The sequence below is a fragment of the Sorex araneus genome, chromosome 5 (assembly GCF_027595985.1).
Source record: "Sorex araneus isolate mSorAra2 chromosome 5, mSorAra2.pri, whole genome shotgun sequence".
Taxonomy (NCBI): domain Eukaryota; kingdom Metazoa; phylum Chordata; class Mammalia; order Eulipotyphla; family Soricidae; genus Sorex; species Sorex araneus.
Window position 1 is genome coordinate 160,454,170 of NC_073306.1, and position 71,747 is coordinate 160,525,916.

Consider the following 71,747-nt stretch of genomic DNA (forward strand, 5'->3'; position numbering starts at 1 on the left):
TTGAAAACAATTCATTTTACTTAAGATTTACTTCCAAAATCTTACTCTGACTAATGACAACCTTCTGAAATGATTTTTTAAAGAAACAAAATTATTGTGCTTCCTGAAAAATTATCATAATATAGTGTGTGACAGATCACCACAGTTATCTATTTAGATTCACAATTACTAGATACAAATAAAAAAGAACTGGAGAGAAGATATCATCCATGTATTTCATCAAGAAAGAAAATGACCCCTCTAATCAATATCTTGCAAAACCATTATCCAAAGTCCTAAACTAAAACTCAATTGAAAAATGAAAATGATCCATCTACTCATGATAGCAATATTGCAGCCTTATATTTTTAAAAAATGTTTAATGCTTATATGAATGAGGAGAATTGACGCTGACATTTGGTAATTGGCTAAATAACAGTCATAGACAATTGGAAGAAAAATGAAATTGAGAGAAGTCAGAATGTTCCCCAATGCCATCAAGAGGCTACAACACATTCATCCAAAGTTTTATACTTACATCATTAGTTATGTGGACTAGAAGTGAATAATAAACAGCTTTATAGTTCATCCATTCATTTTCTATCTATCCATTCATCCATTCATCCAGTCACCTATACACCCACTGGGCTTAACCACTATCCAATCATTTTTCTTTCCATTGCCTTTTTCACACCCTCTCACAGTGCATTTTACCTCCTAGACTTAAATAAAGAACATCTAGAGTTATCATCTACTTCCGTTTGGGTGTGACCTTCAAATGATTTTTAGAATCAGGAAGACCTAGGAGTTAGATTTAGTTCCTAGAATACCAACTCCGTGAGAGAAGAAAACATGACCATTCCGCCCCTCATCTTATGCCCAGTTGGATGGATGAAAAAAATGAATGGGGGAAAAGAATGAATGGAACACACTGATACATTCAACACCTAAATGTCATGTGATGGTATCTCCAAGAAGACATTTCAAATGACTTAGTCATGAAAAAGGCAATCTTGCTTTCCTGAAGCCTATATACACAATCTGAGAAGACTTATTATCCAACACAATACATGGTTCAAATAAACTAGTCACACCAGAGTCCGAGATTGGGGTTATCCCTCCCTAGTAATTTGTCCTATGATTCTCAGTGCTTAGTTGGATGCAGATGTATGTCTAAACTCCATCTTTCTCTCATGCTCACTGGCTAGTAAACATGAATCGCTATTAATAATAATTTTCCACTGCACATGCAGAACAATCCATCCAGAGAAAATTGGAGCTTCTTCTTTGCTGAGGTCCAGTCCCATCAATTTGATGCTCATTTTATAGAAAGGCCATTGAGCAAAATTAATGTACCCAAACAAATAGAGTTTGTCCTTGTAACTGATTCAGAGTATGACAGAAAACAAAAGGGCTGTCTTAATGGCCTCCTCCGGGAAATTTATTTCAGAACATCGAGTTATTTTCTTCTACTACCAGATTAAATTAAAATCTTTTCTTTAAAAAAAATGGAAGGAAGAAAAATAAAACTTACTTGTCTGTTTTCATAGAAATCACTTTGAGATTTGGCTTCATTTAAATTCACTTGTGATTGTCCAAGTCAAATAACATTAAAATCTTAGTATTATTTTACTTCTTTCCATGTTTTTCCATTTTCCATGTTTTCCCCCATTTTATTTACACTTCTACCACTTCATGTTTTATCCGCAGTCTCAATCTGAAAGGCAAAATATAAAATTACCATCTCTAGAAACAAGAGAGCCTGAATCTCTTTAAAACACTTCTTGGGGCTGGAGCAATAGCACAGCTGGTAGTGCATTTGTATTGTACGTGGCTGACCCGGGTTCAATCCCCAGCATCCTATATGGTCCCCTGAGCACCGCCAGAGGTAATTCCTGAGTGCAGAGCCAGGAGTAACCCGTGAGCATTCTCAGGTGTGGCCCAAAAAGCCGAAAACTAAAATAAAACACTTCTCCATAAGGCCAGGATTGGCTCAGTGGTGAAGTGCATGCTATGTGTGTAGGAGACTGGATTCTCACATTTATATATCATAGAATATATGTCATAGAATACATACATATATAATACATATATAATAGAATACAATAAATATATTCAATATATAATAGAATAAAATGAAAAATAAAATACAATATTACTACATTTTACCATGAGATAACGCTTTGGACAACTTACCCCAAACTAATCATTTTTATTTCTGTTCTATTGGACAGGTCAATAACTGTAACTGCCTTATTCCCCATCGCCAGAGCCTCCCTCACATCCCCTATAGAGAAACCAAGTGAAATGCCTGCCTCCTGATCTCCATCCTAGCCAACTCAAAAGCAAATCTAGGAAGTGAAAAGCTCTAGCCCCTCAGAAAAGATGGGAACAAAGAAGCCAACCAGGGGCTGAAGAGAGAGCACAGAGTTGAAGGTGCTTGCATTGCACCCCACCAACCCTAGCTCAAATCCCTGACTCCACATGTGGCAGATATTCTGACTAATTTTCACTACCAGTGTTAACTCCTGTGCACAAAGATGGGAGTAGCCCCTGAACACCACCAGTGATATTCATGACCAAAAAAAAAAAAAACTCAAAACAATGAAACAAAGATGCCAACAAGAGTGCCTTAGTGCAAAGGTGGATTTGTATGAAGAATGACAGGAAGAATCCGTTGGGTGGCAGGAAGAAACAACAGATGTGACCGACTGTTGGCAAGAGTGAGTCCATATTCCTAAGAAGCAGACACTAGAAAGACAGGAAAACATGGTAGAAGTGGGGTGTAGGAGGCAGCAGCAGCAACCAAGTTGGGATAAAGCCAAAATGAGAGTCTGGCATAAAATGGTCAAAAGAGAATTTATGACACTTGGGACTAAGGAGATAGCTGTGAAGAGGAAGAGAAGTGCATGACACTAGAGATCATTCAGAAGATGAATCAATAGGCTGAGGGGTGGATGAAAGATGCCATGGTTAAATAAATCATTAGAAAAGTTTTATCCATATTAAAAATTACTTGGTTCATTTCGGCTGGTCTAACAGAAACACTGTATGCAAATAAATAGTACTGTAGCACTGTCGTCCAGTTGTTCATTGATTTGCTCGAGCAGGCACCAGTAACTTCTCCATTGTGAGACTTGTTACTGTTTTTGGCATACTGAATACACCACAGACAGCTAGCCAGGCTTTGCTGGGAAGGCGGATACTCTCAGTAGCTTGCCAGGCTCTCCGAGAGGGACGGAGAAATCGAACCTGGGTCAGCTGCATTCAAGGCAAATGCCCTAATGAAGGCTGGAAAGCTCAAGAAGATTTGGTGTCTCGTGAAGACCTGTTTTCTGATTCATATGTGATTATCATCATCTCATGGAAGTGAAGAGAACTTTCTGGAATTCTTTTGATGCATGTTAACTTCATTCATGAGGTCTCCACCTTCATGACTCCCACCAATGGCTCAGCTGCCAAATACCATCACTTTGGTGGTTAGAATTTGGCATAAAAAATTGGAGGTGGGGGCTGGAGTGATAGCACAGCGGGTAGGGCATTTGCCTTGCACGCGGCCGACCCAGGTTCAATTCCCAGCATCACATATGGTCCTCTGAGCACCGCCAGAAGTAATTCCTGAGTGCAGAGCCAGGAGTAACCTCTGTGCATCGCTAGGTGTGACCCAAAAAGCAAAAAAAAAATGGGGGTAATACGATACATTTATAGTAGCTACATCATAGATTACAATGCATTTGAAAATTTCATATGAAGCAGGATTGATAGTGATTATACTTTTGAGGTTGTTCGGCTTCTGATTTGTTGACCAACTCTGTGAGAGAATTTAAAAATAGCATTACATGTACAATTGTTTGCTTTTTATCTGGATCACAGTCCAAATGTCTAATTCCAGGAGCAGAGACAACTAGAGCCATTCTTGAATGTTTCCTGTGAGCCAAAAATGACAATTTCTGATTGCTAGAGATCTCCTGAACAGATAAGTTTGCTTTGTGCTGACGCCAGCTTTATAAGAAAGCCTCAGAGGAGCAGCTTCCAGAAGGAAATTGCCAGCAGTCATTTGGAGAGGTTTGCTTATTTCTCTAAGCAGTTTGGACAGGTCTGGACGTGTTCTGAAGCACTTGCCCCCAGGTCTGTCATGAAACCAGAGAGGAGAGGACTGTACAAGGAAACTCAGAGCAGAGTTAAGACATCAGGGAGACTTAGGTGAAACACATTCATAGGCAGATTTTCTGGCTGATTTCCTCCAACAAAAAACTTTCATTGTAAAGTTTGGAATCATGCTCACCCTGTGACAACATAAATCTGACTGCTCATAGGAAACAGCTTTCCGGCTGGAGCGACAGGACAGCAGGTAGGTCGTTTGCCTTGCACACAGTCGACCAAAGTTTGATCCCCAGCATCTCATATGGTCCCCACAAGCAACGCCAGGGGTAATTCTGAGTGCTGAGCCAGGAGTAACTAACCCCTGAGCATTGCTGGGTGTGCAAAAAGCTAATAAATTAAATAAATTAAATAAATAAATAAATAAATAAATAAATAAATAAATAAATAGGAAACAGCTTTCCTTGGGCTCACTCCACATTTCTTGGGGCCTCTCCTAGTGCTTTCTTGTTTGTGATTATGATTCCAGAGAAGCTATGTTAATAGACACCCAGAACTTTGATGTGGAACTTCCCTTTGATAATAACAGGCCAAGGCAAACATCAGGAGGCTTTATGGTGGCTCGAATAATATCCCTTCCTCTGCCACCAATTCGTGTCCATGGAAAACCTCAGTAGGAGATTTTCTTTGGTAATAGGGTCTCTGCAGACATCATTAGTTCCGATGAGGTCATACTGACCAATGATGGCCCCTACACCTACACCTAATAACCAGTGTCCTTAGGGCAAGAGAAGAGAAATGGACACTCAGAGAAGACTAGGTAATGTGGGAGCAGAGCCTGGAGTTGTCACCGTGGAACTGGTTTGGTTCCTGACTATGTGCGGCCTTGAGTAACATAGGAAAGATTTACATATAAAACCCCAGGTGTTTAGGAAGCAGACGTATATATTTCACAGCTCTAAGGGCATCGTTTTGGATCTTCCAATGTTCTGTATTCTGGCCTCGCCCTGGTGCCTCGTTGACACCTATGCACGTTGTCTTGGGCCACGCTGGTTTCCCAAAGTCCCTGCTTTGTCACTGATGTTTTGTGGTCTCCTGTGGGAACTTCACTGCCTGTCTCCCAAAGCCCATAGCCAGCTGCTCTTTGGCCCTTTGATTTTCCTCTGAGCTCAGACCTCATGCATGCCGGGGAGAATTGTGGCCTCTCTGAGGGGTCAAAGAGAAGCTGCTAGGGCTGAAGCGATAGCACAGAGCGGGTAAGGCATTTGCCTTGCAGATGGCCGACCTGGGTTCGATTCCCAGCATCCCATATGGGCACCACCAGGAGTAATTCCTGAGTGCAGAGCCAGGGAGTAACCCCTGTGCATCACCAGATGTGACCCAAAAAGCAAAAAAATAAAGAGAAGTTACTGTCCTACTGGGCATGAGCATGGGGTCAAAGAGAAGGTTCCCTGGCTGGTGCCCCCATTATATATTATTACTTCCCACTGCTGCCCATTTCCATGATTGGTTACCTCTTTACTGGGTGAGATGAAATTTTAATTTTTTAAAAATTTTTATTTTATTGAATCACCATGAAAAAAGTTACAAAGCTTCCAGGTTTAAGTCTCAGTCATATAATGATCAAACCCCCATCCCTTCACCAGTGCACCTGTTTCACCACCAAGGACCCTGATATACCCGCCCCACACACACACACCCCAACCTGAGTGGCTAATGATCTTCACTTTACTCTCTATACTTTGAATACATTCAATATTTCAACAGAGAACTCACTATTATTATTTAGAATTTCCCCACAACAATCAAACCTGCTGAAAAGGCATCATTTGATAATTTGTTTTCCATTGCTGAGAGTGAAGAATATATGAGTTCGCGCGGCCGCTGTTGTGGCCGCGTGGTTTTGGATTTCTGATAAGAAATTAAAAAAATTTTTTTTAAAAAATATCTTTTTTAAGAAAGCATTTTCAAATTTTATTTTATTTTAGGCTCTGTGGTTTACAATCCTGCTAATGGTAGGGTTCCTTGCATAAAACATCCCAGCACCACACTCTCTACCAGATGTCCACATCCCACCACCACTGTCCCACTGCCCCCCACACCATCCTATTTGCCCCCACCCCACCCCATAGTTAACTTCTGACTGAAAATCAGTTCTCAAGTCCCGTTGCTTTGGGGTGTTTGTTCTCTACTATGTTCCTTTATATCCCTCAAATGAGAGAGCTCGTTCTGTGTCTGCCCCTCTCCTTCTGGCTCACTTCACTCAGCATGACCCTCTCCAAATCCATCCATGAAGTGGCAAATTGCATGATTTCGGGTTATTTTATAGCCAAGAGGAACTTCATTGCATTTATGTACCAGTATTTATTTATCTGGTCAATTAAATTAACAATGTTACTTGGCCCCCATTGCCCTTCTCTCCACTTCTACCTTAACAGACTGTTATGTCTATACAACCAAGGACTGCTGGAAGCTCCCTGGAACTAGTCATGACAAGAAAGGATTCTTGGCCGAGATGTGATCCGCCCCCCCCCCCACATGTGCGGCCTCTCCACAGCTGCATGAAAATGTCCAGAGGCCAGCTAAACTACTTTTGGTACCGGCAGCTCCTTGCAGAATGTCTCCAGACTGAGAACTAAGCCGCGGCCCCATGTCTGCCCAAGAAGGGAAAGGTATTTCTCTCTCTCACCTTTTCCTTGCCGGGAAGGAGGGGGAGGGCGTGGTGACCGTCATATTATGAGGACCGCTAATGAGAGATACAAGCTTGCAATGATCCAATTTCTGGAAGAAATTTCCCTGGACTTAGTTGCTAAAATACAGAAATCCAAAATCTGCGCAATAGCGGCCACGCGACCTCATATCTCTTCACCGCAGGTCTGACTCTAATGGGGAACTCCTAACAATAATAGTGAGTTTTTTGTTGAAATGTTGAACGTAACCAAAATAAAGAGAAAGTAAAGTGAAATTTATCAGTTACGCAGGGGGGGGCGAGGGTGGGAGGGATGGGAGGTATACTGGGGTTTGTTTTTTTTTTTTGGGGGGGTGGAATATGGGCATTGGTGAAGGGATGGTTGTTTCAGCATTATATACTGAGACTTAAGCCTGAAAGCATTGTAATTTTCCACATGGTGATTCAATAATAAATAAATAAATAGATAGATAAATAAATAAATAAAAAGAAAGGATTCTCCCTATAAGCCTTGGGGGAGCTTGGCCCCATCAACACGTCTATTGTCTACCACAGCCCCCTGCCAGTTGTGGGAGAATAACCTTGTATTGTTTAAAGGTGCTGGTTTGTGCCAGGTTGTCATAGCAGTCCTGGGAAACAAATGCTTGCTATCAGGGCTGAGCCCAGGTCTTGCTGGCACACAGCTGCTCACCCCACTTCCTTCTCTTTGCTAGTGCTGAAAGATATGACCTGTTTTTCATTTCTTTCAGTAACTGCCGCAGCGGAGTAGTACCCGGTCTCCCAGTTGCCTATATTCCCACTGAGAAGCTTAGGGCCTTCTGTTGATTTTGCATAAATCAACCCCGTTTCATTGGGGTCGTGGGGTGGGGGTTAAAGTGTATTCTTGCGCATGCACAATCTGCCAATCTGCAATCTCTCTCCCCACCCCAATACATCCTACTTTTCTGAGAGGAAGTGATGTTGCTTCCCCACGCCCAGGGAAGGAAGTAGGGGCTCCTCTTGGTGTGGTGACTGCCCCTCCCAATGTGATATAGGGGACCACTCTTGATTACCGGGAATTGCACGTGGATCTCATCACAAAACTGCATGGTCCAAATTACCCTTTTGTTCTTTCACCACGGTGTTGCTTTATTGTTCAAGGTTAATAAAAATTTCCTTTTTACTTACTTCCACAGACATTTTATTAGTGGTCAATAGGTTTGGTTTGGTTTCATTTTGGGGGTTTTTGTTTGTTTGTTATTGCTAATTTCCACAGGCAAACAGACAAGTAAGAATCCAGGAAAAATCATAAAGTTTAGAAAGCTTGTTCAAGTTCCTGCACCCTAATTCCTGAATGATCTTCTTCATTCTGGAGCTTGTAGCTGATCACCCGCTGTCCCTTTTCTCCCTACCAAGATGCCTCTTCCCACGAAAAGTCCCACTTCTCATCACCGAAGAGGTCATAGTGGTCCTGGGTTGATGTTCCAGAACTGGAACTTTGGGAAGCATCATACAATTCCTGATAAGAGTTCTTCACTCTAGAAAATATGAGATAGTGGAACACTTAAACTAGCCCAAGTATCCCATCATACATTACTGGGTAGGTAAATTTGTGTTGTAATTATACAACCCATTCTGGGCCCTGCAAATAACGAAGTATAGTAATGCATTCTAACATATAGTAGTGAAGAAAAAGTTTCGTTTTTAAGTGAAAAGACAAATTTCAAAAGTGAATGTATGCTATGACACCGGTTTTGTATAGTTATAATAGAGAATGGGAAAGGATAAATGGGCATTGTTGTTTCTATGTTGGACATCTAATATTTGAAATTTTTGTAATTAGTATAATTATTTTTATAATTAGAAGAAAACATGAAAGGACCAGAGAGATGGCACAGCAGTTAAGGCACTTGCCTTGAGCAAAGCAAGACTTGCTTCAATCCCCGGAACCCGATATGCTTCTGTGCCAGGAGTCAGTCCTGAGCACAGCTAGGGGTGCTCCAAAATCTCCCTCCTATAAAAAAAACTTTTAAAGATAGAGTATTACTTTTTTTTCTTTCAAATTTTCTGAAGAAATTTTATAATATGGAACCTCTTTGTATATTGTAACATTTTCTTTCAGTGAAATTTTTTAACTTTCAAATTATTTTATTTTATTTAAAATCTACTAATTTGTTTGAAGAGGATCAAAGCGATACTTAGTTGGCCTAAAGTGTGTAACCAGAGGATTTATGCTAAACAAAAAAATTGGCTTGCATTTGGGAATCTGGAATTTGGAGAAAGGCTAATCAGAGGATGTCTATGTTCCAAGCCCCGATGAAAACCCACCAAGTCATAAATGAGCATCTTGGACAGACAACAGTTCTCCAGGGTGGGCAGGTGTCCTGTGTGTCCACTAGGAGAGGGTTCTTGGAAGTGGATACCTGGTTTCCTCCCAGCTTTATCCCATGTGCTTTTCCCTTCACCGAGTCGGCGCTGTGTCCTTCACAGTGATAAATCACAGACGTAAGCAGGAATACAAGTGAGCACTGCAAGTCCTTCTAAGAAACATCCATCTAGAGATGCACTTGGAGACCTCCAACGTGGATTGCTTAGGTGTTATTTGGTGAACGAGTATCAACACTAACCAAAAAAGTTGGTAGTTCATAGCTTTCATTACAAAATTTCTCTACAGGGGCTGGAGCGATAGCACAGTGGGTAGGGCGTTTGCCTTGCACGCGGCAGACCCGGGTTCGATTCCCAGCATCCCATATGGTCCCCTGAGCACCGCCAGGGGTAATTCCTGAGTGCAGAGCCAGGAGTGGCCCCTGTGCATTGCCGGGTGTGACCCAAAAAGCAAAAAAAAAAAAAATTTTCTTTACAGAGGTCCTTTATATGTGTTTTCTCATTCATTCATTTGTTCCTTCCATGTATAACCTTTTTGCCATGTCCACGAGTGTCCTAATCACTCGCCTCGGAAGTGGAGGGAGTAAGGGAGTAATATAAAGAAGAGAATATCATACTCCTCTTTGCGAGGGACTCACAGTTGCATGGCACTTTGGGGCACCAAAAGTCAAACAGAAGCAGCTACTCAAACACTATGGGCTCCTGCAGAGGTCAGAGCAAGGGTCAGATGTGACCGTCTCTGCTTAGGAAAGCATGTTTCAAAAGAGTGGACACTAACTAGGAGTCAGAGGTAGATGTTTGGCAAATGCAGAGGCTTATAAGAATACTTTGACAGCAAGAATAAAAACAGGAGGCGTGAAATAACAGACCCTGATATTGAAACCCCAGCACTTCATGCTATGAAGTCATCACAGAGCACAAGTTTTTAGAAAAGAAGAAAAGATGCATTTGCTACAGAAAATAATGGCAAAGGAGACCACAAGATTTCCAATCTAAGTCTGTCCTCACTCACCAGGAAGGGTCTTTTAAATTGAATTTGAGGGACATCAGCTGTGTTATTGATCATCTTGTGGGCAGGTTGGGCAGGAGGTCTGTAGATATTAGTCCTGGACATAGAATTCAGTTACACTTTGCATCATCTTGAAGATTGCTTATCCTATGTTATCCCATTCTCCTGTCCATGGTTAAAGGACCACAGCCATTTCCAAACAAAAGGCTCAGAAGGAAGGGGAATAGCCTCAGACTAGACCACATTTGGCTTGTGTTTCAACAGGGTTAAGGCCCAGTGTTCTAGGAAAATCATGACAATAATTTAATCAGCAGAGTACGTTAATAGGGTGAAAGAAACTTTCAGATTTAGGGAGCTTTCTAGAAATAAGGAAATAGTCTGGCTGGCAATGGGACTAGGTGAAACATAAGGCTTATATTAGGGGCTAGAGCCCAGTCTGAGACATTATGTACCTTATTTAAAAGTAATGTTCTATATCATTGGTTTTGTATTTAGGTGAGCAATGAGATAGCATTAGAGGTTGATGACAATGATCAGAATTGTGATTTTTCAAAGAATCTTTCACTGACTTCCAGCATGCGAGAGATAGATAGCATACGAAAATCACAGGTTGACGGAGACCACATTCATTTAAGTATTAACTATGCGTTTATATCCAGGTGATCTGGGACAATTACTTAATTTTCATATGGCTTAGTTTCCTCCAGGTATAAAGAGAGGGAACAAGAACCCTTTCTCCTGTGGATTTGTTGTGAGGATGTGGCCAACTACCCCTTTTCAGAAAAAAAAATACTCAGTGCCCCCAGGAAAACTACCTTCTTTAAGCAAGCAAATAGAAAGCACCTCCAAGTGCGCTGATATTATTTCCAGCCGCCTGAATCGTTCCAGTACCCCCATTCAGGCAGCAAGATAACCCTCTCTGGGAAACACTGGAAAATACTAATAAGATGCAAAGTACACAGAACACTGCCTGGTTCTTAAAGAATTATAAATTTCATTATTGCTGCATTAAAGTAGCATTTGTTTTGCAGGCATTTTATTTGCACATAAGTTTTAGGAAACAGATTCTGCTTAAAACAAGATCCAGTGTTTGTCTAAGATAAATTCTGGGAATGACAGGAAACTGGGAATTAAGTTTTTCTTAAATGCGTCTGTATTCAAATCACAGCATTTATGTGTAAATATTGAAGTTGAACCAAGTACAAAGATGGGATGGCTTATCTGGAGAATTTGTTTCCTCAAGATAATAATATATCCTTCAAGAAACAAAAGCCCATGGCAGTTAACTCCACAAAGTCAATGAAGATAATCAGACTTATTCAAAGACTAATATTCACTGGCTTTTCCTTGCTTATTGATTGCTTATCAGTTAAAACACAACCTTTAAGATCAACCACATCTAATTAAGTCTTTCACCTCAGTCAAGTAGTTTTTGTTCTTTCTTTTCTCCCTCATGCTGTAAAATCCCCATAATGCTCTAAAATCATTTTAATGTAAGGTTTTGGTTTAAAAAAAAAGAAGAAGAGGGGGCTGGAGCGATAGCACAGCGGGGAGGGCGTTTGCCTTGCACGCGGCCGACCCGGGTTCGAATCCCAGCATCCCATATGGTCCCCTGAGCACCGCCAGGAGTAATTCCTGAGTGTAGAACCAGGAGTAACCCCTGTGCATCACCGGGTGTGACTCCAAAAAGCAAAAAAAAAAAAAAAATAAATAAATAAAAAAAAAAAGAAGAAGAATTAAAACATGCAGAAATCTATCACTATTCTCTTCAATTTCATCAAAATTCTTGGAGTAGCTGTTATGCTTGCTTCCTGTGGCAATTCCTTGCCTCTCTTCACTAGTGGTCATATCACTCCTCTCTTGGCCTCTTCTTCACATCTGCCTTTCTTTTACCTGTCTCACCCACACATACCCCTCCACTCCACCTTTCTTTATAAGGACACTAATCATTGTAATTAGGGTCAACCAAGATCAACTGGAAAGATCACCTTCCAAGATCCTTAACTTTATTGCATGTTCAAAAAACTCTTTTTTCAAAATAAGATAAAATTCACAGGTTTTAGGGATTTGACATGGACTTGTGTTGAGGGGACCATCATTGAACCCATTCCACCCACCTTTAGTAAATGGACACCCACTCATTCGCCCCCCTATCATTCCTTATGCCTCACCCTGCAGTGCCCTCTTGCAAAGAACGTGTTACCCTCTTATGTTCTTAGGGAGATTTGTTTGTGGGAGAGGCCTCCCAAGCAGGACAGGGCCATCTGGCTGAATGCTAGGGCCTGACAATGCATTGTTTCTTGGTTCCTGTGGTTCTGTGACACTAGGGTCACTTCTGCAGTGTCCATGGAGCTGTGCAGACCCACAGATCTAATGAGGCCATGAGCCCTAACTCTACTATCTGCCTGGCTTCCATTTTATGTTCCAAGATTCTATTGGTTATTTTTTTATTGTCTCTTTACTGCCCCTTATGAAAATAGAAACACAAAAAAACAGAAACAGGGTCACTCCTACCTTCACAAGAATAGCCCCTGGCACAAAGAAGAGCATAAAATAAATTGTATAAATTAAGGAAGTAACTAGGGAACTTCTTGGGTCTTGCCTGACCTTCTGCTTACTGCTCCACTCTTCCAGGTAAGGCTTGCCTCCAGCTGACAACCTGGACCTATTCTGGGTCAGGAGGCTGAGCCTCTCTCTACCAGGTGGGTCCCAGCAGCCTTCATTTCTGATCTGTGTCACATCAAGGGCCCACACCACAGCTGTCAAAGTGTGCAATATTTTACAGAGTCACAAGACAAATCTACCCAGGGGTGGAGTGATAGCACAGCGGACAGGGCGTTTGTCTTGCACATGTCCAATGCAGGTACGATTCCCAGCATCCTATATGGTCTCTGGAGCACCACCAAGACTAATACTGAGTTGCGAGCCAGAAGTAAGCCCTGTGCATCACCAGGTGTAACCCAAAAAGCAAATAAAAAAAAAAAGACAAATCTACCCAATAAATTGCATAATGTTCATAGTTATGTTCCTGGTCATTCTGTGAGGACAGGCAGAGAATAAAAGAACAAACTTTATCCTAATGATGACACCAAACTTCAACCTTCATCCTTCACCTAATCCTAATAAAAAACTCACCCCAATACAGCAAGAACACTAGAAAACCAATAGGGAAAACATGTAAAAGCCTACTTAGTTCAATGAGCAGAAACATTATCGCCAAAGGCATAAACAATACCAACAAGCTTAGTAAATCCTCAGGCAATGTCTTTAGTGACACGAAAATGAGAATGATCAATAAGCTCAAAGCACAGGTAGCCAGCAATATACAAGAAGGTGTAAGAGTCCAAGTGAAAAAACTAGTGCAATCAGAAATGACAGATATCAAGATTTTGGTAGGTGATGGATATAGAACTCAGTAGAAGCTTTGAATAGCAGAATAACAGCTGCTGAGCAAAAGATCAAGGAGCTGCAAGACAAGAAGGAGGAAGCCAGTAGGAAATAGCAGAAGATAATAATAGTCTGAAAAGAAATGAACATTTATAGAATCAAGAAACCTAGAATACCCAAAGTTGAATATCTATGAAGCAATTCATACCAAGACATGATGGACAAAATATTGAAGATTAAAGGCAAAAATAACATTTTGAAAGCAAATGAAAAATAATGTAGTATATACTTGGATGGGAGGATAGTGGCTATGACTCAGAATAAAATGAGAAAACAATGAAATGACATATTGCAGAGTTGAATTTGGAGGAGGAGGGAAAACAACATCAATCTAGAATCCTATATCCAGAGAATATGTTCTTTGGAGATTATGATAAAATGAAGATAATTGCAGTTAGATGAAAATTCAAAATTTGTCATCAGCAGATACGCATTACAAGAAAATCTTTTTAAAACTATTCATAGAAAAGAGAAATGAGGGGCCAGAGCAATAGGTAGGGTATGGTGCATGCCTTACATGCCGTCGACCTGGATTCAATCCCTGACACCCCATATGGTCCCCTAAGCATGCCAGGAGTGATCCTTAAGTGCAGAGCCAGGAGCACAGTGGGTAGGGCGTTTGCCTGGCACACGACCGACCTGGGTTCGATTCCTCCGTCCTTCTCGGAGAGCCTGGCAAGCTACCGAGAGTATCTCACTCATATGGCAGAGCCTGGCAAACTACCTGTGGCATATTGGATATGACAAAAACAGTAACAACAAGTCTCAATGGAGACATTACTGGTGGAGACATCACTTGAGTAAATCGATGAACAACAAGACGACAGTGCTACATATATATATATGTGTAGCACTATATATATACATATATATGCATATATATAGTGCTATATATATGTATATGTATATATACATATATGGTGCTACACATATATATGTAGCACTGTATATATATATAGTGCTATATATATATACCCCTGGCATATATATATAGCGCTATAAATATAGTGCTACACGCATATATATGTAGCACTATATATATATCCCTGGCGTACGTATAGTGCTATATATATAGTGCTACACATATATAGCACTATATATAGTATTATATATCGTATATATATATGTAGCACTGTAGCACTGTCATCCCTTGTTCATTGATTTGCTCAAGCAGGCACCAGTAATGTCTCCATTGTGAGACTTGTTACTGTTATTTTTATATCAGTAGCTGCACTCCCCCTGCTAGAACCTCCAAACAAGCTCTCAAGGTCCATATATATTATATACAATATATGTATATGGTATATACATATATACATGTATATACCAATACATATATATTATATATTCCTGAGCACTGCCTGGTACAACCTCCAAAGCAAACTAATACAAAAATAACAAGAAAAAACCAGAAGTGTTACTAGATGGAAACAGTCCGCAGTAAATGAAGAGCACTAGAAACAATAAAAATAGAACAGGAGTTAGAGTGTTTGCTTTCCATGCATCCAACTCAGGTTTCATTCGGGCACACCATCTGGCCTCCTGAGCACTGCTAGGAGTGATCTTGAACACAGAGCTAAGAGTAATCCCTGAACACCACCAGGTGTGACTCAAAAATAAAAAAAAAACAAACCAAAAACCTGTATGTTGTTTTCTTAATTTCCTTAAAAGACTTCTAATTTTTAAAGCAAAGTGTTATTCATTGTTTTCAAATTCTTATGGGCAGTAATAACATGATGAATGGTGGATAGGGTAAACTATACTTTGTAAGGGTCTTACATTTTACATACATATAAATATAATGAGAAATAGATATGCTAAGAAGATTTAAGGACACATTAATTTAATGTTAGACTGTGGAGCACTAAAAATGATGTTAGGAGGTTTAGGAAAAGGCTAATAGCAGACTCTGGATGAAATGTGAAGGACTGATTAATCTAAAATAAAAGCAAAGGTGGAATAGAAATAAAAAGGATTGGGACTGGAGAGATAGTACAGTGGGTAGGGCATTTCCTTTGCACCAGCTGACCAGGGTTTGATCCCCAGAACTCCATATAGACTCCTGAGCACTGCCAGGAGTAATTCCTGAGTGTAGAGCCAAGAGTAATCTCTGAGCATAGCTGGGTGTAACACCAAAACAAAACAATAACAAATAACTGATTAAAATGATAAAAAATAAATAGGACACAAGTTGCAACATGATAGGAGGTCTAAATCAACCACATTAATCTACATAAAATACAAATGTGATAAAACTTCTAATTAAAATGAAGAAATGATCAGACTGAATTTTTTTTAAATCTAGAACCAATGATAAGCTACTACAAAAAAAACCCACATTCATGTTAATTTAAATACACCAATTGAAAAAGATGAGAAAAGATTTATCAGAGAAATAATAAATGAATGAATGAAAAAACAGCTTAATACTGGGCAAAATAACCTTCTTACTAGGGATACTGAGAGAAAGGAGGAACAGCTGATAAGAGAAAGGGTAAAAGAAAAAAACAATAAAAAGTCAAAATAAAAGAAAGGGTTAGGAACATGAACCTGCATCCTAACTATGTAAGCACCAAATGACATGGGTTTGAGCTGCATAAAGTAAAACATCAACAAACTAAAGAATAAAACAGATAAATTCACTTCATAGTTATAGTTTGCTTCTCTTCATGAAAGATACATAGCTTTAAAAATTCATAAGCATATAGGTTGCAATGGTTTTCATCTTTTTATTCCTGTGATTCTGCAAGTCCATGAACCAGCAGTGGAAAACCACTGATAAATGTGGTGCAAATGGGAGCATTCATACGTCACTGAATATGTATTTATAAAAATGATCGATTTTAAAGAAACCACTCAACCTTCTTTAAAAAAATGTTTTTATTGAATATCCATGATAGACCACTAGAAATCTGTTCATGATTCGGTTTTAGTCATGCAATGATCCAACACCCATCCTCCCACCAGTGTACATTTCCCACCACCTATGTCCCCGGTTTCCCTCCCACCATTCCCCAACACCCTCCCTCCCCTCCCCCCTCTTACCTGCCTCTACAGCAGGCACTGTTCTTTCTCTCTCTCCTTTTGTGCATTATGGTTTGCAATACAGGTATTAAGAGGTCATCATGTTTGTTCATGGCACTATAGCACTCACATTCTCGTAGCACTCTCATCCCGTTGTTCATCAATTTACTCAAGCGGGCACCAGTAACGTCTCCATTGTGAGACTTATTACTGTATTTTGGCATATCCAATACGCCACAGGTATCTTGCCAGGCTCTGCATGCGGGTGGGATACTCTGAGTAGCTTGCCGGGCTCTCCAAGAGGGACAGAGGAATGAAACCCGGGTTGGCCATGCGCAAGGCAAACGCCCTACCTGCAGGGCATTTGGTATTTTTATCGGGACAGTAAGGCTAGAATGGTCTTTTTAACAATGTGGTAGCTTTGGGGTGTGGATGTGACTGCCAAGACTTCTGAAAATACAGGGAGGTCAGGGAAGGTAACCCATCCTGACCCCTGAGAAAGCCTGGAGATTTCAGCCACAAAAACCCACGTATACTAATTTTCAACAGGTTAATATCTCAGTGAAGTCCATCCTGAGATGGTGGAGTCCAGCCAGGGGCATGACAGCGCTTTTGGATTGTGGAAGCAAGTGGCTTCCCAGGTTTTGCCTGGGCAAGCACCAGGCTGACCCACTCACCCTCCCCTTTCAATTTACCCTGATCTCTTCAGCTTTGCTCAGGTCCAAGATTAACCGCGGCTTTTGATCTCTTTTGGAATTTATTTATGGGTCTCTGAAGTAAGGCTGATAAATGAACTTGTATAGCTGCGCTGGAGGTGGTTTGTGGGCGTGGCTCCCACATACCTAACTTTTGGCTGTTTTAATTTCTAGGAAAAGTTTCCCGGAGTTGTCGGAGTCCGGCCAGAGGCACAGCGGCAATTTTGGGTGTTATCAGAAAGTCTGAAGGCACTAATAGGCTGATGATGCACTTGCCCCACGGGTACCGGTTGATTTGCTGGTGGCACCACACCCCCTAAACCTTTTTGTTTTAAGACTAATCAAGTGTAGTAGTGAGAGAAGAGTTAGGACAAGCAGAAAATATAGACCAAGGAATTCAATTGACCATCCTTGCCATTCAGATAATTCAATATGTTTGGGCCAGCCCTTAGTTTATGTTTTAATTCCTTCCCTTTCTTGTCCCTCTATTGTTGATGCTACACCCAGGGGTCATGCATATTTAGTTGTGATGCTTGTCAAGGGTTGCAGTTCCCACACACTTGGCTAGTCTTCCCATGGTGTGCACTCCTGTGGCTGTGCTCACACATTCTTTCAGCTGTCCTCTGGATGGGTTGCTGTGTTGGTTTCACTTGTTGATGCCCTTCTTGGCATAGTGTAGCAACATCTTTTCCTTTCACTGCTCTCTGGGGAGTTCCACCCCTTTAGTTGCAGTGCTACATGCACCCGACTGTGATGGTGCCAGAAAATCACTTGTGGCATAGAGGGTCATGGACAGGAGAGCTGCCAACATCATACCAGGCACAGGTAAGGGCACCAATGATGGAACTCATGACCTTCAGTTTGCAAAGCAGCTGCGCTGAGCCAATAAAGCCTCCTCCAGATACAATATGGCTCCCCATTTGGGGGAGGCTCCCTAGCAGTGCTCAGGGAAGCTGGAGGTTTCTCCTAGTGACGCTTTATTCAGCAGTGTGGGCCTGATGTGTAATGCCTGGATCCATAAATGTGTAGTGTCAGGCCTTATGGTATGGGATAGCACCAGAGCTACACTCAGCAGTTTTGAGGGAGTCATGGGATACGGGGGATCAAACTTGGAACTTCATGCATCCATGGCATGTGTTCTGGCTCACTGAGTTATCTCCCTGATCCCTACACATTCTTTTTTTTTAGTGCCCACAGTTTACCAAGGTGGGTAACATACTGGGTTATGAGATAAACCTCTACATTTGCAAAGGTTGACATTTTAATGTATCATCTCAAGTGAAAATAGAATTAAATTAGAAATCAGTACCAATTCTAGAAAATCCCCCAAATATTTGAAAATTTAATAATACAATTGAAGTAAATCAGGGCCTGGGGAGATAGCTCAAAGGGCTGAAGTATATGCTTTTCATGCTCCAGGCCTCAGAATATCCCCCCTGGAGACTCCCAGCAATACAAGATCTGAGCAGAACTTCATCACAGCCTTGAACAGAAGGCCCATATACCTAGGCTGAGGATCACCCAGAGCAAACAAATGCAAAAAAGAAGTGCATCAGAACAAGGATACAGTGCAGAGAACACATGCCTCATTTGTATGGTATCCCTGAATTCAATCCCTCAGATAGTAAAACAAAATAAAGCAAAGCAAAAACTCCAGGACCCAGGGAAAACTCAGAGGCAAAAACGACTGCCTTACAAGTCTGTGAGGTCAGGAGTTTGATCCCTGGCATTGCTCCAACATGCCCACTTGTGTTCCTGAACCAATGGGTGTACTGTTTGGGCTTCCCTAGGCTACAACAAAGCGTGTGATTGCCAGTGCACTGCAACCATGTGTGACAAATATCATAACTGTAGCACTGTAGCACTGTCATCCCGTTATTCATCGATTTGCTCGAGTGGGCACCAGTAACGTATCCATTGTGAGACTTGTAACTGTTTTTGGCATAGTGAATACGCCACAGGTAGCTTGCCAGCCTCTGCTGTGCGGGCGAGATATTCTCAGTAGCTTGCCGGACTCTGAGAGGGACGGAGGAATCGAACCCGGGTTGGCCATGTGCAAGGCAAATGCCCTTACCCGCTGTGCTATCTCTCCAGTCCCATTAATAAAAGGAAAGATAAAAATTACATGATCATATCAGTTTATTCAGAGAAAGCTTTCAATGAGATCCAACATTCATTCATGATAAAAATACTTAAAAAATAGGGGTGGTAGGAACTTCCCTCAAAATTTTAATGGTCATCTATAAGGAACTTATAGCCAGAATCATTCTTTTTTGTTTGTTTGTTTGGTTGGTTGGTTTTTGTACCACACATGGCTGTGCTCAGGGTTTACTCCTGGGTCTGTGCTCAAGGATCAGTCCTGGAAGTGCTCAGGAGACCATACAAGGTTCTAGGGATCAAATACAGGTTGAGTGCGTGCAAGGCAAGCCCCTTAGCTGCTGTACTATCTCACTGACCCCAGCCAGCATAATTTTTTAAAGAACGTATTTAAGTTTTTATTTCATATATATATATTAAAAATACTGAATCAGTGTGAGATACACAGTTACAAAGTTGTGCATGACTTGATTTTTCATAGAATGTTCTAATACCCATTCCTTCATCAGTGTATGTTTCCTGCCACCAGTGTCTCCAGTTTCCCTCTGTTCCCTACCCATCCCCTCCCTGCCTCTATGGCAGATATCATAACTAAAGTATACAAATCCCAAGGCATCCCACACACCCACCATCTTCTGAGCACTGTGCGAGTACCACAACCAACAGTTCAAGGGATGCCTAGAAGTATGTTGCCTGGTGATTGCAGTGACAACATAAGGGGAGGTGGGGAGAAATGAGGAGAAAAAGACATTGCATGGGGAAATTCAAAACTATTTTGAATGGAGTGAATATAAAAGCACAGCATATGTCATACTGTCATACTATCATCCCATTGCTCATCGATTTGCTCGAGTGAAAAATACTCGTGGAATTCAGACAAAGCAGGGTTTAGAGGGAAATGCATAGCTTTAAATATTTAAGGGGTCAGAGTGATAGTAGAGTGAGTAGGGTGTTCGCCTTGCAAGCGGCAGACCCGGATTTGATCATCAGCATCCCATTGGTACTCCAAGCACCACCAGTATTGCTCCCTGAGTGCAGAGTCAGGGGTAACCCCTGAGCGTTGCTGGGTGTGGCCCCAAAACCAATAAATAGATAAATAAAACATATTTAAAAAGAGAAACGTCCAGCATCAAACATAGTCTTCTTAGGCAACTGGAGAGAAGAGCAACCCTCAGTTAAGTAAGAAGATGGAAACAAAGAGTACGATTAAGAATTTTTTTTAAGTTAAAGATACAAACAGAAATTTAATGGTGCCTAAAAACGACCTTTCGGAAAGATGAAAAGAATCGGTAACATTCTATGTGCATTGTTGCGAGAAGAAAAGTAAATCCACAACTACCAATTTCGTCCCATCAAATGACAAGGACCCAGCTGTCGTGGACTTCTTAGAAAATCACACAGGCAATCACACAGGTGCGGACTGTGATCAACTATGGGAATTGTGCGGGAGGAGACACCTATCTAGGTTGGACGGTGGCATCCCAAGCAAGAAGTGGAACTTTGCACGGTGCCATTGCTTTTATCAACCTCGGGTGCTTGCAGCGAGTCTCACTGGAAAGGCGGAGAAAGGAAGTGGCCCCGTCCACTGCCGCCCGGCACGGCAGGTGGGGAGAGGCAGGCGGCGGCGGTGGGCGGGGCAACCGAGGAGGCGGGAGGAGGAGGGAGTAGGACAACCGGCAGGGCGGGGCAACCCACGAAGGATGGTACAACCGGCGGGGCGGGGCAACTGACGGGGGCGGGGCGATCCAACCGGCGGGGCGGGGCAACAGACGGAGGGAGGAACAATCTGAGGGGCCGGGGCAACAGTCGGGGGCGGGGCAATTGACCGGGAGCGAGCCAACCAGCAGGGTGGTGTAACTCACGGGAGGGGGGACAATCGGAGGGGCGGGGCAATCTAGAGCCAACTGACGGGGCGGGACAACCGGCGGGGCGGGGCAACAGGTGGAGCGGGGTGCCCGGTGGAGGCGGAGCGCGGGGGCGGGGGCGGGGCGAGGCCGCCCGCTGCCGGGCGCCGAGCGCTGCTGTTCCGTGGTGAGGTGGCCAGTCCCCGGCCCCGCGGCCCGGTCCCGCGCCATGCCCGCCCCAGACCCGGGCGCCTCGCCTCTCTGAGCCACTGTCCGCTCGGGACGCCGTGGGGGAGGCCATGGCGGAGCCCTTGGAGGCGGCGAGCGTGGCCTCGGCGGGCGGCGGCAAGCTGGAGCCCAAGGAGGACTCGGAGGAGCTGGAGCCGCTGCTGCCGCGCCTCGCCTGGGCCCCCCCGCGGAATGGCGCCCCGGGGAGCGCCGTGAGGCTGGTGGACGCCGCCGGGGAGCCCGACGCGGCCTCCCTGCACGGCTCGGGCGACCAGGACCTGCTGCTGCCGCCGCCGCCCGCGCCGCACGGCCCCGCGCCCGGCCTCCCGCGCCCCGAGCGCGGCCACGTCTCAGGTGCGAGCGGCGCGGCCCTTCCCGCGCCTGCCTGTGCCCGCCCTGCCCGGCGGCTCGCGGCCCGCCACACTGTGGGTGGGGGGGTCCTTCTCCCCTGCTCCCGCGGGGGACGCCCGTCGTCCGGGGCCCGGGGCTCCAGGTGGTCCCTCACTCGGGTCCCGCAGCCCCGCCTCGGGCGCCCGGGCGCGGAGACTCGAGGGGGTTCGTTGTGCGCGCTCGTTGGGGCTGGCGTTGGGCGTTCGGAAGCGGTGGCGGCGGTGTTGCCGGCGGTGACGTGAGCCCGAGGGAGCGGCCAGGCTGGGCGTCCGGGCCCGGCTGCTGTGCCCGGGCCTCGGCAAGTGCGTCTTTAGCAGCCGGGTCGGCACGCAGCCTGCGTTCTGCACGAGTCCCAGGCCGAGGCCAGGCAGGTGGAGGCTTGAAGGCAGCCCCCAGAAAAGGCTGTCCATTCCGTCGTTGGCGTGAGTGTCCTGCGACTTGAGTACACCGTTGGGCCCTGGGTGGGTGCTTGAGGGTGTCCTAGGACTCCAGAGCCGGTGATCCCGGGCTTGGCAGACGGCGCCCCGCGCCCGCCCTTGGCGCTTGCGGCCAGTTTATAAGCCCCGCACCTGTGCAAGTAGAAGTTTGTGGGTCAGTAAAAGGCGCGGGTTCTGTGCGTCAACTTTTCGATGTAATGTTATAAAAATGATTTCTTGGTGTTTGGGCCCGGGAACTGAAGCCACGTCTCATCCGTGCGGTGACTTTTTGGTTTGGTTTGGTTTGGTTTTGAGTGACACCCTGCGATGCTCAGGGGATACTCCTGGCTCTGCACTTAAACATTACTCCAGGCAGTTCTCCGGGCACCGTATGGGATGCAGGGGATTGAACCTGGTGGCTTGACCCCGGGCAAGGTAAACGCCCAACCCGCGGTACTATCTCTGGCCCCCATACAGTGACATTTTTATCCAGGTGTTCAAGCCAGTGCAGTCAATGACTTTTCCCTGATGGGATACCACCCCTCAGTACAGTGGGCCGCGTTGTACTGTGAGCGACTGCTGTGTGGACAGTAGCCAGGGTCAGCCCAGTACTTAGCGGAAGAAACATTAAATTGGATGCAGATCTCAGACGACCCTCATTCACCTAACTGCATCCCGTCGTTTGTATTTGGTGTGTGAAGCAGCTAAGATTCCTATGGCTGGCTTGCCTTCTGCTGCCTTACTTTGTGTACCTAGATCTTATTCTGGAGAACCGGGTTCCCCTCAAGCAGTACTTAGGAAATCTGGAGGCGTCACTGGTGATTCAAGAGCCCAAGGATGAGCTGCCACTCAGAGGTACCCAGGCCACTTCCCAGGTCAACCCCTACAGTGCCCCGGGACCTCCTGTTGGGCGGGAAGGGGAGCAACCTGTTTGTGGTGCAGAATCAAAGGAGGGTCAGGAGCACACATTGGCCCTAACCAATATATGGGACCATCTCTTAGCCTCGACCTAGATTTTAAAAGAGCCTAAAACTTTGAAAATACATTGTTCTGTGGAGGTGCACCTTTCTAAACTAGTTAACAGTAAGGCCAGGAAAAGTGAAAGAGGGAGCAAGAAAAGAGAATGCAGTTGATAATTAGGATTCCTTCCCATGAAACGAACTTTCATCACAGATGAGAGTTTGCTTTAACTCTTGTGTTTGTCACCTGTGCTCAGGACAGCACAGCAGGGTGTGGGTGCCCACCCTTACCCTTGGGAAGAGACAACCGCAGACCTAGACCAGAGGCAGGTGTGAGGAAGTGAGAGCCAGAGCCGAGCCTACTTCTTTATGGGGGGTTTTCCTAGCGTTCCCCATGTTGTAATAGAAGCATTACTTTGGGGTTTAGCGTAGAGGGTGTTTTGTTGTTGTTGTTGTTCTTAATGGACTTTAAAATAGTTTTGAATTGTAAAAAATGGTTTTTTCAATGTTGAAACTAGTCTGCTCAAACGTTTGTAATTGAGTAATTTTTTAACTAGACTTTTAGGTTCGTTGTAATGAGTTCGTTGACTTTCTCTGTTCTTTACCAGCCAGTCTCCACGAAGCCGCCTCTCCTTCAGAAACTCTTACTGTTTTGATTAATATTAACGTAACATATGATCCCTATCTATTTTGTTTGTGCAAACAGGAACTCTGTGTACTTTAGCCTGTGGGAAAATGTCACATGTATGTTATCTTTAGTAAGACATTTAGCCAGGGCCAGAGCCTGCATTAACCATAATATGCTGCTTGATTAATATCAAAGTAGCATTAGTGGCATTTCTTGTTCTAGTTGTCATTTTAGTCAGTGAATTGTAGACTCATAAAGATGATAAAATACCTATGTGTATGTAGTATGTGCAGGGCATAGTTCTATGGCTTCGGCATTCATAACCATCCCTAGGAAGAAGTGAGTACTATTTGTTTTATTTTGGTGCCACAACTGGCAATGCTCAGTTTATTCCTGGCTCTGAACTCAGGGATCACTTCCTGTGGGACTTGAAGGACCATCTAGCCTGGATGGACAGATGCAAGGCAAGCACCTTAACCTGCTCTATTTCTCCAGCCCCCACGAGTATTATTATTATTTTTTTTGGTCTTTTGTGTGTGTGTGGTGTCAGGAATTGAGCCCATGGTCTCAACACATACGAGTTTATGCTTTAGTGCTGAGCCATGTCCCCAGCCCTGTATTCTTTTTTTTTTTTTTTTTTTGCTTTTTGGGTCACACCCAGCGATGCTCAGGGGTTACTCCTGGCTTTACACTCAGGAATTACTCCTGGCGGTGCTTGGGGGACCATATGGGATGCCGGGGATCGAACCCGGGTCGGCCGCGTGCAAGGCAAACGCCCTACCCACTGTGCTATCGCTCCGGCCCCTCTTTTTTTTTTTTTTTTTTTTTTTTTTAAAGAGGAGAGAGGAATCTGTTTCTCCAAGGTACCAGGAAATGAAAGTCAGAAGCATTGATCAGTTTTGTTGGAGAGCCCTGTAAGAATAGTTAGAGAATTCTAAAATTGGCATAGATGCCACAGTGCAAGCAAGTATGTTTATCAGTACATGCTGTCTGTTAGTGTGGTGAGGGTAGTGTGCTTAGATGGGGAAGACTAGCAGAGGAAGTGGCTTCCGATTTGAGACCAGTAAGATAAATGCCTTGGAAACCCCAGCGCTGGGTTCAGAGCTCCAGGCGTGTGAGCCAGCAAGATAGTGCTCTCAGAAAGGATTCTGACCCAGGGCTAAAACATAACGCAGACCCTCTAGTGAGGAAGTGTTCATTCTGTTTGTTTCAGAAGAGAAGATGGGGCCCAGGAGATAGCGGGGAGCCTTGTGTGTGGCCTACAACCCAGGCTCATCCCTGGCGCTCCATGTGGTCGCTCAAGCCCTAGCAGCAGTAGTGAGTGAGCCTTGAGTGCAGAGCCTGATCACCGCCGGGGGTGGTCCCCATAATAATAAAATAAACTTGGTAAGTTGCCTTGTATTTGTATACTTGCATAAAAATTAAAATATAAAAGGTTATATGGTGTTTCTCTGCCCAGTTTCTGAAAGGGCCAGTAATAATACTTAGGTCTGGTTGAGAATAGTTTAAGAAGTCAAAAATTCTCAAGCTGTTAAGGGCCTGGCAGGTGCCACACATTGTTTTAGTCACTTGGGATATATCAGAGAACAAAACGAGCACTTCTCCCCTCCCGGAATTTAGGCCTGTGTAAATTTAGGTGGAGGGCAGGGTTGGACTGCTGATGAAAGCAAGCGAAGAGCCCGATATGAATGGAACTTGATCAGAAGGCCTTTAGAGGCTTTAAAAAAAATGCTTTTAGAATAGACCATTGAGTACTCAAAGGTAGAATTCAGAATATTTGAATATTATTTGATATTGAGACAAATCAGAACTCCATCTTTTATGCCTTAAAAGATGTGAGAGTGCTATTAACTGGCAGGGGAGAGATGGGGGCTAACCCTGCCCCTCTGTTAAAACAAAACCGATTGACAAGCCTTCAAACCTTATCCCCACAGCATATATGCCTTAAGGTGGTCCAACGGTGGGTGGATTTAACTCCAAGCTAAAGGCCAAAGGTACCTTTCTGTTTCATTTTGTTTTGTTTTTTGAGGCCACATCTGGTGGTCCTTAGGGCTCACTCCTGGCTCTCCCCTTAAGGATCACTCCTGGCAGGCTCAGAGCACTGGACGTGATGCTGGAGTTTTTGAACCACAGTTGACTGTGTGCAAGACAAGCACCTAACCCCTGTACTATCTCTCCTGCCTCAAATGTACCTTTAAATGAAATGTTTTAAGTCTGTTGTTGTTGTTGTTGTTGTTTTAAGACAGATGCTAGGTAGCCTTTCCTTTTATCAAGTAATGAAATAGTAGACACCTGTAGTCTAAGTAACTTTCTAGATTATAATGGTAAATTCAAACCTTCTTCAAAGAATGACTCATTTTATGTGGGAGATTTTCTAATTCACCCAAAGGAATTGCTCAGTAAGTGATGAATTAAGGAGATTGAGGACATCCTGGTTGATTTTTTTTTATAGTGATATTTCTGATCCAATATTGGTTGAAACTAAATTAAGTATTCAGAATGTGGTCATGGGCTCTATGAGAGGAACAAAGGCAGGCTCTATGATGAGCTCATAAAGTCTGACCCACCAAAACAGTTTGCTGACATCTCCTAGTAGTCATGTCTGCACATAGTTTCCTAAGTAGCTGCTCAAGTGCAGCAGGGGAAGGAACAAGAGCGGCCTAATAGTCCAGCTGGTTCACTCTGAGCAGTTTGCCCGGCTCCGGCCAGCCCACCAGGGTCTGGTACAGAAGAGCGCTGCTTATGCTGGTCTAGAGTTAGGACTGAGAGATGCCTGTTTGATGCCGGCGTGGCTTAGGGTCAGAGAGCAAGCTTCCAGGAGACACTGGAAAACTGAGGTATGACACAGGTGGGCATGTCGCTTGCTGACAAGCCCCCAAGCCCCACCATAGGGAAGGAGGCAGAGAGGAGAGGAGACAGGGGGACATGCAGTGGTCTCCACCCATCTGAAGTGGCTTCTCCGCGAGAAGTAGACTTGCTTTGCTCCAGCTGGCAGCTCAGGACAGTGAACAAAACCACAGGTTTGTTTCTAGAAAAAGAAGTTTCTGTATTTGTTTTCAAATAAACCCAGGGAGGAGCACAAGGGAGTGATGTGCTGTTGAAAGTGTTTAACTCCCTGACCCAAATACACCGGCTTTATGGAGAGCACATTATTGGGGGGTAAGGTGAGATAAATAACTTTAATTCAGAGCCCTGACTTGGGGGGAGGGAAGCCATTCAACAAATGACCATGATTGCTCACACTTTCTGGATCATAAATAATACTTCATTTACTTAGTAAAATATTGAGTAACTCCTTAAAATACACATCGCATTTCCAGCTGCTAGAGATACACAGTGAGCAAAAAGACAAAAATCTTCACTTTCGAAGATTTCCAAGGGAATTAGCAAAGCTGATTTGGAATTAGCATGTTATAGACGTGACTAAAACCTGGGATTATTTTTTCTTTTAAAAGTTTGTTATACACCCAAGAATAGTAGAAATAAGTACCAGATGGTTGACTCCATGGCTTGGAAGCTGGCCTCACATTCTGGGGAAAAGGCAGCTCAGATAGAGAAGGGAACACCAAGTAAAATGTGGTTGGAGGCCACGCGGGGGAAGGGTGATGCGTGCTGAAAGTAGACTAGAGACTTAACACAATGGCCACTCAACACCCCTATTGCAAACCACAACACCCAATTGGAGAGAGAGAACAAAAGGGAATACCTTGCCACAGAGGCAGGGTGGGGTGGGGAGAGATGGGATTGGGGGGTGGGAGGGATGCTGGGTTTATTGGTGGTGGAGAATGGGCACTGGTGAAGGGGTGGTTTCTCGAACATTGTATGAGGGAAACACTAGCACGAAAATGTATAAATCTGTAACTGTACCCTCACTAATTAAAAAATAAATAAATTTAGAATAAAAAAATAAAAGTCTGTTATATATGCCCAGTGGCCCTTTGTGTAGTGGTTTTTTTTATTTTTTTCAGCATAAATTTCAGAATAGTAGTACTAGTTTTATTTCTACTAGGATTAAGGCAAAATTTTAATTAAGGGAAGATTGCATTCTGAATTTTCATAATAATCAATGCATTATGGCAGCATTTAGATGCTTTCCAAAATGTGAATAATCTTTGGTCTAGTGCTTTGAACGATGACTTAATTTTTCTGACAAGTGTTTATTGAGGGCTTATTATGTTCCAGAAGCTGAAAAAGTTCTGGGCATGTGGTAGTGAAGGAAATCCTTGTCTTCTTGGAGCCCACAAAATAAATAACTGATGCAATATGTAAGGTGATACGTCCTTGCCAGAAAATTAATAAGTGGAGACAAGTGAGATTGGATGGGATCTTGGCGGCCACCCTAGAACTTAGGCTTTTTCTCTGTGATGGAAACCTTTGCCTGTACAAAGGGTCTGACTTTGTTTTAAGAGCACTGCTGTTGTGTCTCTGTCGAGTTCAGAGAAAGCAGTATACTGTTGAGAGTAAAGGGAGAGTGGCCAGGAGACGCTTACAGTAATCCAGACAAGAGTTGATAGTGCCCTGGACCCGTGGAAAGAATGGAGCTGGTGAGGTGGGTGGTAGAACTGCCGATGGGTGGTGTGCGGGGCCTAAGAGTTAGGGAATTGTGGATGAGTCCAAGGATTTGGATCTGAACAGCCAGAAGCTCTGGAGTTGCCAGCAACGGAAATCATGCATGCGGGAATTAAGGGGTGCTCAAAAGAGTGGCGCATAAGGTGAAATATGGGCTTTTGGGTAGTTTCAGCTGCCACTGATGACCCAAGTGGGGATGATGGTGAGTTCTGTACTCCGGGCTTCAGCCGGAGGTCCAGGCTTGAGGTAGAAATGTGAGAGTCATCAGTACTGATAAAGGGAAGAGATTGTGAACAGAGCAGGGAGTACTGCCAGGGTCAGCAGTCCGGAGGATGAGGGGGAGCCAGCAAGGAGACTGAAGAGGCGCACAGTGAGGCCCAGGAACCAGCAGATGCGGCCGTCCAGGAAGCCGAATCTGGAGAGGCTTTGGCAGAGAGAGTGACCAGCAGGGTCAGGTGGTGTTGGTCCAAGGACATATGTTCAGAGGCCAACTACTATGGAGGCCACTATGTACACAAATGACAGAAAAAAAAAAAACCCACAAAAACATTTCAGTGGTGAGACTTTAGTGTGAGATTGCAACAGCAGCCTTGACGGAAATGTGTTCCAGAGAGAATGAGAGAAGAACAATTTGAGTTGGTAAATGGAATGAACCAGAGAGGCTTTTTGCTAGAAAGTGGAGCAAAAGGAATGAGGAGAGTATATAAGGCATTGTTGGGAGTTCTAAGAAGTTTAAGATGAGACAGGGGGAAGAGGAGGGGAGGGGGGGAGATAGGAAGATCACAGCATGCTGTGTATGGTGATAGAAATGATCCATTCGGAGGAGAAAGAAATAGTGACACAGGAGCAGTTGCTGAGAATGCATGACCTGAAGCAGTTGGGATGAGATGAGGCACATGAGAGCTTCCAGTTGGTGCTTGGACAGTGCACCTGGGGTACAGGTGTGGTGTGAGCACTGATGAGCGTTTGCTCTGCCCCTCTTAGGAGGTGAAATAGGAAATGAGGTGAGGAGGATGGTGTTGGGGATTTGAGGAAGGGAGCAGGGTATGAGGTAGCTTTCCAGAAGAGTATGGAGCAGGAGCGTTTATTATTTTACAGTCCTGGAGGTGGGAAGTCCAAGAGCCAAGTGCCAATTCTTGGGGCATCTCTTGCAGTCACTGTGTCCTCAGAGGATGGGGAAGTGGGTGCTGAGCACTAATCTCACCTTGGGACACCCCCCGCCATGTCCTCTGGAGCGGAGTGTCTCCCAACGCCCCTGTCTCTTGTTAGCAATCACTCTGGGGTGTAGGGGCTCAGGAGAGTTCGTGCAGGGCTGGAGCGATAGTACAGCAAGTAGGGCGCTTGCCTTGCATGCGGCTGACCCATGTTCTGTCCCTGGCACCCCATGCCTGACAGGAGAGCTGGGCGTAAACCCTGAGTGCTGCTGGGTGTGGCCAAAAATAATAGTTGATGGCAGGGGCATACACGTAATTCATAACAGGGCATAATGCCTTCTGAGCAACTGCAGGGCATATGATCATGGGGTTGAGTCATGTGTGTCATGTGTTATATTTCATTGGAATTTGTGCTGGGGCCTCACACATGCGAGACATGGTCTCTCTCCTCCCGCTTAGCCAGCACCCTGATCCTGGAGTGGGGTGGATTTTATTTCCTTCGTTTTAAGGCCTCACCAACAGTGCTCAGGGTTTACTCCTGGCTCTCTTCTCAGGGATCACTTCTAGAGGTGCTTGGGGGACTCTACAGGGTGCTGGGGGTCGAACCCTGGGTCGGCTGCTTGCAAGGCAAGCATCTTACAGACTCCCCTGGATTTTAAGTGAGACCAGACTGGTCCATGATTGTCTAATCTAATTCAGCTAGATGGATCCAGGGTAGCCACGAGCTGGGCAGTCTTCAGGTGCCCATGCCACAGGAGAGAGAGGAAGCGTGATGACTGTGATGACTGACCATGGGTGAGGCTGGTCGGGGGGAGAGGTAAGGACTGAAGAGGGAGGGGGTACATGTAAAAACCAGCAACAGCTTGGTAGATTAGTAGGTCTGTAGGCCCTAGGGGTGGAGGAATTGGGGTGGCTTGGGGTGTTAATTTAACTAGGAAGGTCAAAGTTGCTGTAAGTGGAATGTTTGGAGAGGTTTCTTAATAATGACAGGTCTGACCCAGGACGATGCATTTGGCATTGGGATGGAGAGCAAAATTATGAGAAGAGACTTTCAAGTAATTTGAGGTGTTAGCGCGATTATTTCAATAAACAGGGGTGTTGCCTTTCGTCTGTTATTATGTCTTAGAGCTAAACAAAAGTGAGGCTGGGGGGGGGGGGGTCAGAGCGACTGAAACTCCCAGGAGTGGGTGTTTCTTCCATCCCAATGCCCCAATGCCTCTGACTAAAGTGACCCTGTCTTACAGCTGGCCTGGCTGCTGCTTCCTGTTCCACACTGACATTCACTTTCTTGATGCAGAGTTGAATACATTCTCGGATGACGCAGACTTTGCTGCTGTCATATTGAAAGCAGAGCAAGCAATAGAATTTGGCGTTTTCCCAGAAAGAATCTCTCAAGGTTCCAGTGGAAGTTACTTTGTGAAGGATCCTAAGAGGGTGAGATTTTCACAGATCTACTATATATAAACAGAAAGTTTGGAAAACTATTTTAAATGTGAAGTCATTATGAGTTTCTGAAGATATTTTCCTAATAAATCTGATTGCACCCTCTTTTCAAAAATAAAGGTCAGTTTGTTTTTTACTTAGCACTCTACTACTTAGAAATAGAGGTATATTCACTTTAAGCCAGTTTTATGCTCTATTATTTTATGTGGTTTCAAGCATTTATTGGACACTCAACGTGATACTAGGTTTATTGAATTTATATTCAAAAGTCCTTACCTTTCAGTAAGTCTTTAACAGTAGCAACCAAGATGAGTGAATATTTGAAGTTCCAAAATTGTTTAATATTATTCCGAAGGTTTGTTTGCCCTTGGAATAATATTTTTGTGTTTTCTAGCATTACCAAAGAAGAGGCCTGGAAATTCAAGTTTGAAGGATTATGATGTGACAAAATGAAATAAATCAAAGCATAATTCTGGAGCAGAAAAGAGAAAATCAGTATTATTATTTTTAAAGCTTTGTGACTGTTGTTAAACCAATAGTTTATTTTTTTAAGATTACAACTATATTAGTACTTAATTTGCAAAGATTGAAACTGTGTTTTAAGTGTTTGAGATTTATATGTAGGTAACATCAATCTCAATCTTCAGCTTGATTTCTTAATTAAGATTTTTGGTGAAACTTTTTTCATTACTAATTTAGGCTTTGTTGTATTATAAAGTATATGCTTAAAACTATAAGATTTTATTATCAAAGGATAGTTCCAGCAGCTAATTTAATATATGTATAATACATAATAATATATCTTAAGAGCCCAATAATAAAGGTTATAAACTTTTAGACCTCCAAGAACAAACTATATTCTTGAGAGGAGAGAGTTTATTTAGAATAGGTTAATTGGGCTGACGAGATACTACAGCAGCTAAGGTGCTTGCCTTGCATGCATCTGACCTGGGTTTGATCCCAGGCACCAAATCTGTTGTCCCAAGCACTGGCCAGGAGTGATCCCTGAATGCCGAGCCAGGACTGAGCCCTCAGCACCACTACATGTGGCCCAAAACAAAACCAAATAATTTAAAAATAAAATTGGTTAATTAAAAAAGATAGTCAAGGGTCAAGGTGGATGGACCTGGGAGGCCAGGCAGCCATTCTTTTCTTTAAAAACAGAAATATGTGGGGCTGGAGTGATAGCACAGTGGGTAGGGTGTTTGCCTTGCACGAGGCCGACCCGAGTTCAAATCCCAGCATCCCATATGGTCCCCTGAGCACCGCCAAGGGTGATTCCTGAGTGCATGAGCCAGGAGTAACCCCTGTGCATTGCCGGGTGTGACCCAAAAAGCAAAAAAAAAAAAAAAAAAAAAAAAACCACCAGAAATATGCGAGTAGATCGAAAGGGTAGGAGAGCATACTTTGCACACAGGAGCCAGAGCCATGGTGTGATCTTTGGCACTGCATGGTCCCCCTGAGTATGACAGGAGTGACCCTGAGCACTGCTGGCATGGCCTTCAAACAAGCACAAATGGGACTATTCATGAAGTTAAGTTTTCAAATTTATCTCTTAAAAAAAATCATAGTTTTTGAAAAAAAACCAAAATTATCAACTTATCTATAATTTTATGAAATTTCAGGAATTCTGCTTTAATCTGTAATTATGTAGTTGTCACCACCTCCGCAATTAAAAAAGCTCTCCCTCATATGTGGGATGTAAAGAAGATAGTGTTAGGGCCGGAGAGATAGTACAGTGGGTTGGGCATTTGCCTTGCCTGCAGCCAGCCGTGGTTTGATCCCTGTCACCCCGTATGTCATCCTCCGAATCGCCAGAAATGGTCCCTGAGTACAGAGCCAGGAGAAAGCCCAGACCACCAGCCAGTGTACCCCCCGACACCGCCCCCCCCGAAAAAAAAAAAAGAAAGAAACTTAGATGAACCACAGATGGCCAGAGGCATCATGACTGGAGAGTTTACCAGGGGAGGGGTCCTTGGGACATTTATGGTGGGTGTGGTGTGGGGGGCAAAGTACGTGTGAAACTGTCCCTTACAAATCTGGTTACCCTAATGAAAATGGGAAAGGCAGAAAAGAAGCCCGAGGTAAGAGAATCTGAGCACACAGGTGGTTGTTGGAGCCTGTCCTTAACTTTGTATTTCAAGACTGCCTTTTGTCATGAAATATGTGAATGGTTACTTAAATGCCTCCTAGTATGTATCTGAGTACATACTCAGATCAGCCCGAACACAATCCCTGCCCAGTTAGGATGGACCTCCAGTGGGGAATAAACAAATAGACATAATTTGTTTACTTATAAGATCTTGAATAATAACAGTGCTAGGCTTGGTGGTTTTTAAATATTTGAAGATCAGCTTGGTGATAAAATAGCAGGTCAGTCAGTCAAAGTGGACCTAGACTAGAGTCTTGGACCCTGGTCTCAGCTCCCGCCTCACCTTCGCCCAGGTCTCCCAGAGCCCGGAGGAGAATAGGTTTGTGATTGTTGACTGATACTGAATGGAAGGATGTGATTGTTATTAAACCGCTTGGTATTTAAGAGTTACATCCAAATCCGTGGTGAAAAGAAGTCGAAAAAGAGCTGGAGCAATAGTACAGTGGGTGGGTTGCTTACCTTGCGCCTGGTCGGCCCGGGTCCAGTCCCAGCACCCCGTATGATACCCCAAGTCCTTCGAGGAATAATCCCTGAGCGCAGAGCCAGGAGTCAGCTCTGAGCACTGCCGGGTGGGGCCTCCACACCAAAGCAATGGCGAAAGAGTGTTCTGAATGTAAAAATTGCTTGCTGTTGTTATATTAAAAGTCTAATGAAACTCCTACTTTTTTTGGTACAGGCAGTTCTTGGGGTGTTTAAGCCCAAGTCGGAGGAACCTTACGGAAACCTGAATCCCAAATGGACCAAATACGTGCACAAGGTCTGCTGCCCCTGCTGCTTCGGCCGGGGCTGCCTGCTCCCCAACCAGGGCTACCTGTCCGAAGTCGCCGCCTCCCTGGTCGACGAGAAGCTCCACCTGGGCATTGTGCCGAAAACCAGGGTAAAGGAGAAGAGTTTTAGCTATGCCTTTCTGGTTCACGGCTGGCATCTGTGTGAACACTTAGTCATGTTTCTTTTTCTTTTTTGTTGACTTTCGGGCCACACCCAGCAGTGCTGGGGGCGGGGGGGCAGGAGGGTGCTACTTCCAACTCAGTGCTGCTCAGGAGTTGCCCCCAGAGGTACTGGTGGTACTGAGGAATCACATCTGGGCCTCTTGCACACAGCACATTGCTAATGCTCCAGCCCGCTGAGCTGCTCTCTTGTGCCGGGATGTCTCTAGTGACAGAGTTGAAGGGGAGCCCCATTTTCCAGTTCTCTAGAGTCGTTAGGAACTCATGAGGTGCTTTGTATAGACCCTCAGAATGTCTTGCTCTTGGGAGCTAAGATGGTAGGACAGAGGAGAAAGAGCAAATAGAAGATAGAGAAGGGTCAGGATTTATAATTCTCAGGAAGGCAGGACAGCAGATGTTTTTTTGTTTGTTTGTTTGGTTTTTGTTTTTGGGTCACACCCGGCGATGCACAGGGGTTACTCCTGGCTCTTCACTCAGGAATTGCCCCTGGCGGTGCTCAGGAGACCATATGGGATGCTGGGATTAGAACCCGGGTTGGCCGCGTGCAAGGCAAACGCCCTACCCGCTGTGCTATCGCTACAGACCCTGGACAGCAGATGTTATCCTAGAAGACTGGTTTTCTGTTTAGCCTTTATACATTTTCCCATGAAGACTTAACTTGAATATTCATTCCATCCTAGCTCTACATTTCACAGCGATCACTTCCTTTTTTCCTCTGGCAAATCTTTGACTGCTTCTCTCAAAAAGCCTAATGTGCCATTTATACTGACTTGACCAAAGCCTTTAGCCTTTCAATTTTAGATTCTCTAGGGTGTTTATTTAGTCTCAGAATAAACTTTTCTGATTTACAGCATTAATGTTTCATGGTAGGAGCTGGAGCGATAGCACAGCAGGTAGGGCGCTTGCCTTGCAAGCAGCTAATCAGGTTGATCCCCAGCATCCCATTTGGCCACCTGAGCTTCTCCAGGAATAGTTTCTTAGTGCAGAGCCAGGAGTCACCCACACGTTTCACTGCGTGTGACCCAAAAACAAAAAAGTTTTATGATATAGTAGAATAGAAATGTTATAATGGGATTTCTAGTAACTACTCTTTCTTACCTAAATTTCTAGGTGGTTTGGCTTGTCAGTGAGACATTTAATTATAGCGCAATTGACCGTGCAAAATCAAGAGGCAAGAGGTATGCTTTACAGAAGGTGCCCAAAGTGGGTAGGAAATTTCATCGCATTGGACTTCCTCCTAAGGTAAGTGAGTTTTATTCGGGACATAGTTTAGTGTTTTTTACCTTAGCTCCTTTGTTCGGCTTTGTGCTGTGATCTGTGGCTATCAGTCTCTTCATCTTCAAGGAACTAACAGCCAAAAAGTAATTGCAATGCCTCTGATGAAGCAATTAGCTGATGAAGCTCAGGGAGCCAGTGAGGAAAGAAGAGGGTTAGTAACCCAGGTTAGTAACCCAGGTCAGAGAGGGGGGAGTATCTCCAACTGGGGGTGGCACGTCAGACTTTATAAAGCTGTGGCTGAAAGTACAGGACAAGAGTGAGGCCTAAGTTTTATTCTCGGCCTGTCTCCCAAGGCCCAGGCAAGTTCTTTACTCTCCAAACCCCAGTTTCTAGGAAAGAGGCCTGGTGAGTCTGATCTCTTACGCTGGAGAGAGAGTTCAACAGGCTGGGGCCTCAGGTTGGCTGCCCAGCACTCCATGGTGCCCTGAGCAGGCGTGAGCACTGATCCAGGAGTAGCCCCTGAGTTCTTCGGGGTGTAGCAGCCCCCCCAAAAAGTAAAGCAACAATTAAAAAAAAAATCTTTGCGGTTGATGTTAGGGTAATAGAAAGAAATTCATGTCAAGCAGTTGGTCTCTTAGCTGATGCTACTGATGGTTCTTACAGCCGACAAGTAATTGCAACTGGAACTATAGTGTACTAGTTTACTAACTACACTGGATTTTTTTTCTTTTCACTTTCAAATAAACTGACAGGATGATTAGCAGCTAAATAAGGGTGAGGAGGGCAGTCTAGAAAAGAGCAAAGGGCATTCAATACATTTATATCTCATCATCAAATATACTTGACCTATGGTCTTGTTATTTTGTTGCAGCTATACACTTATCTAGATGAACAAATGCACTTAACTGGACATTTTTTAAGTTGTACTCGAAGGCAGCAGAGAGTTTGGACATTGCCCCAAGGCCTGTTGCTCCTTTAATATGTTGATATGAGTGTGATTAAAGAAAGATTATTATTTCTAAATTTATGGCTACTCGAACATAATTATAAGTGCTTTAGAAGAAACCTGCAGGCATTATTAACATTTTATGCCAAGAACAGAAATGTTCAGAGAAGAAAGTTTTTTTTCTGGTGGTGATTATCTGTATGTCTGAGTGACCTATTATCTGTGGGTTGTGAGCTGTTTAACGTTGTCTTTTCTTCCTCCGTAAGTTGTTCGGTGTGAATAACTACTCATTTTAGTGCTAAATAGCTTTTAGTTTAGATTTCTTTAGAGGGGCCATACCCAATGGTGCAGGGGATGGTGACAGGGGAGAAGATTAGCCCTCAGGCCTGGTGATTCGTGCTCCAGGGACCAGAGCACCAGGCTATGCCAGGGGAGCGTAGGTGCTGGGGACTGTGACTTGGGCCCTGCACGTGCTGGGCAGGTGCTGGGCCGCTGGGACCACTTCCCATACCTGCAACCACCTTTTAAAATAGATATACCTGCGGCCGCAGTGATAGCACAGCGGACAGGGAGTTTGCCTTAAAATGAATACATCTTCAAGGAGAGAACTTTTAATGCATTTGGTAGGTTTTTATTATTATTTGTAAGTTTTAGAAAGGTTTTTTTTTGCGGGGGAGGGGAGAATGGGGAGTGGGGAAGCACACCTGGTGGGGCTCAGGAATTATTCCTGGGTCTGACTCTGCACTCAGAAATTACTCCTGGGGGCTGGAGCGATAGCACAGCGGATAGGGCGTTTGCCTTACATGCGGCCAACCCAGGTTCGATTCCCAGTATCCCGTATGGTCCTCTGAGCACCGCCAGGGGTGATTCCTGAGTGCAGAGCCAGGAGTGACTCCTGTGTGTTGCCAGGTGTGACCCAAAAAGAAAAAAAAAAAGAAAGAAAGAAATTACTCCTGGTAGTGCTCAGGGAGTCACCTATGGGATGCCTGTGATTGAATCTGTCAGCCTCATGCAAGCAAGTCCCCTTACCTGCTGGACTGTCTCTCTAACTCCCCTTATAGAATATATATATATATATATATATATATATATATATGTATATATATATATAGTGCTACTGCTGAGAAATGAGACTGTTGATATCTACTTTTCTGTGTTCTTACAATTGTAGGTTGGTTCCTTTCAGTTATTTGTGGAAGGTTACAAGGAGGCCGAATATTGGCTGAGGAAGTTTGAAGCTGACCCTTTGCCTGAGAATACTAGGAAACAGTTTCAGTCACAGTTTGAAAGATTGGTGGTTTTGGATTACATCATCAGAAACACAGGTATTGTTCACTCAACTCTTGTGAGTTTTCAAAGGATATTCGTCTCGTCAACCAAATCAAAGACATAAAATTTTGATGCCCCAGCATTGAGACTGAATTTCTTCCTGCCGTAGAAACAGAGTGGTGACTTGGAGTTTCCTGGGCAGAACAGATGCTCTGCGGGAGATTCTAACTCTGCAGACCCTAGCCCAAAAGACAGACATCACTTCTTACTCACTGTGGGGATTTCTGGGCAAACCCAGTTATTAGCCATGTTACCTGTATAGTGAAACAAATGAAAACTTGATGGTTTGGACTCATTTTAGATGGTCGCTTTGATGTTCGGTTAACGTCAACTTTAAAAGCATTAGACCAATGGTTATGTGCTGGGCGGGAGTGATGATACCAATAATCAGTGGCTCCGATGTGGTTCCCAGGACCGTTCAACCCAGAAGTATGTGGGGACTTGTCTAAGAAAGAACTTGCCAGAATCTTCACAGGCACTTTGAAGTGGAAACTCTACAAATACAGGCCCTAGTCCGTGTCTTAACAAGCCCTCCGGGTGATTCTCATGCATTATGATGGTCGAGGAGCATTATTCCAGAATGTTTGCTCATTTGTATTAGTTTTTAAAAAGGCATTACATACTTTTCTGGATTTATTTACCTTTTTAACCTAATATGGCATTAGGTTAATTTCCAAATGAATGTAGCACATACATTACTTCTTTACAGGCCTGCCCAGGGATTTGCTGGGTAACTACAGGGAGGAAAAGTTTTTTGGTTTTTTTGTTTGTTTTGTTTGGGGGCCACACCTGATGGTGCTCAGGGTTTGCTCTTGGCTCCGCACTCAGGGATAACTCCTAGTGGGCTTGGGGGATCTTTATGGGGTGCCAGGAAATGAATTCAGGTCAGCTGTGTACAAGGCAAACACCCTACCTGCTATACTGTTGCGCTGGCCCCCAATAAGAGGTTATCTCTGATTAGCATTACTTGGTTTAATAGTTCTCGATAACAGTTGTAGTATCTCAGACCCGTTATTTGGAAAACTAAATTACTGTATGTTTAAACACAGGGCTGTCTGGTGCAGAATAAATGCTTAGTAAATGTTAGCTGACATTTATGACTGTGTTTTAGTCCGTCAGTGTTGAATTGGAGCCTATAGTCTGTAGACATTTGCCAGAGATAATCAGTGAAGGTTTTGAAAGTCAAGATTAATTGAAGTATCTCCCCTTGATAGTAAATTATGATATTCATAAAAAAAGAAATGACCGATTTTGTTTTGTTTTGCTTTGAAAGACAGGGGAAACGATAATTGGTTAATCAAATATGAGAAGCAGGAGCTTAATACTCAGGTAAGAACATTTTAGATTTAATACTCATACACATACTATATATTTGTATAATTCTTTATTTAATTTTATGTTGCCTGAGGCTCAAAGAATGATACTAACTCAATACTTTTTCGGTACTTGGGAAATTCGTTGTAGAACTGCCTTTCCTTTTCCCTAATAAAGTCTATGGTTTTTTTTTTTTTGGTTGATTGGTTTTTAGTTTTACTAGTTCAGTTAGTTATGATTCTTGTGACTCATATCAGTTAATAGTGTTAGTTAATAAATGGAACGTGTGCTTTACCTGTGAATTATATCCATCAAACTTTTTTAAAAAAGTATCATTCTAAAAAATTTTTTTTATAAAAAGTGTTCTACTTATAGAACACTTTCTACTTGTTACACTGTGCATAAAACCCTTCATACTACCAGAATGATCGATTTTAGGTCTTTGACTAATCAGTTTAAATTTCAAGGTGCCTAGAGAGAGTCCACAGGGTCAGGTGTGTGCTCTGTAGATCCCCCGCACTGTGTGCTCCCAGGAGCACTGTCAAGCGCGGCCTGGAGCAGCGTTGGGCTAGTCCCCTCTAGGACCGCCACTGGGCCCGAGCAGTAGAGAGTCTTGCGCCAGCTGGTCGAGGTTCAACAAGAAGAGCTCCTCCCAAAATAAATAACTGAATTGGAGATATTTTGTTGAGATTTGCTTATTTAAAGCAGTCTAGGGTCTGCAGTGATAGCACAGCGGACAGCGGGGAGGGCATTTGTCTTGCACGCAGCGGACCAGGTTCAATTCCCAGCATCCCATATGGTCTCCCGAGTACTGCCAGGAGTAATTCCTGAGCACAGAGCCAGGAGTAACCCCTGTGCATTGCTGGGTGTGACCCAAAAAGCAAAATATAAATAAATAAATATTAAATAAAGTAATCTACATTTAGTTATTCAAGATGATCATTTCCTGGGCCAGGAGCTATACTACAGCAGGTAGAATGTTTTCCTTGCACATGGCTGATGCAGGTTCCATCCCTGCACCCCATCTGGTCCTCTGAGCCTGCCGGGAATGATCTCTGAGTAAAGTGCCAGGAGTGAGCAATGGCCACGTGTGGCCCCCCTACCACAAAATAATAATTTCTCCAAAACTAGCTTCCTCTTGATCCCATCTCATCACTTAAAAGTGTTATTCTGGATTCACTTAAAAAGTTGGTACCTATGGGCCGGGTATCTAGCTGCTCCCCCCACCCCACACACACACTGGCCCTTCTTTTTTTTATTTTTCGGGTCACACCCAGCGATGCACAGGGGTTACTCCTGGCTGCACTCAGGAATTACCTCTGGCGGTGCTCAGGGGACCATGTGGGATGCTGGGAATTGAACCTGGGTCGGCTGCGTGCAAGGCAAACACCCTACCCGTTGCGTTATTGCTCCAGCCCCACACTGGCACTTCTTAATGTTGATAAAAGAAATTTAAAACTGCCATTGGGAGGAAAACAGGATATTGGTGGAAGAAGAGTCACACTGGTGGTGTTGAAACACTAAATGCTTCAAAAAGCTGTTTAACGAATAACTTTGTAAATCAAGATTTTTTTTTAATTAGTGAATCAGTGAGGTACAGTTACAAACTTACAAACTTTTGTGTTTGCATTTCAGTCATACAATGATTGTTAACCCATCCCTCCACCAGTGCCCATTCTCCTCCACCAGTGTTCCCAGTAACCCTCCCACCACCCACACCCCATGCCCCACCACCCCGCCTCTGCAGCAGGGCATTCCCTTTTGTTCTCTCTCCTTGTGGGTGTTGTAGTTTGCAATAGAGGTATTGCGTGGCCATCATGTTCGGTCTATAGTCTACTTTCAGCACGCATCTTTCAACCTGAATGAGTCCTCCCAACATCCTCTACTTGGTGTTCCCTTCTCTATCTGAGCTGCCTTTTCCCTCAGCATGTGAGGCCGGTTTCCAAGCTGTGGGTCAGACCTCCTGGCCCTTACTCTACTACTCTCGGGTGTTAATCTCCCATTCTGTTACTTATGTTCCACAGATGAGTGTAATGTTTTTATGTCTGTTCCTCTCTTTCTGACTCATTACACTTAACATGATACTTTCCATGTTTTTCCACTTATATGCAAATTTCATGACTTCATCTTTTCTAACAGCTGCATAGTATTCCACTGTGTAGATGTACCAAAGTTTCTTTAACCAGTCATCTGTTTTTGGGCACTCGGGGTTTCTCCAGATTTTGGCTATTATAAACAGTGCTGCAATGAACATATAAGTGCAGATGTCATTTCTACTACACTTTTTTGCCTCTCCAGAATATATTCCCAGGAGTGGTATTGCTGGATCAAATGGAAGCTCAATTTCTAATTTTTTGAGAATTGTCCATACTGTTTTCCAAAAGGGCTGAACCAGTAGGCATTCCCACCATAAGAGAGGGGGAGTCCCTTTCTCCCCACATCCTCTCCAATAACCATTGCTTCTGTTCTTTTGGATGTGGGCCAGTCTGCAGTGTGAGGTGGTATCTCATAGTTGTTTTGATCTGTATCTCTCTGGTGATTAGTGATGAAGAGCATTTTTTTCATGAGCCTTTTAGTTGTTTGGATTTATTCTCTGAGAAAGTTTCTGTTCATTTCATCGCCCCATTTTCTGATGGGGTTGGATGTTTTCTTCTTGTAGAGTTCGACCAGTGCCTTACATATCCTTGATATCAACCCCTTATTGGATGGGTATTGGGTGAATATCCTTTCCCATTCTGTAGACTGTCTTTGTGTTTTGGTCACTGTTTCTTTTGAGATGCAGAAGCTTCTTAGTTTAAGATAGTCCAAATTGTTTATCTCTGTTTCCACTTGCTTGGTCAGTGGCGTGTTATCTTTGAAGATACCTTTAGCTTCAATGTCATGAATGGTTTTGCCAACCTTTTCTTCAATGTACCTGATAGATTCTGCTCTGATGTTGAGGTCTTTAATCCATTTTGGTCTAACTTTTGTACATGGTGTTACGTAGAGGTCTGAGCCCATTTTTCTGCATGTCCAGTTAGCTGTCCAGTTTTGCCAGCACCATTTGGTAAAGAGGTTTTCCTTGCTCCACTTCACATTTCTTACTGCCTTATCAAAGATTAGATGATCATATATTTGAGGGTGTGTGTCAGGATATTCAACCCTGTTCCATTGGTCTGCAGCTCTGCCTTTGTTCCAGTACCATACTGTATTGATTATTACTGCTTTGTAGTACAGTTTGAGGTTGGGGAAGGCCATGCCTCCCATCTTCTTTTTCCCAAGAATTGCCTTCGCTATTTGTGGGGGCTTATTGTTCCATATGAATTTCAGGAGTGTTTGCTCCATTTCTTTGAAGAATGTCATGGGTATCCTTATAGGGATTGCATTGAATCTGTACAATGCTTTGGGTAGTATTGCCGTTTTGACAATGTTAATTCTCTCAATCATCCCCTAGGACTCTGATTCTCCCTAGAGCTATTTTGAGGTCTCTTTCCATTGTTTGTTATTGCCTGTAGACTTTCTCTAAGCTCACTGATTCTGTCTTCAGCTGTAGCCATTCTACTGTTGAGGGCACCTCTAAAAAACTAAAGCACGCCGAGCAGCTCTGTCTCACCGCCCGCTTTCGGTGCTCTGGAACTGCTGTGTGTGGCTGTTAGTCAAGGGCAGGTGACGGAAGGAAGAAGGCCAAACTGGTTGCTCGGTCAGTTTATTTCATTCTCTCTGCTTCTCTCCTGGCTCTGGATCTCTCTCTGGATCTCCCCCCCAACCCACTCTTACAGCCTAGTTAAATCCCCCCAGCATGAGGGGTTTGGGGCTTACACATAGGTGTGGTCACAATCAATAGGGGTAAGGTTCCTTTCCCTCAGAGGATGCTTCTCTTAGGACTGATTCTCTTTCAGCAGGAGGATCCACCCAAGGGCGGAGTCCCATGAGCGGAGTCCCATGAGTGTGTTTCTCCTCTCATCCAGGAAACATATAACCATTCATAATATTAATGATTTTGTATGGACACAATAAGAAACGCATTAAAGCTTATAGAATTGCTCTCCTGGGGCCATCTCGATCTCAGACTACAGTGCTCAGGCCAGATTAGTCTTTCCTATCCCTAGCAGGGTTTTAGTCTCATCATTACTTTTGGATCATGACAGCATTTGTCTATGATCAAGCTCTTAACTTATAGTTATGAATTAGGCACTTTGGCCAGGCCCATCTTGATGCCAGGGTAGCACATAACTCACCGCTTGCCCTGGATCTATCCCGTTCCTCGTCGTGACCCCGCTTTTGGGGTGCTAGGAACTGAGGGCAACTGAGGCTTAAGTGGAGAAAGCAGATGCCTGGGAATGAATAATATTCAAAGCCAATTAAGTCCCAAGTTACAAAAGCATAATATTGTCTTCTTGTGTCTATACAAAAAGGACATTGCTTTAAAGTAAATTATTGAAAAGGCATAAGGAGGAGAGAAAGGCAATATTATAATATTCAGTGTTACAATATTCAATATTAACTTATAAAGTTCAGTGTCCTAGGAAGGTCTGACCTTACAAATTAACAGAGTCAGATAAGGGGGAAAGCTGATTAACTGTTTTGGGGAAGAGAGCATAAGAGAAGTGATTACAGCTTTGTTTAAAGGGATGGGAGTGACTCGGGAACACCTTGATGGGTTGACTGAGGTGATGGGTTGACTGAGGTAAGCCTAAACTCTGGGAAAAACCTGGATGAGCTCCTTGTGGCAAGGCGGGGAGGGGGGGGGGAAGGACAAAGTAATGTCATCCTACAGGCACCCACTGAGTTTTTTATTTCATCTACCAAATCCTTTATTTGTGACACTTCTTTTTGTAGTTTTTTAATTTCTGCTCTCATTTCTTCCTGTATTTTCTTGGCTGTCCATTTCACTGTTTCTTTCATGTCCTCCTTTAATTTATTCTATACCTATCCCACAGTTCCTTCATGTGGTTGCGGTTGTATTCCAGTACACTATCACTTTTCCCTCTTGTTACAAGAGAGGATTCTGGATGAGCTTGGTTGATGGTGGTCGCCTTTTTATTTTCCCCTTCTAGAACTTGTCCTTCCTCTCAGGTGTTCCTCTGTTCCTTATGTGAGGCCTCCAGTGAAGCTTTCGGAGAATGTGATCTTTCATATTGGGCTTCTACAGCTTCTTGTGTTCATTAGTATTTTGGTGAACTTGGAAGCGACTAGTGGCCTATTGGCCTATTGTGTTTGAGATAGCCAGGATGTTACTCACGGACTTAGACAGTGAAGGTTGAGAGGGGACTCCAGATTGCCAGGAATGGGAAAAATAACAGCGGCTGCTGGCCCCACAAGAGGCCACGCCCACTTATGTGGAGGCCATACCCCATACCCTGCTGTAGCCAGGGAGGTGTGTGGGGGGCAGGGGGTGAGTGTTGGCACGGTCTGGGTCCAAGAGGCTGGGAAGGGTCACACACTTGGGGGGTCGGGGAACAACGTGGCAGCAGTGAGTGCTCACAAGCCACAGGCCAGGGTGTTAGTCTGGGGGGTGCTGGGAAGGTCTGGGTCTGAGAAGCTGTCTCATCAAGGTGTTTTTAATAAAAAATTTAAGACTATACATTATGATACTAGCCATAAAAAGAATAAACCCTGGGCCAGGAAAATGGCTCAAAGGGCAGGAGTGCAGCCTTAGTATGCAGAGGCCCTGGGCTCCATCTCCAGCACCAGCAGTCCCATGTTCATGGAGCAGGGAGTAGCATCTCCCCCCCACCCCAGGGTTACCAGACATGGCCCAAAAACAACAAGAAAAGAATAAACATTGCATGTGATGAATGTGCATGAATCTCAAAATCCCACTGAGACAATCATCTAGTTCCATTTATATGAAAATCTGGAAAAGGCAAGTCAGCTCCTGGTATTAGAAAGCAGACTGGAGGAGGGAGAGGAGGGGAAGGGATGAGCAGTTAGAGTTGTTTCCAAAAATGTATAGTATGTAGGTTTATACTATACATACAAATTTGTATTTTGAGCCACACCCGGCAGTGCTCAGGGCTTATTCCTGGCTCTGGGGTGAGGAATTTGTCTTGGTTGACAGTGTTTTGAAGACCATCTGTGCATGCGTGGCTAGCATCTCACCTGCTGTACTCTCTCTGACCACTTTCAGGGTTTTGTGGCACGTCTCGTACCCTGAATTCCTGCAGACAGTGCCAGCAGCACCGGCTCCTTCCCTTTAGTTCTCACTTCTCACATCCGTGCCGCTCTGGGTGGAGCAAGCCAGGCCTCCTCCGAACCGAGTCCCTTTCTCTTGAGCTTCTTCTGTTTTTCCTGTCATTTCCCTTCCCGTGTTTCTGGAAGATGTCTTGACTCTTGGAAGGCCTAATTTGCCCAAGATCACCAAGAACATGGTAGGTAGGAATCTTGAGCTTGTTTGTTGCTGGTCACGCCTTGGGTAACATCTTGGGTGACAGTTTAGACACCTCTGGTCTTGCCATGCAGCATGGGTGGGGCTTTCCTTTTGGGGCAGCTTCCGTTCCCTTTATGTCTCCAGCCATCTTCCCCGAGCTCTGCGTGGTCACACGGGCAGTGCCAAGTTCCCTCAATGGCCGGGAGAGCAGAAAACAGCGTCTCGGCCTCTCTCCAGGGGTGCTGGTCATTTTGACAATTTGTTGAAGGACTGGCAGTTTAGGGGAAAGGCCGAGCAACTGGATTTTACTAATTTATTTTCTTTTTGCCTTTATATAGTGTGCATATTTACTGAGATATTTGACAAACTAAAGAAACTAAATGTGGCTGAAAATCACCAGGATAGTAGAAATGATATCTGCACTTATATGTTCATTGCTGCACTGTTTACAATAGCCAAAATCTGGAAAAAACCCGGGTGCCTGAGAACAGATGACTGGTTAAAGAAACTTTGGTACATCTACACAATGGAATACTATGCAGCTGTTAGAAAAGATGAAGTCATGAAATTTGCATATAAGTGGAAAAACATGGAAAGTATCATGTTAAGTGTAATGAGTCAGAAAGAGAGGAACAGACATAAAAACATTGCACTCATCTGTGGAATATGAAGTAACAGAATAGAGACTAATACCCAAAAATAGTAGAGATAAGGACCAGGAGGTTTGCCCCACACACAGCTTGGAATCTGGCCTCACATGCTGTGGGGAAAGGCAGCTCAGATAGAGAAGAGAACACCAAGTAAAGGGTGTTAGGAGGACCCGCTCAGGTTGGGAGATTCGTGACAAAAGTAGACTATGACTGAACACAATGGCAACTCAATACCTCTATTGCAGACCACAACACCCACAAGGAGAGAGAACAAAAGGGAATGCCCTGCCACAGAGGCAGTGGGAGGGATACTGGCATCATTGGTGGTGGAGAATGGGCACTGGTGGAGAGGTGGGTACTTGATCATTGTATGACTGAAACGCAAACACGAAAGTTTGTGAGTATATAACTTTACCTCTCGGTGATTCACTAAAAAAATTTTTTTTAAATAAAATAAAAATCACCTGGATCTTTAGTCTATTACCTTCAATCTTAAAATATCCCACCCTACCCCCATCTCCTATTATTTTTATCCAGGTGATAATTAAGGCAATCCTTTCTCGACATAAAGAAAGTGCTTTTTAACTTGAGGCCTCTTGTTCCCGAAGTTTTAGTGTTTGCTCCAGGAGTATGTAGGAGTTAGGAATCCCCACAGTCTGTAATGGAGATGAGAGTTTGTTTGGAAACATTTCTAAATTATTGCTATGGGACCTCAGAAAGACCTGGTCTTAGTCAGGTAACTTAGTTGTCCCCTTTAAAAGACCAGCATTTTGCACATGTGCAGTTAAACGGTGCCTCCAGAATAAATGATAGGAGGTCCCCAAATGATGGAGTTTGGCTCCTGTGGCCTGCTACAATGGCGGGGGAAAGGAAACAGGCTCTCCAGCTGAGCCCGTGTCTGTGGGCGTCCCTGGGTGTCCCAGTTTCCTCCCACACCCACAGGTGTGCGTTAGGTTTGCTGCTGTGTCACAGCTGGCCCACTTACCCTGGGAATGGAGTGTGTGGGGTGAGTCCTGCTGTGGTGGCATCCTGCCCCGTCACTGTGCCTCGAGCTGCCAGGATCGACCCCAGCCTCCACCCCACCACACGTCCTTGGCCGGAAATGACCGGGAATGACTGGGAATGAAGGAAGCTGAGTGAATGGTTGAAAATGTTCATTGACTTTCAAAAGAGAAGTGTTTGGACTCTTTATTTGAAACTTTTTTTTAAAATAAATTTATTTATTGAATCACCATGAGAACGGTTACAAAGTTCTTTTGGGTTTAAGTCTCGGTCATACAATGATGAAACACCCTCCCTTTACCAGTGCACATTTTCCACCACCAACAACCCCTGTATGCCCCCCATCCCACCCCTACCCCTGCCTCTGTGGCAGATGATTGCTACATTACTCTCTCTGTACTTTGATTACATTCAATATTTCGACACCAGACCCACCATTATTATTTGGGATTTTCCCCCAACACGCAAACCTGCCAAAAAGGCAGCGTTAGACAATTTGTTTTCTATTGCTGATTATGAATAGCATATGATGTCGTGGCCACGTGATTTTAGAATTCTGAAATTTTAATAATTAAGTCTGGAGGGATTTCTGCCAAAAGCCACTGGGTTCCGAGATATTTGAAACTTTTGTGGGCGGGTTTTTTTGTTTGTTTGTGTCATTGAATTGTAATTCTTGCCTGTTGCTTTAGCCGATTAAATACTGGTCATATTAGGCTTCATTTAGTTGAATGTAGCAGTTTCAAAGAACCTATCAATGATGGTAGGTGAAGTGTAGTGTATGCAGGCAGCACCGCTAACTCTTAATAACTCTAAGCCTTCTTCCCCAGGGAGGAAAAAAATGAAACCACTATTATATAAATGTCGCTTATCAAGTTAAAGAAAATGGTGATAAATTTTTAACTGACTTTTTTTAAAACAGCCTTTTCTGGGCTGGAGCAATAGCACAGCAGGTAGGGCATGTGCCTTGCACGCGGCTGACCCAGGTTCGATTCCCAGCATTCCATATGGTCCCCCGAGCACTGCCAGGAGTAATTCCTGAGTGCATGAGCCAGGAGTAACCCCTGTGCAAATGCCTGGTGTGACCCAAAAAGCAAAAAAGAAAAAAACTTTTTTTAACCTTCTTTTCCCATGAAGGTTAAATTTGTAATTTAAACTTTATTTTTGTAGGCTTTTCGGGTGAAATGTCTTTAAACTTCCGTAATGACAGTGAATGCTTTTCTCTTTGGGAAATACTCACGTGAACTTTTTTACCAACATACCGTGTTTTCTCCTCTCTTAGGAAACAAAATCAGTTGAGAAAGAACCACTTATTAAAATAGCTGCAATTGACAATGGTCTAGCATTTCCTTTCAAACATCCTGATGAATGGAGAACCTGTGAGTATTTAGAATTTTCTCTAGAGTCTAGAATTACCCCTTTTCCAGAGTAGGAAGGAAACAGTTTAGGAAGACTACAGAAACTAGAGTAACTAACTTACATCCCTTAGGACTCAGCCAGGAATAGGGCACAAAGGCGGGCACTGGCTGGACTCCGGCTTGCCTTTGGCTGAGCTCCACACAACTGTCTGCTCTGCAGTTTTCAGCGGATCTGCCTTTTAAAGTAAGTTTGGGGTCCAGAGCAATAGTACAGTGGGAATGGCGTATGTCTTGCACATGGCTGACCCAAGTGTGATCCCAGCATCCCGTGTAGGGCCCTGAGCCCACCAGGAGTAATTCTTCCTGAGTGCAGAGCCAGGAATAACCCCTGTCATGTTCTGTGGTTGTCTGTTAATTAAGTGTATTAGTTATTAGATAACTATTGACCTGTGTTTTGACCACTTGATCTGTTAATTTTGAGAGGAAGTTAAATTCCACTGTGATTGGAAGCAGGGATATAGCTCACTGCAAAAGTATATATCCTGCAAGTATAAGGCTCTGGGTTTGATTCACACATTCTTAAAAATATATATATTATAATAGTGTTTTTCATCTTGCATTTTTGTGCATTTTAAACTTTGTGTTTCAGTTGCATTTTATATTCTGCTGACTTCTTTCATCAATAAGAAATACTTTAGCCGTCTCAAAATTTTTTGCTTTTTTAATTTTGATGTGACATTGTTATATTCCATTTATTTTTATTAATATTTACCCAGTGTGTTATGTGTTTCACAATATGCTTATATGTGTAGTATGTATGGTAAATTTAAAAACAATCTTAGGGCCTATGATTTCTTTAAAAGACATTTATAAACAGCACTTAGCAGGATTTTTTAATTTGGTCTTCATTTTGGGGCCACACTCAGCAGTACTCAGGTCTCACTCCTGTACTCAGGGATCACTCAGGGGATCATATGGTGATGCTGGGGATCAAATGGGGCCGCTTGATGCGATGCAAACACTTTAACCTCTGGACTCTCCAGCACCAACAGGATTTTTTTTTTTTTAATCCAAACTTAATGGCTACACTGTATGTGCTAAGTTTCACTCAATACTGATTATTTGAACCTTTTCTGTCATCTTTTTTTTGTATTTACCATGAATTTTGTCGTGGGAGTAGTGATGACGGCTTACTCCTGGCTGTGCTCAGGGATCATTCCTGGCAGGAATCCAGGGGACCAAATGGGGTGATCACATGAGGTGCTGGGATCAAACCTGGGTCAACCTGTACAAGACAAACACCCTACCTACTGTACTATCTCTCCCATACCTGTAATCTCCATTTTGATTTCCTTTTTGGTGTGCTGACTTGATGTCTTTTTGGGGTTTTGTTTCTGTTTTTCATATTGTTCTTAGGATCTATATGCAATTACACTTTAATCTTAGTTTTTGGTTTGGCTTGTTTTGCTTTTTGTAAGTTATGTTTTGTAAAGTGTTAAGTTGAAGGTACTCAATTCACCTGGGAAATTTCACCAAACATGCAATGGAGGATTAAGGGTCTGGCACTGGCCCACAGAATCGGTATCATGAATATAGTTCTGCCCTGTGACCTTGTGAGCTGAAGCAGTGTTAGTGTGTGCTGTCACTTAGGGAAGTCATGGTGGATGAGTTTCATCACTTGGGCGCTCCCGTATGCAAGTACTCAAGTGTCTTGTCAATGTTCAGTAAATGAAGACAAGGGAGACAGTGCACTGTCTGATAGTGGCCTTTCAGACAAGAGTAAAAGTCGGCAAACAAGAGAAGTGACTTAAAAGACAGCAAGGTAAGCTCAAAGTATCTCCAAAGCCCTAGAGAACTTTGCATAGGGAGGTGACAGGAAAGTGTCCCATGCAAGAGAGACTTTGAGTAGCAGAAGAACTGCAACTGGGCCTTTGGGAGAGTCTTTTCTTTCTTTTTTTTTTTTCCATTTTAGTTATTTTTTCTTTTAATTTAATTTTTATTTCTTTTAATAACAAGTCCAACAATGGAGATGTTACTGGTGCCCTCTCAAGCAAAAAGTGGGACAACAATGCTACAGTGCTTTCTTCTAATTGAAGCACAGTGAGATGCACAGTTACAAAGTTGTTCATGATTGGGTTTCAGTCATAAAATGTTCCAACACCCGTCCCTTCACCAGAGTACATTTCCTACCACCAGTGTCCCGTTGGGAGATTCTGAGACCACTGGCTTCTCCAGGAGGAGAGTTTACGTGGTGACAGTGGAAGTGGAGGGACAGAGATTGGAGTAGACAGGCATAGGACTGTCCTTACTGTGATTATGAGGGGAGGGCTAATCAGGAAATTGGGTGTAACTCCAGAGAGATGTGTGCCAGAGGTAAAACTTTCTTTTGAATAGGCCAGCCAGTTGCACTGTACAAGGGAGAGACTGGAGGGACTGAGAGAGAACAGTGGGTAGGGTGCTTGCCTTGTACATGGTCAGCCCTGCTTTGATCCCCAGTACCCCTGAGGAACCAGGAGAAAGCCCTGAACACCACTGGATGTGGCTCAAAAACAGAACCAACCCCCCCCCCCAAAAAAAAAACCTCAGAGGCTATGACATACCTCAATGTAGAAGAGATACTTCATGTGTATGAGGCCCTGGGTTCAATTAATTAAAATAAATAAATAAATAAATAAAAACCTTGAACCTAATTAAATCAGATAGTACTTTATTGTGCTGTACCACCTGAATTGATCATCCAAAATCAGAATTCAGGGGGCTGGAGCAATAGTACAGCGGGTAGGGTGTTTGCCTTGCACGAGGCCGACCCGGGTTCAATTCCCAGCATCCCATGTGGTCCCCTGAGCACCATCAGGGGTGATTCCTGAGTGCAGAGCCAGGAGTAACCCCTGTGCATTGCCAGGTATAACCCAAAAACCAAAAAAAAAAAATCAGAATTCAAGTTTAAGTGGCAAAATATAATTGTTCTCTAGTAACTTATTTCTCTTGTCCTGTTCTCACCCTCCACTTTCTCTTTTTGAGACCTTGGGAATTAAAGGAAAGGTCCAACCAAGACTAATACTGTTTTAAATAAGACACTTTCCCTCTACTATTAAAAATACTTTCCTCTTCCTCCTCCATTAGATCCATTTCACTGGGCCTGGCTTCCTCAAGCAAAGGTTCCTTTTTCTGAAGAAATAAAAAACCTGATTCTACCCTGTGTTTCTGACATGAACTTTGTGCAAGATCTATGTGAAGATCTTTATGAACTTTTTAAGGTAAATCAATTTTGTGTCATTATTTCAGAAAATGAAACCTGAAAATAGAAGCAATTTTCTGAGCTGAGTTAATTTGTAGTTAGCTGCTTCAGTTAGCGCTCTGCTCTGTAGAATCGGGCCTAACGGAAAAGAATTAGCAGTTTTCCTTTCCAACAGCAGGAATGTGTAAGTCACACCCACCGTTAGTGGGACCACACTAAAACTGGAGAAGTTATTTTCTTCAAAATTTGATTTTTATGAAGTTTCTCTATAAATTATAATAGTAAATGAGCAGTGACCCGCTAGGATTTTATTCTCCCAAGTGCCTGAACTGGGGCCTGGGGGATGGCTCAGAGGACTGGAGGGTGTGCTTTGCATGCCAGGCTTGGTCCCCACCCCACGTGGTCCCCAAGGACCTCTGGTTGTGGCTCAACAACAAAAGGAAAACTTAAAAACCTAACCCCGCTGACGGGGAACTCATTTCAAATACTCGGTATAAGTTAGAGTATCTGTAGAACTCTTCTTGCCATTCCAGAGCTGTACCCATTCGGAGCCCATTCGAGAGGCTACCCGGCTTATCTGGCCTACGCCCTCTGTGATGCCCTCTGTGAGGAAAAGAAACGTCATTGCTCCCTGGAGATCCTTCAGCACCCGCCACCCCCATCAACCCGGGGCCCTCCAGGGGGCCTTACTGCCCACTTGCACAAACACTGCCGAAGGTTTACAGAAACTCATCCTGTAAAAATACTCCTCTCGTTCCTTTCTAATCAGTTGGGAAAGCTTTCTGATGACCTTCTGTGCTCATTTGAAGAGTCCATTTGTTTTCAGATACTTGTTTCAGAGATCTTGGTTTCTGCAGTTCTAACATTTGGTTCTCTTTCTGTGTGACAGATGGATGCAGGATTTGACAAAGCCAGTTTTGAAAATCAGATGTCTGTGATGAGGGGGCAGGTAGGTCACCTTTTCATGTGCTTGTGACTTTGAAACAGTACTCACCTTTTTTATCCATTGGAACCCAAAGCTGCAACTCATACCTTTTGTGCTGAGCTAAAATAGCTCAGATAATTAGAAGTGGGGAGCGGGGTTGCTGTCAGTAGTATTTTCCTCCCATGTCACATAAATCGGATATTTTTGAACTTGTATATTATTTAGTTCATCAGTTTCCCCCAGGTATGAATTCTTGGGCTGTGTTCCAGTAACTGTGAGTGTTAGCTATCTTTTTTCTCCCTAAATCTACTTCCGTGGTTTTTCAGTACCAAGTTGTGTTCCCTCGGGTTATTTTCCTCATAGACTGTTTGGGCTCCATGCTTCAGTAAATGCCGGGTCACTGAGACCCAGGGCTGATTGGGGCATCAGAGTTCTCACTGTAACTCCGCCCTCTCATCCTTCCTCACTGGCGTTTCACCAGAGTAAGATGCGTTGGTCTGTTGGTCTGCAGGTGTGGGCCTGTGGGCTGGGTTGAGGCACTGCAGCTTGGCTCTTCCCTCTGCTCCAGTGGGAGGGCGGGAAAGGAGAACAAAGACCCTGTAAGCCTTGTCTTTCAGTGGCTTTCATCCGCAAGTAGGCATTGAATTGAAGGTGCTCATTCAGTGCACGCCTGTGGAAAAACTGATTTTTCCATCATCTTAACTAAGTTTAATTTTGATTAAGCTGACTGAGAGCCATTGAGATGAATTAGTGCACACCCAGACGCTGCCCCCTTGGAAATGTTTTCTTTGGGGCCAGCCATCAGGGGAAAGGGGGTGCATGAGGGGTGGGTATTGGCTTGCACATCTCTGCTTCCTGTTGCTGCATTTATGCTGTGTTTTTTCTGGGATGCTGAGTTGTCATTAATGATGGAAATGATAGGAGGGGACAGAGCCAGAACAAGGAGGCCCTTTAAGGGCCAGAGTATACTATAGATTCTATAGTATCTATAGATTCCATATGGAAGGGAGCAGAACATTTAGAGATTAAACTTTAGGAAGGGTTGGGAGGGGCTAGAGCAGTAGGATAATGGGCTGGGTGCTTGTCTTGCACATGGCTGGCCCGGGTCCAGTCCTCAGCATCCCATATGGTCCCCTGAGCCCGCCAGGAGTGATCCCTGAGCACAGAGAATAAATTCATGCCTATGAAATAGTTGTAACAAAAAGCTCCACCAACACCACCCCAAAAAAAGCAAATTAGGTAACCTATGCTCTAGAAGAGGATTATTATTTCAACCAGTTTCTTACTTGACTCAAAAACTTGTTGCTTCTGCCATTTAAGTTCTTCCCTAAGCCTCTCCTCTTCTAGTTTTGCCAGTTAACTTCATGATTGGTGCTTATGCACAACCCAGCCTTTGCCCGGGCTGAATAGTGGCTCTTCAGTGTCACACGCATGTCTGTGACGGGCTCTGATTCTTCCTGTGAAGGTGTGGGCCAGGGCTCGGGCTGAGCATGGGCGCATTTTCAGTGTGGGGCTAGTTAAACTGCGTTGTGAATTGTATATTAAGTAGCAGTAGGTCGTGCTCAGGGCTCCTAAGAGCATTTATTTTACACTCTACCTGTGCACATTTGCAGTGCTGAATCGCAGAAGACACATGTTTAGGGCCCGGGAGCTGTGGCCCAGCCATGGGGCACCTGCCTTGCATGTGTGAGACCCTGGGTTCAATTCCCAGCACAGCAGGGAAGAAAAAAAAAAAAACACAACTCATCCCCATTTGGGTGACATAAAACCCTGATGATTCCCGGGAGTGGAAAGTCCCAGGTCCCAGCCCCGGCTGGCCCACTGCACTTCAGGGTGTCTTCCAGCCTGTGCACCGCTTCATCGCCCTCTGCATGCTGCCGTCTGCCCTCGGTGTCTGTCCCTCTTCACCTGCACAAGTCTTTCCTTGTAGCTTCAGCTCTGTCTTCCTGGAGCCCTTCTGCCCCGCGGGGAGCTGGGGTTCCCACAGCACCTCCTGGGATGCTCCATGTCTCGTGCACTCGGAACCTGACGTTAAAGTCAGCGCCCTGGGCATGCTGCCGCCGAGATGGCACTTAAGCCCGCCCAGGATGCAGGTATGTTTCTCCGCATGCTGCGTGCGCCCTGCACACAACTGCCCCCTCCTCCTAAGTGGCCGAAGACCTCCAGAGTTCTACCCGCAGCAGCCAGCCTCCAAAAAGCCGTGCTCTCTGATCTCAGTACAGCGTGTGGGTGTGTCGGTTCTGAGGAATGGAAGCCATGGGCGGTACCAGGGGAGCAGCTGGGATCGGACAGGCGGCACCAAGGCCTCTCCTGCAGGGGTTCGAGCTCTGTGTCACATTGCCTGTTCACAGGGTTCTTGGTTTCTAGAATGTTTAAGTACCCTAAGGGTCCACAAGGCTTTCCCCCTCCAGTTCAGTGGTTTTTTCCCTTTCGAACACAACAGCCTGCTGTGCGTGACCTGACTACGGGAGCTCTGTGAAGCCGGGCTCGCCCTCTTAGGACAGAACCTGAGAATTAAGGTGGCGGCCCTTGAGGGGCTGAGGCCAGATGGCTTAGACAGTGTTGATGTGGGTTCTAGGTCAGACGGCATTTCTCAGGCTGAGTCCCTCACTTTCCCGTTCTCCAATTCCATTGCTCTTTTGCCAGGGCATTCTAGGGTAGTTTGAAGCTTACCGGGTTCTCTGTGCACCTGTGTGTGCATGTGTGTGTGTGTGGTGTATGTGTGGTGTGTATATATGGCATGTGTGTATGTGTGTGATGTATGTAGTATGTGTGTATTTGGTGTGTGTGTGCGTGTGGTGTGTGCACATGTGTATGGTGTGTGTGTTTGGTGTGGTGTGTGTATGTAGTATGTGTTGTGTGTGCATGTGTGTATGGTATGTATGTGGTGTGTGTGTGTGTGTGGTGTGTGTGTTGTGGGGGGTGGTGTGGGGGTGTGGGGGGTATACATGTGTTCATGTAAACCTGACAAGCATGCACATGAAACGCGTAGGTAGCCTCACCACAGCAGCCTCTTGCGCAAGCGGCCGGCGCACACGTTGGCTGGAGCAGCGGGTGGTTAGCACAACGGGGGCGGGCGGCCTGGCGTGCGGCAAGCCGGTCAACAGCCTCCTCTTTCCCACAGATCTTAAACCTCACCCAGGCCCTGCGCGACGGCAAGAGCCCGGTGCAGCTGGTGCAGATGCCGTGCGTGGTGGTGGAGCGCAGCAAGGGCGGGGGCCAGGGCCGAGTCGTGCACCTGAGCGGCTCCTTCACGCAGACGGTGCACTGCAGGAAGCCCTTCTTCTCCTCCTGGTAGCCGCTGAGCGGAACCTCGGCCGCCTCCCGCCTCGCCCGAGCCGGTTTCTGAATGGAAGCACAAGTTTACAGGGGCGCTCGGGGTTTTTTTCTGTCCAGAATATTAAATTTATTTCAGGGATGAAGTGTTGTATCTTCTATATTGTATTTTTCTAGGAAAATTGTATTTTTATTATTAAAAGTTATTGATGCCAGTTAAAAAGCTGATCTCATGGTTTACACATTTTTGAAAATAACTGTAATGATCATTTTTAGAATTCCAGGTAGAAAACGAGGTATTTGTGGGACTTTGAATACAATGATTTTTTTTTTATATTTTTTTAAACATTGAAAAGAACAAAGAGACTCTTCTCCAATTACAAAAGGCTGCTAAGAGTACTGCTGTTCTTGGAACTTTTGTACATGCTAGAAAATCAAGAATAATGCCATGTTGCCTTAATTTTTTAAAGCTGCTATTTTAGAACTTGAATAAATGTCCTTAAAGTGACAATTGCTAGAGGTCACAGACTATTTTCTTTCTTACACTTCAAAATATTTTTGTCAGTTGTCTTGTAAGTGGGGGTGTGAGGAAGCTAAGGCTACCCCCTTAAAAATAAAGAGACTCAACCAAGACAGGGAATCATAGGAAATTAAGACAGATCTCTGTTATATTGAAATTTCTAAAATAGCATTAAAATTTCCCTTGGGGCCAGAGAGAGTCCAACAGGTAAGACATTTGCCTTGCATGTGGCTGACCTGGGGCTCCATCCCCAGCACCCCATATGGTCGCCCAAGTTCCACTCTGTGTGATTCCTGAGTCAGGGCCAGGAGTAAGCCCTGCACACCACCAGGCAAGGCCCAAAAAGGAGAAGTGAAATTTCCCTTTGGAGACGGGATAGTTCAAAGGGCCCGTCACACACTCTGCATGCAGGAGACCAGAATCGATCCCTGGAACCAAACCATATGGACCCCCTCCCACACTCCCCCTCCCCCGCCGCCCCCCACATGGCCCAGAGTGACTGTCACACAACCTTCTAGAACGACCCCACTGGGTGGGGCCCCAAAACAGATGCCACCCCACCCCCCATTTCCCTTTTGTTTCTTGCATGGGACCAATTATTTTAATTAATACTTCTGAATTTTCTTCTTCAGTTTAGTTCTACAATCAGTGCTTTTACTGGAAAATAAGCCTTACCTCAAAGTGTCAGTTGGATTGCGTTTTGGGTTCTCAGAACATAGCTTAATACACAAAATAACTGTAGTGTCCGTGAAGTGACCCACGTGCTATTGAGAGTCCACTTTTGGCAGACAGGCCTCATTCCAAGCGGGGAGGGGCCCAGAGATAGAGTACAGCCTGTAGGGCACTTGCCTTGCACCAGCTGAGCCGGGTTAGATCCCTGGCACCCCATATAGTCCCCTGAGCATTGCCAGGAGTAACCCCTAAGCACCACCAGGTGTGGCAGAAATAAAAACTAAATGAAGAGCACGCTGCAATTCTCCAAGAGATCATTTCTACCTGATTTTGATTTCCAGTATGTCAGATTTCCTGGGAATTTGTAGCACTTGGGATCCACAGAATGATTCAATTGCGAGAGGAGGGCCCACCCGCTTCCCGCTTCCCTCTCCCGGCTCCAGAGAGCCTTCCCTTCACACCAAATTGGACAGTTTGTGGTTTCGGCCTTTTATTTGTACTTTTGTTTTGATTAAGGGTTTTTTTGGTTTGTCTTTTAAAGTATTTCCAGAAAGTCCAGTTAGGCTTGATAGACAGGCGTGTGTTTCTCCCTACTTCCTGTCCTAGATATGGGGGAGGGGACGGTGTCTTGCCCACCCCCTCCCTATTGAAGTCTGAGTGCTAAGACGATGAAGGTGACTGGGACATTGAGTGCTCAGGCTACTCTCTGCAGGTAAATGCTGGCAATGACCTTGTGCCTTTGCATGTGTGTACTAGCAGGAAGTGGCTGTGAGGTGTGGGGACATGTTTCTCAAAGTTCTGTCAGTGTTTCTGTGGATTTCTGTGTTAACATTCTTATGGAAGTTTTGTTATTGTCAATAACAGTAGTAAATTGTTACTGCTTTGTGTCCTAAAATTGAAATCGGAGGAAATATTTTTAAGTGGGCTGACCAGGCCAGATGAGTAATTTTGAACTATTTAAGATACAATAATAAGTTGGTTCTGTTGTAAATTTTTATGAACTTAATTCCTATTTAAATATTGTGTTAATTTTTCAATGAATATGTTTATAGTATCAAATTTGGCGGAATACAATTAATAAAAATTACTGTCTAAAAGTTAAAATTGTTCCTGAAGTTAATATACTGAACATTTGCGGTGTTTTTGAACACATTTGTGTTTATAATTGATGCCTACCCACATTTTTCTTCCTTCATAAATTAATGTATAGTTTTATTCCTTACAACTTTAAAAGATATATGTCACTGGATCCCTAAGGTGTTTTCATTTAGTTTTAATTATATGCTGCCTTATTCTGCCCCACATTTATTATCAGTTGAAGACTGGGAAAATGATTTGTTTTACTTGTTTGCAGATTTGAAAGTGTTGATTTACAGGGTTTTTTTTTAATTATTTTAAAATATTGTGCTGATGGAATTAAAGCTTTATTCAAATCATGATGGTGACTTGTTCCTTGATCAGGATTACGCCTCAGATGGCGTTTATATGTGTCTGTGTGACAGCCGTCCCCTCTCCTGAGATGCTGCTCCCCACAACACCCCAGGATTGCTGTTTCCAGGCCCCCCTGTGGTAAGCTTGGGGCCAGAACACACGAGTTTGGCAGGAGATATGTGGGGACAAATGACATGACAAATGACTGCACATTTCCTGACCCCCAATGGGGGTGAGTGGGTGGGAGCAGCCCCTCAGAGAACAAACTGCAAGCATCCGACTGTCCCCCCCCCCACCGTGTCTGAGACTCCAGGAACCCCACAGGCACCACCCCAGTCCTCGGAGGGGTGACCACCTGCACTCCTGAGTGCTGGAACCAGCTTGACTTTGCGGTACCCAAGGCCGGACTTGCCTTGCTCTAAGCCACAGTCCCAATACACTGAGAAGTTCTCAGAGGACTTCCAGAAGCATTTAACAAATTGCATTATTCAATCAGCATCATTGTACCCCGCACATTTCAGCCTGTTGGGGAATGCAAGTAGAGTTCCTTGAAAATAAATCTTTAACGTCTTGAGTCCGACACTCAGTAATGCGATGGGCTTAACTTTGCCGTTTTGAAATACTGTAAACTACCCGTTTCCGTTTCCCACTGGGTGTGGCCCTGATGACCCCCAGAACCCTCTGGGCTGGAGCCCACTGCTTCATCACTGCCCAGCACCGAATCAGAATCGTTCAGCAGAGAATCAGGGCGTGAGTGGCCTGAGCACTGCTTGGGAGCCCATCCTCCCCCCAAACCCAAGGACTGTACGCTTATTTTATGTTCACTAAAAGGAAGGTCTGTAGCTGCTCCAATGTTTTGGGTTTTTTCCAGTGAGTTGAAAGTATGGACTGAGTCTCTTGGGGGGATGCAATGTGGCGCTCAGGCTGCGGGGGGCCAGCAGTGCTATCTGGGGTCTCAAGTGCCAGACAAGTGCCATGACCCCAAGTGCTCTCCCTGCCAAGGAAATATGCTGTCTTGACTAGGAGTTTGAGAGGGGGGCCGGGTACCATACTTAACTGCTGGCTCTACCTGTTTGGTCTCCGGGTCCTTGTGCAGAACTTGGAGGCCCCAAACCAGCTTCCTCTCCACATGTGATTCTGCCAGTTAATGCTCAGAGACTGGTGGTGAGTGGAGCCAGTGACAGGACAGCGGGTTGGGTGCTTACCTACTGGCTGACCAGGTTTGATCCCCTGCACGCCATGTAGACCCTGAGCACTGCCAGGAGTGAGTCCTGAGAGAATCAGGAGTGACTTCTGAGCACAGCCAGGTGTGTCCCCGCCTCCGCCCCGCAAAAAAATTAAAAAATAAAAAAATAGAGGGTGAAATGTACATTTTGTAGAAAGCAAACTGAGCAGGTCTCATCCCCTTCCCCTTTTTTTAGATTTTGGAGCACACCAGGTGAGATACTCGGGGGTCACACCTGACTCTGCACTCAGGAAGTACTCCTGAGCGAGGGACCTTATGCCAGGGACGGAGCCCACTGTTGTGTCGCTGCAGCCTGACAGCTGTTAGTTCTAGCTCTGAGTTTCTTTGTGAACAGCTGTCGGTGTGTAATAAGGACACCTTTGGGTTTGGGGCACACATCTGTGTGAATGGGCTGCAATTATGCATAGAGCGAGAGTGTCCATGCGCATTTGGAGACAAATTTGGAAGTAAAAGGCTATTCTGAAGTTCCTCGATTCATTGATGGGGAGGAGGGAGAAGGAGGTGTCAGGTCAGGTCACCTGTCATTGCGGCAGACCTGACTCCCCCAGAGACGCAGCTCTGCCTCAAACTGTTTGCTCGGATCCCGCCAGAGGGTGCCAGCTGGTGGCAAGCGCCCCCGCAGGTCATGGTGTGGGGCTGCGAAGGTGGCTCTCAGCTCTGAAAACTGAAAAGCATATGGTAGCAACACGCAGTGGGGCCCCTCTCTTAGCAACGGGGAGCGCTGGGGTCCCCCACCCCTTTAACTTCCAGGCACACGGGCCCTGCTGCCCGACCCATCCCCAGTGGACAAAGAAGGCTTCTGAGAGTTTGTGGGGGCTAGGCGAGGGGCACAGCCTCACCCTTCCCTGAAGACAGAAAGTTGCAGAAACCTTGGCGCTGCTCCTCTGGCTGCCCAACTGGCCTGAGGGGCCACCCGGCCTGCCTCTGGGAACATTCCAGAAAGCCATGCCAGTCTCCCAGGGCCTGGTTTGCTTGGTTATTTTTTTTTTAACTTGGCTAATTTTTTGCTTTTGGTTTGGGGGCCACCTCTAGAGGTGCCCAGGGCTTACTCCTCACTCTGCTCAGGGATCACTCCTGGGGGTCCCGGGGCGCACTGCCCGCTGCTCGCTCACTCTCGGTCCCCACCAGGCTGCCTGTTTCAAATTGCAGCCCTGCGGGTCATCAGAAACTGCATTTTAACCAAGGAGCAGGTTGAATCTTCGTCGCCACTGCCCTCCCAGAATTTCTAAGCGGCCTGAGGCTGCGCTGGACTCTTTCAGCCTAATGCTGCGACGGCATCTCCTTCCTAGGTTTGGAGGGCGAACATGATTGCTTTTGTTAGAAACCTGGAAAACCGGTGACTCAGAAATTGAGTCACCAGAGATTCAGAAATTTAGTGTCATCCAGACAGACATGTGGCAGAGTGAGCCCTGGTTGGACTCAGAATAAAGGCAATCCAAAGGGAGCTTTTTTATTTGGGTGGTCGGTTCTTTTTTGTTGGGGTGGGGGCTTTAGGGGCCACACCCAGTGATGCTCAGGGGTTACTCCTGACTCTGCACTCAGGAATTACTCCAGGTGGTGCTGGGGGAACCATATGGGATGCCGAGAACCAAATCAGGGTCAGCCTCATGCAAGACAAACACTCTTCCCACTGTGCTGTCTCTCTAGTCCCACGGTGGGGGTAGGCTCTTGGGAGTCACTCTTACTGTTTGGGGACCAGATTTCCTGCATGCAGAGTATGTGCTCCTTTCATTCAACTATCTCTTAATGCCCTAAATAAGCCACTTTATCTTTTACATTTCTTAAATTTGCGTTTTGAGTTGCCGCTGGCAGTGCTCAGGGCTTACTTCTGACTCTGCACTCAGGAACCACTCCTGGCAGGACTCAGTCAACCATAGGGGGTATCAGGGATCGAACCCAGTCAGCAGAGTGCAAGGCAAGTGCCCTTCCGGCTGGACTGCCTCTCTGTTTAAATAATCCACTTTAAATCAGGCTGAGCTTGAGCTGAAGACAGTTGAGACATAGCAGGTGTGTCCAGAGCGCTCCGCTCTCCCTCTTGGCCAAAAGCAGGACATGCTAAGGTCCTCCCTTGCCCTGGAGATGGGAACCATCCAGGTAAGTCTGTTGTCCTGACCTTGAGAGATCAGTCATTCACCACTACTCTGCATATGAACACGATGACAGTTGTTGTTTCTGCCTGAACAGGGAAGACAGATTCTTTGGAATTGAAGACCAGCTGGAGCCAAGAAAATTCAAGATGAGAACCAGGTGACCAGTGGATGACTTCCAGCTTCATTATACTTTTATTATAATACTAATAAATGTTAGTATTATACTTAATTAATAGTAAAAACCACTCCCTGTGATACGACAGTTTATAATTGCCATGACAACCCCTGAAAACAGCCAAGTATGGTCCAAATCTGAGTGGTACCTTGACCGCAAAAATCACCTGAGAGTCAGAGAGCCAGCCCTGTGTAACCTCAGAGAGCCAGCACCGGCACAACCTCAGAGAAACCTCAGAGAGCCAGCACCTGCGTAATCAGAAGGGAACACCTAGTAGAGACTATTGGGAGGACCCACTCAGGTTGAAAGCTGCGTGCCAAAAGTAGACTATAGACCGAACATGATGGCCACTCAATAAATACCTTTATTGCAAACTACAACATCCAACAGGAGAGAGAACAAAAGGGAATGCCCTGCCACAGAGGCAGGGTGGGGTGGTGGGGGTTGGGGTGGGAGTGGTGGGAGGGATACTGGGAACATTGATTGAGGAGAATGGGCATTGGTGGAGGGATATAAATGAAATGCAAACATGAAAGTTCATAAGTTTGTAATTGTACCTCATAGTGATTCATTAATAAAAAATTTTTTAAAAAATCACCTGAGAGTTTTCCTCCTCCTCTGAATAAAATCATGAATATGCTGCCAAAATTTATTACTCAATCTTATTTTCATTTTGGTTTTTCCCCTTTTTTATTGCATCACCATGAGATACACAGTTACTAAGTTGTTCATGATTGGGTTTTTATTGTACATTGTTCCAACACCCTTCACCAGTGTACATACATTTCCTACCACCATTGTCCCCAGTTACCCTCCCTCCACCCCTCTACCCCTCAGTCTGCCTCTATGATGGCAGGCATTTTTCTTTCTCTCTCTCTCTCCTTTTATGCACAGTGATTTGCAATCCAGATACTGAAAGGTTATCATGAGTAAGCACTCTGTTCTTATCCAGAGTGATCATTTCCAAATATCACTGCCATAGTGGTCCCTTCTCTGCCCTCTACTCTCCCCAACTTGTGGCAAACATCCAACCATGAACAGTCCTCCTGGCCCTCATTTAAACTGTTTTTGTATATTAGTCTCATACTATGGGTTTTTTTTTTATATTCCGCAAATGGGTGCAATCATTTTATGTCTGTCCCTCTCCCTCTGATGCATTTCACTCAGCATGATACTCTCCATGAACAACCATGAATAAGCAAATTCATGAATTCATTTTTCTTAATGGCTGTGTAGTTGGAGACGTTACTGGTGCCCACTTGAGCAAATGGATGAGCAACAGGATGACAGTGACAGTGACAGTGGCTGTGTAGTATTCCATTGTATAGATGTAACATACTTTTGAAGTCGATAGGCCCCCACGGGTGACTTACATGAAGCAGAGAGGAGAGAGACTGCCACTTTCTCTTGATCCACTTCTGCCACCAGAGGATGGGCTGGGAAGGCTGGGACTGATAAAGTAGCCAGTCTGGGCCTTGCTCAGGCTTTCTGGGTCCTTGTTTTTCTCACAGACAAGAATTTCAGGAGAGATGAACAATGAAGTTAAAACATTTTATCTGGAGGTTTTGAGGGAGGGAAAGAAAGGGTAAGTAACATGCTCAAGAGAGAACATGGGTTTCTCCAAAGGCAGAGAAAGCCCCCGTACATATCTCAAGAGGAGATATTTGGGCACTGCATGTACTTGGCCATGTGGGCACAAGCAGCACATGGGCTCAGGCAGCATAGAATGCACACACTACCTTTGCTCAAGGTGGCTCTTATAAGGCTTTTCCCAAGTTAACCCACGTGGGGCTTTCTAGCTAGGTATGAGTCCTTTGCTAGGGTGGTTGCCCTGGGGAAGAGTTGGGAGTGGTATTCTTTGAATTCCTTTCCTTGGCCTTTGTTCCTGCTGAAGTTTCTCTCTCTCAGAGAGGGGTCCAGGGTCCAGCTGCTCTGAATCTGTTCGTGGCACCGGGTGAGGGTCTTGTCAGGCCTTGGTTCTTGTGTTTGCAGCCTTGGTGCTATTACATCCTAGGAGCTCCAGTGCCATGGGGCTCTTCCCTGCCTACTGGCATGTAGCATGGCTTTGTGAATAGTGCTGCAATCAACAGAGAAGTGCATGCACGCGGCCGACGGGTTCGATTCCCAGCATCCCATATGGTCCCCCGAGCACCGCCAGGAGTAATTCCTGACTGCAGAGCCAGGAGTAACCCCTGAGCATCGCCGGGTGTAACCCAAAAGGTAAAAAAAAACAAAAACATAGAAATGCAGGTGACAGGGGCTGGAGTGATAGAACAGCGGGTAGGGCATTTGCCTTGCACGCGGCCGACCCGGGTTCTAATCCCAGCATCCCATATGGTCCCCTGAGCACCACCAGGGGTAATTCCTGAGTGAAGAGCCAGGAGTAACCTCTGTGCATCGCCGGGTGTGACCCAAAAAGCAAAAAAAAAAAAAAAAAGAAATGCAGGGGACATTTCTGCCGTGTGTTTTCAGGCCCCCGGGATATATTCCCAGGAACAGTATTGCTGCATTCTATGAAACTTAATTTCTGGGTTTTTTTAAATTAAACAAGTTTTATTGGATCACCATGAGATAGTTACAAACTTGCATGATGTGTTTTGTTCGAACAGTGCTCAAGCACCCATCCCTCCATCAGTGCACATTTTCTACCACCACTGTTCCCAGTGTCCCACCCGCCACCCCCATCCTACCCCACTCCCTGCCTCTGTGGCAGGTATGATCCTTCTTACTCTCTCTAATTTTGGGCATTGTGATTTGCGATACAGATACTAAGAGGTCACCGTGTTTGGTCCTTGGTCTACTTTCAGCACACATCCTCCAACCTGCGAGATCCAGTCACCATTTACTTAGTGGGCCCCTCTCCGTCCCCACTGCCTTTTCCTCCAGCATGTGGAAACAGCTTCCAAACCATAGTGTGATCCTCCTGGCCCTTGTCTCTACTGTCCTTAGGTGTTAGTCTCATGAGTGCAGTCATTCTATGTCTGTCCTTCTTTCTGACTAATTTTACTTAGCATGACACTCTCCATGTCCATCCACTTATATGCGAAATTTCATGATTTCATCTCTTCTAACAGCTGCATAGTATTCCATTGTATAGAAATGATATCTGCACTTGTATGTTTATTGTAGCACAATTTACAATAGCCAGAATCTGGGGGGGAAACGAGTGCCTGGGGGAAACTCTGGTACATCTACTCAATTGCTAGCTTTTTGAAGGTGCCCATATTGTTTTCCAAAAGGGCTGGACCAGTTGGCATTCACACTAACAGTGAAAGAGAGCTCCTTTCTCCCTGCACCCACACCAGCTGTGGTTGAAGTGCGCCTGTCTCTGTGGTGTGAAATAACTCATTGTTGATTTGATTTGCATCTCCCTGATAATTAGCCATGTAGGACATCTTTTCATGTCCCATTGGTCATTTGTATTTCCTCTTTAAGGAAGTTTCTGTTCATTTCTTCCCTTTTTTTTTGGGGGGGGGGGATGGGGTTGGATTTTTTTTCTTGTAAAGTTCTATCAGTGCCTTATATATCTTGGCTATTAACTCCTTCAGATGGGTATTGGCTCCTGTTGCCCTGAGTGCACGCTGTTCTTCAATCAGCTCTTTCCATTCTACGTTTCTCCAACTTAGGCTTGCATTCTTTCCTCTGTAAGTCAAAGGAAGCTGGAGCTTGAGTCAGGGTCTCTTGGCCATGGCCCTAACCAGGCTCTTTCTCCACCACCCTCTTTATCAAGAAGGACAGACGCTGATCACTGGGGACAGTTCTGGACTGTCCCCCACACAGAGACAGCACAGCCCTTCACAAGAGGCCTGCTAATGTCGGCCGGCCGCTGTTTCCCCATCTGCCACCCCTGGGAACGTGCTTCCTTTCCTTATCACATCCCTAAACACTTGCTTTTCCTTTGTTAGGACTCTGAGGAAGCCAGAGTTCCAACCACCCTTTGAGCAGCTCGTCCCCAGGGTTCCTCCTTGGAGGGCTGATGCACAGGTAAATAACCCCTGCTTGATTGTTTCCTTTTTAAAACCTGTCCTTTATTGGTCTGATTACAGGGTCCCCGCCCTTGAGATGGTTAAGAGCTTGAGATGGTTAAGGAAAAAGATGTTCAACTTTGTCTTGGAGACCATCTACCTCCTGGTGGAGGTTCCCTCCAATCTTGAGGGTGACTCAGGAGATGTGAGATGCAGGGGTGGTGAGGGCAGGTCTGTATTGGCTCACGGCTCCCAGGTTCTTCCATAGTTTGGAGAATGACAACATGAGTACTTAACGGGCTCAGACTCAGAGTTGGCAAGTAGAAGAGAAGGGAAAAGGATCTCCCCTTGTGCAGAGGAACCCTAATATAGAACTAAGTGAACTATGGCTTGGTTTTCTGGGTTTTTTTTTTTTTTTTGCGGGGAGGGATAAAGTGGGGGAGAGGGAAACTGAGTCTTTATATTACAGAGAACCAGGGAAGTTAAAGGTAAGTGTATTTTTGTGTAGGCTCTTTTAAATGTAAATTGGACTCTGCGTTTCTGATGGATTGACATGAGTAAGAAAGCAAGGATCCGGCAGATCCTCCTCTGGACATTTGCCTCAGGTCCTGCCTGTCATCTTAGCCTCCCAGTGAGCCTGAATTCTGGGGGGCAGGATTCTCCCTTAGACAATTGTCAACTCCCTGTTTATTAGAAAGAACCCAGAAATTCCGGAAGTCAAAATTGGAGGTTGGGGGCGTTGAAAAACAGACCTGTTCACTGCAGCTGGCCAGGGGAAGCAGGCTTCTCCTTACAGTTTCTCGGACATGCATGTGTGGACTTAGAGGCCCCTCTCTCCCTTTCCCGACCTTCACGGAGGCATCAAACACCTCCACATCTTAGCTTTGTTGCTTCTAGCGAAACTGACAGGCCCCCATGGGTGGCTTCTTGTGAGGCCGAGAGGAGAGAGATGGTGACTTTCTCCTGATCCGCCTCTGCCACCCCGAGACCAGCCAGGAAGGCCAGGACAGATAGTCTGCCGTGAGCCCCTGCTCAGCTCGGACCTCAAGTCCTGCCAGCCCTACCAGGCGGCTGTCAACTCACACCTGACGTCCACTTGGTCTTCTTGGCACGGGAGTTGACCCCCACCACCCATCTCTCGGGCACCGGCAGACTCAGGCTGGAGTGAGGAACTGCTATTTGCAGGGAAGGCCAGTCAGTCCTAGGCCTTCCCTAGGGCTTCCAGATCCTTGTCTTTCTCACAGAAAGGAATTTCAGTTCATGAGCAGTGAAGTAAACCATTTTATTTGGAGGTTTCAAGGGAGAGAAAAGTGGGAGTTTTCAAGAGAGAACATGAGTTCTTCCAAAGACGGGAGAGAGCCCCGTCCACATCTCAAGAGGGGAGCTGCGGGCTTTACGTGTGCTTGAGCTCCCATGTGTTTGCCCACGGGCTTGGGCAGCATGCAACACGCTTCCTTTGTTCAAGGTGGTCTTTATAGGGTTTTTTTTATTAATTAATTTATTAATTTGTTAATTTTTTGCTTTTTGGGTCACACACGGCAGTGCACAGGGGTTACTCCCAGCTCATGCACTCAAGAATTACTCTTGGCGGTGCTCAGGGGATCATATGGGATGCTAGAAATCGAACCCAGGTTGGCTGCGCGCAGAGCAAATTCCCTACCCGCTGTGCTTTCGCTCCAGACCGGCCTTTAGAGGGTTTTACCCAAGCTGCCCCACGCGTTTCCTACCTAAGTCTGTTGCTAGAGTGGTTGCCAAGGCGGGTGGAGTTGGGATGGTCTTCTTTGAAAGCTTCTTTTGTTTTCTTTTTGGGTCACACCCAGTGATGCTCAGGGGTTACTCCTGGCCTTGCACTCAGGAATTACTCCTGGCGATGCTCGGGGGACCATATGGGATGCCAGGGATCAAACCCGGGTCTGTCGCATGCAAAGCAAACGCCCTCCCCGCTGTGCTATCGCTCTGGCCCCTGAAAGCTTCTTTTCTTGACCTTTGTTCCCACTGCAGTTTTTCTCTGGGGGCGGATTCAGCCTTCTCTGGTCTGGGTTATTACCAGGCAAAGGTCTCCTCAGATCTTATTTGCTGTAGCCACCAGTGGGTCCTGATAGCCTTAGGGTTAGGTGGTTTTCCTGCTCCCCAGATTGTTATGGGGGTCCTTTCCCCAATCTACCTGCTGTGTCAGTAGCATGCATCTAAGATCTGAGCTGGAAGTATTGCTCCCCTCCGCCTCTTCCGAGAAGGCTGTCAGGGTTGGTTGTGGGCCGAGTTCCAACAGAGCTGCCTTTGCTGAGACATGCCCTCCCCAGCCTGCTCTTCAGAGAACTGAAGTGAGGCCCACTGGGCGTAGTTTACCCTCACTCTGCCCACAGCCTGGGGACCGGTGGGGTGCGCCAGCTGTTTCCTGGAAGGAGTTCAGAGGTCACACATCATACTATCCCCTTTCCCTGCAACCCAGGAGAGATGTGATGGGAAGTGCCTCAGAACGTGCCTGAGGCAGGCTCAGGGGGTTCCAGCACCTTCCTCCAAGTGATGCAATTTGCCCCAGATAGGATGGGACGGAAAAGGTCTGTGTGACTCAAGAGTACGGCCTTCCCTTGGCTGAACCATACGGATGACTTCAGTGGCCCCGATTTTTTCCCTCTGCCCCCTTTTTGTAAAAACAACTCTGAAGGCTTGGGGACAGCTTAGTCACAAAAGCGCCAGCCCTGCAAGCCCTGTGCTGGTAGAGCCAGTATAGCACCGGCTCACGCGCCTGAAAGTCGCAGCCGTGCGCCCCCTGGCGAGCATGTGTGCAAGCACCACAGCTGACTCACAATACAACTTTCCCCGCAGCTTCCGGCAATAAAAATGAATATTCTGAGGCCAGAGGGTAGGGCGCTGGCCTTGCAGCTGATCCGAGTCCTCTCCCTGACATCCCAGATGCGCCCCCCCCTCCCCGAACTCTGCCAGGATTGATCCCTGAGCACAGAGTCAGGAGTAAGCCCAGGTGTGGTAATAAAGAACAAAAACGAAAACCAAAAAGAGATAATACGGGAATAGGACAATGCGGGCAGCACCTAAGGCACCTCAGTACTGTCAGAAGAGACCCCAAGGTACAGAGTTAGTAGGCCCAGAGCACTGCCAGGTGTGGCCTCCAAGTTCCCAAAATGAAATAGAATAAAGTAAATAAAAAATACTCTGCCTACTCCCTCCACTTGTGAAATGGAACTCATATAAATCTACCTAAATGCCTAAATTTCCCAGTAAAATATTTTTAAATAAATGGACAGTTATTTAATAAAATATGTATTTAATATGTTTGTGCTCAGCATGACCGGGCTGTTAAAAAATGAAACACTCAGTGACATGCACTTCCCTATCAAGAATATAGCATTTTAATTTAAGAAAGTTCTTTTTTTTAATCCTTTGTAGCAGTTTGAAATCAGATCTAAATTAGGGTATTTGTGTAGACTTACTGGATTCGATTCTTCCCCCCAAAAAAAACTCTGCCTTCCATCTTTAAGGGAGGCACATAATTTTACCTTCTTATCCTTGATGCTGAGTTTGCCAGTGTGGCCAGGTGGGAATGAAATCAAGCTTGAAACGTGCCACAGAGCACACGTATCCATTTGCTCTTGTCCATATTGTAGGAAGACTATCCCAGGTGTCCCCTGTGCCTTCAGTCTGTACCCTCGGAGGGGACCACGGAGCAGACATGAGTCCACCTCACAAGGCTCCAAGTCTAGTGGACCAAGTGTTTTAGTTTGGTTGGCTGGTTGGTTTGCTTTGGGGCTAACTCAGTGGTGCTCGGGGCTTACTCTTGATTCTGTGCTTAGGGACCACTCCTGGTGAGGCTCAGGAGACACTGTGGGTGCCCAGGATCAAACCCTAGACAGCTGTATGCAAGGCAAGTATCCTATCCGCCAAACTATCTCTCCTGCCCCTTGAGCAATGTTTTTTGTTGTGTTTGTTTGAAATTAAATTACAGTAAAATACACAGTTACAATGTTGTTCCTGAGCAGGTTTCAGTCATGAAATGTTCTAATACCCATCCCTTCACCACCAGTGTACACTTCCCACCATCCAATGCCCCCACTTTCCTTCTTTCCTTCCCCCACCCTCTATGGCAGGCACTTTTCTTCTTCTTCTTCTTCCTCCTCCTCCTCCTCCTCCTTCTCATCAACCTCCTCCTCCTCCTCTTTCTCCTCTCTCCTCTTTTGGACATTACGGTTTGCAACACTGGTACTGAAAGGTCCACGTATTTCTCTTTACCTAACTTCAGCACTCAGTTCTCATCCAGAGTGATCATTTCCAACTCTTACTGTCATAGTGAACCCTTCTCTATCCCAACTGCCCTCTCCCCTCCACTGTGGCAAGCTTCCAACTGGCATTTGTTTCCACTGCCCTCCTGGCCTTTGTTTCTACTGACCTTAGGTAATAGTCCCATAGTATTTTTTTTATATCTCACAAATGAGTGCAATCATTTTGTCTGTCCATGAGTGCAATCATTCTATGTCTGTCCCCTTGAGCAATTAACTGCTCTAAATCCAACTAGAGCTGTTAATCCTTAGCTCACTTCGAGATCCCGAAGTAGGATGTTAAGTTCGGTGTTTCGGAATGGGTTGTTACTCAGAAATTGCAGATAGCTACAATCCCCATGAGTATAACAGCTCAATAGCAGATGGGTTTTAGGGTCTCAGATAACATGAACTATGGCTATTGGCCTTGTGAGCTTTCCCCAATGATGAGCATTTTTTTTTCTTTCTGGGAAAAGCAAAGGATAATTTCCCCTTGATATATATAGTGCTCCCATCCTCTGAATATTCAGCTAGGTTAGTACTGAACGAAGGGTCCTGGGGATTGTTCAGAGGCGGGCCACCTGCTTTTCAGGCAGAAGACCTTAAGTTCGACTCTAGGCACAGCCACATCGATGAGCATGATCCCTGTTGTCACTCCCATTTGTGATGACTGCTGTCACAACGGGGTGGGGATCTCCAGTGCACCCCAACAGTGGGAGCTCTGCTACTGAGCTTGGGACCTGGGTACAACAGTACCAACCACAATGGGAAAGGGGGAGATTTTAAAATGAAAATAAATGCTAAAGAGGTAAAAATTGAAAACATAGTTTGTGTCTGTATAAATCAAGGTTCAAGTTTAGAATCAAGTCACTTCAGATGTCAGATCATTCAACTGCATAAAATCCTTTACAGGCTTTAAAATTTAGAATCTCAAAGAAGTTGTGTGGGGGGCTGGAGCAATAGCACAGCGGGTAGGGCGTTTGCCTTGCACGTGGCCGACCCGGGTTCGATTCCCAGCATCTCATATGGTCCCCTGAGCACCACCAGGGGTAATTCCTGAGTGCAGAGCCAGGAGTGACTCCTGCGCATCGCCAGGTGTGACCCAAAAAAGCAAAAAAAAAAAAAAAGAAGTTGTGTGGGGTTCAAATAATATAGGTGTTAAGGCATTTACCTTGCATGTGGCCACTCTGGTTCAGTCCCTGGTATCACCAGAAGTGATCCCTGAGCCCAGAGCCAGGAATGGTCTTTGAGCAACGCTGGATATGGCACCAAAGCCCATCCAAAACCAAAAAAGTAATTATTTTGTTGTGTGGAACCATCCTAACCAAGCATATAGTGCCCAAGCCCTTCTCTCTAAATTCAAGGACTGGTGGTTCCTACAGCAGTGATAACTAAAGCCCTCTCCACACATCCCCAAACGTGTCCTTGGTGGTGCCATGGTCCTTATTAGAATCACAAGTGACACGACCCAGGGGTTTCCTCCAGCTCACAGTCTCAGGTATTTTGATCAGCTTTTAGTTATCTTTTTTTTTTTTGTCTTTTTGGGATTACACCTGGTGATACTCAGGGGTTATTCCTGGCTTTGCACTCAGGAATTATTCCTGGCTGTGCTCAGGGGACCATATGGGGTGCTGGGGATC

The 71,747-nt window shown here is 45.0% G+C and overlaps 1 protein-coding gene across 2 annotated transcripts; it reads left to right on the forward strand.

The window, feature by feature from the left end:
• Positions 1–21,368: 21,368 nt before the first annotated feature.
• PI4K2B (phosphatidylinositol 4-kinase type 2 beta) lies at positions 21,369–58,357 on the forward strand. 2 transcript variants are annotated; one of them, XR_008630341.1, is made up of 11 exons: positions 21,369–21,831; positions 30,891–31,027; positions 33,865–34,065; positions 35,246–35,377; positions 37,471–37,624; positions 38,902–38,957; positions 48,223–48,319; positions 51,422–51,555; positions 52,426–52,485; positions 54,392–54,554; positions 55,586–55,722. XR_008630341.1 is itself a non-coding variant. In XM_055140612.1 (10 exons), the coding sequence occupies exons 1-10, from the start codon at positions 21,549–21,551 to the stop codon at positions 55,757–55,759; spliced, it is 1,428 nt and encodes a 475-aa protein (XP_054996587.1). In that variant the 5' UTR covers positions 21,369–21,548; the 3' UTR covers positions 55,760–58,357. The 2 variants fall into 2 exon arrangements, 1 of the variants encoding a protein (XP_054996587.1); XM_055140612.1 differs by lacking the exon at positions 54,392–54,554 and having other exon boundaries at positions 55,586–58,357.
• The last annotated feature ends 13,390 nt before the right edge of the window (positions 58,358–71,747 follow it).

Coding starts and splice junctions, on each gene's coding strand:
- PI4K2B (XM_055140612.1), top strand. CDS start 21,549: ATGGCGGAGCCCTTGGAGGCGGCGAGCGTGGCCTCGGCGGGCGGCGGC. Junction 21,832..30,890: donor CGAGCGCGGCCACGTCTCAG/GTGCGAGCGGCG, acceptor TTCTTGATGCAG/AGTTGAATACATTCTCGGAT. Junction 51,556..52,425: donor ATCTTTATGAACTTTTTAAG/GTAAATCAATTT, acceptor TCTGTGTGACAG/ATGGATGCAGGATTTGACAA.